At 30.9% G+C, this 72,089-nt stretch overlaps 5 protein-coding genes and 1 pseudogene across 5 annotated transcripts in view; 4 read left to right on the top strand and 2 right to left on the bottom strand.

The window, feature by feature from the left end:
• The first annotated feature begins 18,961 nt into the window (after positions 1-18,961).
• LOC129877768 (alkane hydroxylase MAH1-like) lies at positions 18,962-21,541 on the top strand. The gene is made up of 2 exons (XM_055953299.1): positions 18,962-19,061; positions 19,863-21,541. Exons 1-2 carry the CDS (start codon positions 19,059-19,061, stop codon positions 21,396-21,398), a joined length of 1,539 nt encoding a protein of 512 aa, XP_055809274.1. The 5' UTR covers positions 18,962-19,058; the 3' UTR covers positions 21,399-21,541.
• A 3,141-nt stretch (positions 21,542-24,682) lies between these two features.
• Positions 24,683-29,231, top strand: LOC129876829 (alkane hydroxylase MAH1-like; annotated as a pseudogene).
• A 1,438-nt stretch (positions 29,232-30,669) lies between these two features.
• On the bottom strand, positions 30,670-35,324 carry LOC129877395 (probable auxin efflux carrier component 1b). Its single transcript, XM_055952891.1, has 6 exons — positions 33,554-35,324; positions 32,424-32,694; positions 32,181-32,266; positions 31,926-32,083; positions 31,611-31,687; positions 30,670-30,968 (listed from the first exon to the last, which is right to left on the bottom strand). The coding sequence occupies exons 1-6, from the start codon at positions 34,653-34,655 to the stop codon at positions 30,902-30,904; spliced, it is 1,761 nt and encodes a 586-aa protein (XP_055808866.1). The 5' UTR covers positions 34,656-35,324; the 3' UTR covers positions 30,670-30,901.
• Positions 35,325-41,925: 6,601 nt separating this feature from the next.
• On the top strand, positions 41,926-44,960 carry LOC129877486 (uncharacterized). The gene is made up of 3 exons (XM_055952996.1): positions 41,926-42,342; positions 43,487-43,716; positions 44,385-44,960. Exons 1-3 carry the CDS (start codon positions 41,979-41,981, stop codon positions 44,661-44,663), a joined length of 873 nt encoding a protein of 290 aa, XP_055808971.1. The 5' UTR covers positions 41,926-41,978; the 3' UTR covers positions 44,664-44,960.
• Positions 44,961-49,947: 4,987 nt separating this feature from the next.
• Positions 49,948-52,171, top strand: LOC129877625 (uncharacterized). Its single transcript, XM_055953149.1, has 3 exons — positions 49,948-50,328; positions 51,211-51,440; positions 51,679-52,171. The coding sequence occupies exons 1-3, from the start codon at positions 49,974-49,976 to the stop codon at positions 51,955-51,957; spliced, it is 864 nt and encodes a 287-aa protein (XP_055809124.1). The 5' UTR covers positions 49,948-49,973; the 3' UTR covers positions 51,958-52,171.
• Positions 52,172-71,414: 19,243 nt separating this feature from the next.
• Positions 71,415-72,089, bottom strand: part of LOC129876574 (probable disease resistance protein At4g27220) — a 3,847-nt gene continuing 3,172 nt past the window's right edge. Inside the window, exons 1-2 of the mRNA XM_055952042.1 lie at positions 72,026-72,089; positions 71,415-71,625 (exon numbers count right to left, since the gene is read on the bottom strand). The exon at positions 72,026-72,089 is cut by the window's right edge and continues 3,172 nt beyond it. Of these exons, the coding sequence (XP_055808017.1) occupies positions 72,028-72,089 (62 nt within the window). The 3' untranslated portion in view covers positions 71,415-71,625; positions 72,026-72,027. The remainder of the gene's footprint in view (positions 71,626-72,025) is intronic.

Here is a 72,089-nt window from a genome sequence, read left to right on the forward strand (position 1 = left end):
AAAATTTCATAAATAAAATTTAAGGAGAACAAAATTTTCACAATTTTATCATTTAAAGATAATTTAATCTTTAATATCATGTGCTTAAGAGGATAAGGACTTTTACTGATCGTTTGGTAATTGATTTAGATGTAAGTTATATAGGTATTATATTATGTATAAGTAATACTATTATGTTTGGCGTTTGATTAAGACGTAAATTATTCATGAATAAAATTAATACGATGTTTGATTTACAATTTAAAAATTTGCATAACTAATATATATATATACGTTAAAATTTATGTATTATTTTATACATAATAGAAGATAGAATAACTAATACATGAATAACTAATCTTTGCATAACTAATATCTACATAATATAATACATAATTTTACTCATGACTAATAATCTCTGCATAACTTTAACAACTACCAAACAACTCCTTATGGTCATAATTCTTCCCCTTGATTCTACCTTCTTAATCTATTTTAAAATGCAAACACTGCAATTTTACAAAAAGATAAAAGGTGCTAAATATCTTTATATTATTCGTCGACATTACTTAATATTCACAATGTTTAGAAACTTTTGACATATCGGGCTAGTATAATTATGAAATTGCCCTTATTAACAATAATATGAGAGGTGATGAGTATCTCATTACCAGGGGTAAGCATAATGCAGTATTAAAAAATTTAATTTGATAATTTTGATTTTTGATTCTTAAAATTACTTCGGTAGAGTTGATATTTAGGTTCAATTTTGATATTTTACGGTATACAATCATAATTTATTCTATTTGACTTTTGACGTATAATCATATAGTAATGGATAATTATGACTTAGATTTTTCAAAAAATGTCTCAATTATATCATATAAATATTCAAAAAAAAATATAAGCAATTTCCTTCGTTAATTAATTACACAAAGATAATATTTCAATCAAGATATAGTAATCAATGTTTCAACGGCTAAACAATTAATTTTGTACTAATACTAACTTATAAACTTGTTACTATTATAATAATATACATGAATAATATATATAATTATATACTTCGATATGATATTTAATATTTCGATATTCTTTTTATAAATATCGAATATTATATTAAATTAAAAAATTTAAAACAGATATATATCAAATACTATAATATTAAAATTGCGATAACAAAAATATCCATTGCAATATCCACGTACCATGGCCACCCCTATGTCACACACAAGCTTTCACATCTCTCTTCTAATAAAAAGGTAAATTGTTTACTCTATATAAAGTATTAAATTAAAATTACATATATAATCTTTTTCAAATTTTAGGAAACTAATCCATTCATACTTTAAATCCAATTAGATTTTCACATTTATATACTCCATTTATGAAGCACCTTACCAAAACCCCTTCAATTTCCAACCACTTCCCAACTTGTTTAGATGGTTGTTGAGTATCATTTAATAACATAATGTATTATATTATATTATATATTTTTTAAAATAAAAATTTATATAAAATTATATTATTTTTCATCATTTAATAATATGAGGTATGAATAATTTGAAAAATAAACTTATAATATGACCAAAAAAAAGTAGGCCAAGAAGAGGTAAAGTTTGTATAAAAGAAAAAGGTAGAATATATATATATATATATATATATATATATATATATATATAATATTGATGTCTACGGATTCGTTTGCTTACGGATATTGTATAATTGATAGATTAAAAATGTGAGGCTTTGAAGAAAGGAAAAACATTGGTGGATTATCTTGCTTGACTTTGATTCTTCGGTGGAGGTAGGTTATGGTTAGAGTTATGGATTATGTTACTTTTGTTAGTGACCTAATCTACGAAAGAATGCATATTATTTGGGCTAGAGACGAAACAGATCGAATTTGGTAATGTTTTACAGTTATTCAATGGGCAAGAATGTGCAGGCCATTTGAGTACGATCTTCTCGATAGGTATAATGTGTTCGAATAGTGGATCCAACGGACTTTCACGGTGTGGTACTAATGGTATATGAAAATGAATATGTCGATTGTCAAGTGTGAATACTAACTACTTAAGGAGTTGTCAGTGGTATCGCATGCTCATATAATGAGACTCGATGTTGCATTTATAGTTGAGAAACCAACTACCTTGTTACTACAGATGCTTGGGTTAAGCATAGTTTATAAGAAAGATTTTAGTGGTGGATCTTTGATTAATGCGTTTAGGTTGTTGAGTGTATTTCGAGGATTCTAAATGAGGAACGACGATTTTATCATAAGCTCCAAAGAATTAGATCAATATAGGAATGACAAGATTATGGGAAAAGAAAGTCCTAAAGAGTAAACTTGGGTAAAGACAATTGAAGATTTTAGTAAGAAAGTGAGTATATGATTGGGTTAGTCCTTTGGATTTGGTTGGTATAGCTAGTTTTGAGGTATCATGTCGATGACAAGGTTAACTTGTGGTGATGGCAAGGGCTACTGAGAATGATGGTAATAAGAGTTCATGATAGATTGTGATTGTGATGCAACTATATGATAAGAATTTTTGGTTAAATAGAGATTCAGTATTGTAATAACGACTTGCAAGTATCTAAGGTTGTGGTTTGCTATTATTTGTTGAGTAGCGTGATCGTATGGAAAGTTATAAGATGTGTTTAAACACCGTTAAAATAGAATTGAAAGGAGCTAGAGTCATAAAGGGAAGGAATTAGTGGGATGTAGTTTAACCTTCAGAAGGAGGCGAGAACAAGGATAATTACTCTGATTGCAAGGCCAAAGATGTATCTTCAGAGAGTGGAGAATTGGATTCAGAGACACATGGTCCCATATGTTTTAATCGAGTTATGATGATAGTGTTATGTGTCATTTATATGGATTAAAAACTATTGGATAAGATTTGAGAAAGAAGCCTACAGTCGTTCGGCTCGAGTGTGATGATAAGTTCTTTTGTTGATTCGAGTTTGTTCATTGGTACAGTTGGATTTTTAACTAAGGATATAGTAAGGTCGATGGAGAGGCGATCAATAATAATCTAAGATACGTGAATTCATAAAGATCTTTAAGGTATGAACTAATGTTGATAGATAAGGGAATTAGGTGAGATAATTGGAATCAAGATTCAAGTTTTTCATTGTGAGTCTACGTTCATGGTAGTATGTTTTGTCAAGTTATGGATTGATAAGGTAAGAAATGATCGATCGCATCAGGAATTGACCATTTAGAAGGACTTGTGCATGGCTTGGATTGTAAATTTGATTACTTTAGTTTGTTAACGGACCTAAGGGAGGATTTTTGGCCTGTCTGGAGTTAGGATCTTATTTCCTTAACAAGATTAAAGAAAAACATTTTAATGATAAGAAACTGAATCAGATTCGTGATATGGTCTTGTAGGGAGAGGCCAAGGAGGTTGTGATTGATGAGGAAGACGTCCTAAGGATCAAGGGGCGGATATGTGCCACTTGTATTGATAATTTTATTTAGAGTATTCTTATAAAGGCTCATAGTTCGAAATATTCTATACATCCTGGTGCAACCAAGATATATCATGATCCGAGATAACATTATTGGTAGAGTAAAATAAAGGATGAAGTTGTTGATTTTGTTACCCAGTGTCTGAATCGTCAGCAGTTAAAATATGAGCACCAAAGGCCTGGAGGGATACTTCAGAGAATGTCCATTCCTAAATGAAAGTGGAAAATGATTGCAATGTATTTAGTGGTTGGTATTCCAAAGATAATTGGGAAGTTTAATTCGATATGGGTGATTGTCGACAGATTAACTAAGTATGCTCACTTCATTCCGGTCAAGGTGACTTATAATGCAAAGAAGTTAGACTAACTCTATATCCGCAAGATTGTACAATTGCATGGAGTTCAGATTTCCATCATATCAAATAAAAGTACGCAATTTACTTCTAACTTTTGAAGAACCTTGTAGGCTGAGTTAGGTACTAGATTAGATCTGAGTACTATGTTTCACCCTTAGAGGAGTTTGAGAGGATAATTCAAGTGCTGGAGGATATGTTTGGTGCGTGCGTTATAGATTTTGATGGTTATTGGGATCAATTTTTATCCTTGGTAGATTTTTTGTACAACAATAGCTATCACTCGAGTATTGATATGGCTCCAGTTGAGACATTGTATGGGAGGAGATAGAGGTCTCCCATTGGTTGATTTGATGCATTTGAGGTGAGAACTTGGGAAAGTGATCTTTTGAGGAAATCGTTAAAGAAGGTGAAATTTATTCAGGAGAAGCTTCTAGCAGCTCAGATCAGATAGAAGGAGTATGCAGAACGAAAGGTTAGGGACATGATGTTTATGGAAGGAGAGCAAGTGTCATTGAAGGGTTCACCCATGAAGGGTGTGGTGAAATTTAGCAAGCGAGTTAAGCTCAGTCCGAGATATATTAGGCAATTTGAAGTTTTTAAGCATGTTGGAGAGGTGGCCTATGAATTGGATTTAACTCCAGGTTTATCCAGAGTGCACCCGATGTTTCATGTGTCTATGCTAAAAAAATATCATGGTGATGAAAAATATATTATTTGCTGAAATTCGGTATTACTTGATGAGAATTTGTACTAAGTGGAGGAGCCTGTAACTATTTTAGACAGGAAGGATCGCAAGTTGAGGTCTAAGGAGATTGCATCTATGAAGGTCCAACGGAAGAATCTTCCAGTTGAGGAATTCACTTGGGAGACTGAGGCGGATATGAGTGGAAGATATGCACATATGTTCATCGAGTCAGGTACCCTTTTCTACCCTCACTCTTCTTTTGACTGTTCAGGGATGAATGATGGGCAATTGGTATCTGTTGTAACAACCCATTAGGTCGTTTTGAGTACTAGAGCTTCTTATTTTATAAAAGACTCATTCCATAAAAAAATTTAATGAGTATTTTGACATATTCGATAACTACAGTTATTTAGTTGAGAGATAAATTTAGATAACTAATTTAATTAATGGGATAAAGTGGTAATATATTTAATACCATATACACTTATTCTATATTTATTAAAATAGTTAGTAGGGTTATCACTTTTAGTACTTAATTAATTTAGAAAAGAAAAGAAAAAACGAGGAAGAAAACCATCCTGTTCGGCGTCGACAAACATTAGCCAGGTAATCTATATAATTTTCCCAATTCCATTTACATAGAACTGCTACTTAGTGCATAGATAATTATTGCATTGTTTATGGATAACAAATTGTCCAATTAGTGTTGGATGGAGAAAGTTTTGAATTGGAAAATAGTTATGTGCAAAGTGGGTTCATTTAATTGATGGATTGAGTTGTTACTTTTAGTGGTGGCATTGATAGATGTAGTGAATAATCAATGATGGCATAGTGATAAGAAAATGGCCGAGAAGATACAGATATGAACTAATTGTTAAAAACGTAAGGTTTCGGTTAGTTCATGCAAGTTAAGTATTGCACTAATTTCGTATAATTTTGAGTTGATTTTGATTTCTTTTCTTATAGTTATCATATCATGAATCAAATTATGGCATATTGTAACACCTCCAAAAAAAATTACTAAGATTCGGACCCTTTTTTGCGTGCGTGTAGGATCGAACTCGACTATTATGAAGTGTATGCATGAGTTAGGATGAGTTCCCAAGTAATTGAAGAGTGTTAGAGGTGATGTGGGGTCACAAAGGATCCCTAAGACCAAGCTAAGTCCAAAGAATTTGTCTTGGCTAAGTTTTTGAATGAGTTTGTATAAGGGGTCGACTTCTAACAACCATATATTTTGAAAAATAATGATTTGGGTGTCCCATGACCTATTAAATTAAAGGTGTTCGAGTCTTCTTTCCAACGCCGCTAAGATTGCAATTTTTGGAGTTTGGAGTCAAAAGTTATGACTATCCTTAGATGAACTAGTACTGCAGGAATTTCAGGCCTGGGTTGTAACTGCAGGAAACCTGGGCTTGGCGCCGCAGTGGCGCGACGCACCAGGAACTAGCCTCAGTTGTTTGGTCCCTGGAGCGGCACGCCACTATTGGATGTGCAGGGTTTTTAAGCCTATTTTCTAGAACCCAAAAAATTTAGGCTTGGCGCTGTAAGGGCGCGACGCGCCACTATAGCGCCATAAAACAGCCTCAGTAGTTTGGTCCTTGGCGCGACGCGCCACTATCAGATGTGCAGGTTTTAAGCCTATATTCGACTTGGCGCTGCAGTGGCGCGGTGCGCCACTATAGCGCCAAGAGTGTTTTAGCCCGTTTTTCCAGATTTTTGAAGAAAGGGCAAATTGGACATTTTCCAAATTATATATACATTAGCCTTGGGACGTTTTGGACCATTATTTTTAGTCTATTCCTCTCTCTAAAAGCCCTAGAAAATCCCCTCTCTTCTCCTTCAAATCCTTTTCCAACAAGGATTGCCTTCAAGAATTTCTAAGGTTCAAGCTTTCCATTCAAGACCCAACATCAAGGTTTCTTCAAAGTCTTCACAAGGTATGTAAGGCTATTCAAAGCATGGGTTGAGTCCACCCATGTGTCCTACCTCTTCTTTGAGATCGATTGTTCATAAGAATGGAGTTTATTGGTAGATTTATGTCCAACTAGGTCTTTTTCATCTATTATCCTAAATTTTATTATGTTGATGTTGTGGAGTCAAGAAAGTGATGTGCTACATGTTGGTATGAGTTGATTGAGATGAGAGTTTGAACATATTTCGTTGATCTTTCTTAACTATGTTGACTATGCTAAATATGTTAATTTTCTTAAATATGTTGCTCACCTTAAATTGTTGATTTAGAATCTTGGAGTTGTGATGAGTCCCAAAAGATGTGTTAAATGAATAGAGGAGCGATTGGATAGTTTTATATGTTGTTATAAATGCATGTTTAACTACTCATGAAAGAAACGATTGAGATTGATCAAATAGTATGATTAGAAGAAGTTTGATTGTGATAGAATTAATGATTTGACAAGGTTCCAAATGAGACTTGTTGATATGATTTGATTGAGTTGATTTGATGGAGTTTTATGAGCATTGAGTTTTGGGAGGAGTATCGAGCACCGAATTGGGTAAGAGTAAGTAATAACTCAAATCCAATAACTACGTCGCCAATCGTAGGAGGGGATTGAACCGTTAAAGTCGGATGTTTCCCCAAAATTATTGTCCTAACATTATAGGACTTGGTTGGATTGGATCCATGAGTGTTTGATTCGTTCATAACCTAGCAAAGTATGAACGGATGTGGCAACAACGTCGGTTTGTTGTACTGTCACTGGATCATAAGTGATGGTTGTCGGATAAGAGAAACTCTCATAGAGGTCTTGATAGTACTCTGAGTCGGTTTGGGTTGAATTGTATGTGATTGGTCCCATCTAAACCATATTCATGTTTAGGCTTAGGACACTTGATTGAGTTGTTCTTCTTTCTGAGTTGAGATTCCGAGTTGGTTTGATTCTCTCTGATGTTGTTTCATTCGGTCATTTTACATACTCGTACATTCCATGTACTGACGCCATTTGGCCTGCATCATTTCATGATGCATAGACAGGTACTAGAGATCATCAACCGATGCACCGTTGAAGATCTCCTCACTTCCAATTAGTTGGTGAGTCCTCCTAGTTTCCGGAGGATACCGAGATTTATCTTTATAGCTTTGTTTTGTTTTCTTTATTTTGATCATTGGTAGCATGGACTTGTCATTGGCACCTACTGGATTGTTGATAGAGGCTTCATAGACTAGAGTGTGGAAGTGTTGAATTGTCCGTTTTGACTAGTTTTCTTTTAGCTGATTATTGATTTGATAGTTGTTTGGCCTTTGGACCTAGATTATGGTTAATAGTCCTATAATAGAGTCTTCCGCCGGTAGAATGTGATTGAATGAAAGTGTGACTGGACCAAGTGGTTTGCTTGAAGGCCAGAAATGACTTTTGAGTGCCGGCCACGTCTAGGGTACCCTCCCGGGGCGTGATACATATTGAGATACGTAATCAAATAATAGGTGTATTGTATTATATGATACCATTAGATTTATGTTATTGGAAGAAATTGAGGCTTAACCCTTGCTTAAGATTTAGAAATATGAGACTTGAGATATTAGTTTGTATCAAAACTTAGGAATTTGATTAAAGATTTGGATTAGTTGTTCGGTATAGGTTAAACATAATATATATATATAAAATTGGTGTTTACGGATTCGTTTGCTTATGAATATTGAATAATTGATAGATTGGAAATGTGAGGCTTTGAAGAAAGGAAAAACATTGGTGGTTTATCTTGCTTGACTTTGGTTCTTCGGTGGAGGTAGGATATGGTTTATTCTATATCATAGATAGATTCTTTATAGCAATTGATAGTCATTGAGTAATATATGAAGTTTTACTATGCATTTGATTGTTGTGGTTTGAATTGTTGATATGTTGTTGTTATTGGTTTGCAATTCCGAGACCGTAAAATCCATAATCTTAAACTTGCCCCAACAAAAGTGATGCCTTGAATAAAGAAGGCTTGATGAAATATTATTAATGAAGTGAAATGTGATAATAAAAAATAATAAATAAATTATATTTGGATCGGGTGTCACATTTCGACATAGTATATTTGGATCGAGTGTCACAAGCCGACACGGTATATTTGGATTGGATGTCACGAGCCGACACGGTATATTTGAATCGGATGTCATGTTCCGATACGGTATATTTGGATCGGGTGTCACATTCCGACACGATATATTTGGATCGGGTGTCACGTTCCGACATGATATACTTGGATCGGGTGTCACGTTCCGACATGATATACTTAGATCGGGTATCACGAGCCGACACAGTATATTTGAATCGGTTGTCACGTTTCGACATAGTATATTTGGATCAGGTATCACATTTTGGCACGATAATATTAAAGGAAAATAAATTAAATGACCTAATAATACCCAATCTCAAATAACCTATTTTCCTAAAAAAGCGTGGTATGGAGGTTTGAGTCCTCATATATGTTCTTGATATTGTTGACTGATTACGTAATTATCTCATTGTTTTGTCACTTGATTTTGATCTTGTTGTTTGCCACCTGTTAAGTGTTATTGTTGACTTCCTGCTATTACTTTATCATTCTCGATTTTTTGTGTATGTTAACTCATGAATTTTTTTGATAAACTGGCTTTTGAACATTTTTTGCAAAAACTTTACAGGTTCATTTGTAATGACCTGGAATAACAGTACATGTATCTTAATCATGATTCACGCTATTTTTTTTAACATCCAGATGTCACTCAACAGGAATTAATATTATACATTTCGAAATAAAAATAATCTTGAGTTTTAGAGTTTAGAAAAAATAAAGACAGCTTTATTTTATAAGGATAAGGAGAAAGATATTATAATTTTTTATATATATTTGTGCTACATAATTGTGGTCTAGTGCTATATCTATTTCAAATAAAGACTTCACTTAATTGTGAAAACACTTGCCAACAACCTTAGTACCTACTGGTGTAAAAGACGAGAGTGACTACTTTGTTGGTCTATTTTAATCGTCATGCTGGTTAAAAATACCTAATTATTTTTTAAAAAATAAAAAATAATTAATTTTTTAAATTTTATTAAATTGAAAACAAAAAATAATTTAATCAAATTAACTTATTAATTAATATTTTCTTAAAAACTAAGACAAATAAAATAAATGGGAAAAAGTAACATCATCATGGAAGACTCCCAACTAACTCGTTCTTATCTCAATCATGTAGGACTCAAAATAAAATATCATATGTCATTACTGGAATTTTCCTAATGAGGCCATCTATCAATATCCTTTATTTATTGCACAAATATTAATTATTTATTTTATTCTTTACATATTTTTTAAGAAATTATAAACAAGAAGGATACTTTTACTAATTTATCATTTAAGAATCTATTTTAGAACTTTATAAATAAATTATTTTCACTTTTAAAATGAATTAAACTGTAAGGGTGAAATGGAAAAATGCAATTAATTTTATCTTAATTTTGTAAACTAATACGTAATTTGAGATAACTATTTATAATAAGATGGGCAACTAATATGAGTCGGGGGAATAAAACCTGGCTGAATTATTAGCTATAGGATGCAAGGAATGAAAATTGCTTTGAAAAAACGATCTAAGAATCTGTTTGGATTATCTTTTAGCTTTTGAGTTATAAGTCAAAGGTTAAAAATTTTAACTTATGATTTTTTGATTCACTTTTATCATTTTAGCTTAAAATAAATAGTTTATAAATACTCTTTTTAAATTTATCCAAATACTTTAAAAAATACTTAAAACTATTTTAATTTAAAAACACTTAAAATAAATAAATCCAAGCAGACTCTAACCATGAAATTGCAAATTGATTCCATGGAGGTAATTAACATAATTAACAATGGACACCTATCTTACAACTCTATTAATAATTTTTCCTGTGTATTAATAAAATTATATAAACAAATATTTCAGAAACTACTTTCACAAATTGTGTATAATAGCAAATAATCTTGTAACAAACTCTATGGAACTACCTAGGAGCGCAATTTTCACCATGTGTCCATTTTGAAAGAATAAGGATTGTTATTTAAAATTTTCTTTTAGGTTTAAAAAGTTTAGTAAACATAAATATTTATCAGAACTTTTCCTTTCTTTTTTTTCCCATCTTCTACGCATGTGTTGTATAAAATTAAAAAAAAATGAAATAATAATTCAAAGTTGAAGTAGAAATTTTAAGTTATTTAGAATTTGTTATTTGCTATTTATTTAATTTATGTCAAGTTAGGATTTGTTTGTCCTAGTTTATATAGGAATAGATTTTCTAGTCTTAGTTTAATTTGATTTCTTACTATTATAAATATGGACATTGTTAGATTAATTTCAATATACAAGAATATACAGAAAATACAAAAACTGAGAGAACTTGAAGTAAGATTCAAGAAATTTTGAGTTTATGCAAAACATATATGCTGCCCCGAAGGTAAACTTAAATAATTAATTTAAACTAGTTAATTAAAGTTCTCGTGATCGTCGGGGCTTGCGGCAAGACAAAGGAGGTTGCTTAGATGATAATTCTTATCCTAAAGTTGTGAGTTCGAGTCAACAAGCTTAAAGTTCCTGAGAAAAGGCATAAACAAAAAAAAAAGACTTTTCTTTTGGTTTTCCACCCGATGTCCAGATCTCCCAGTGGAGCCCTGACTAAATCCGCTCCCAAAAGAATTTTTTCCATACTCAGGACTCGAATTCGAGACCGCTAGTTAAGGGTGAACCAGTCCCACCACTGCACCACAATCTATCTAATCTTCTTGATGATTCGACATGATTTGTGATCAAGCAAAGTTCTAAACTGTAAGTTCCATATTTTGACTCACATTTTTATGTTGTAAAAATAATTTAAACGATACTCAGTTGTATAAATATTTTTACAATTCAGACATACGTGGCTGAGGTTGAAAAATCACGACCGAAGTGTGTGTAAAAATAGCCTTAAATCTCAGACATCTTTTGGTTTCTGATGGGCTTATGTGATCGGATTTAGAGGCAGATGGGCTTAAGAGTTTCTGGTGGGTCTGGTTTTTAGTCTGTGTTGGGCTTTTAGGAAGTTGGGCCGATGGTTTCACTTTGGCGGGGCTTGCCCTTTTTATCCCTTTTTCTGGTTTCTATTTTGTTTCCTCAGTGATAATAATCAATTAATCAACAACAATAATAATAATAAAAATAACAACAGCAGTGAAAAAAAGAAGAAGAAAATTATGAAATTAAAATAATATTTACAACTAATTACAAAATAAAAATGTGGATAGATTAGAGACGACATGTCTTTCTTTTTTTTAAGTAAAATTTTCTTGATATGGATCATCAACATTCTAGAGCTTTTTTTCCTGCTTTCTTGTTCATCAGCTAACAAGAGTAAGTAGTCAATATTCTACTTACGCTAAAAAGAAAATTACCATAGATAATTTGAGACGAAGAAAGTACACATGTCAACTTTCAAACAGTGAGTTAAATATTTATGGCCACTTTAAAATTTTAATGAGCTGTGTTCGCCAACACGTAATGTCATAAATTAAAGATAATTATGCAATCAATTTGGTTGGCCCAAGTTTTTATTCTTTTCTACCAAATTTTATGGTATCAATTACACAAATTTTATATTGTTAAGAACTACTTATACTATATTTTTATTCTTTTTTAAATTATAAAAATTTCTTAAATTTGGTGAAATTCGGATACATCACGTACGTCTTGAGTGATGTATCCGACCGATACATCGCGTAAAGTGGTGTATCCGATGTCCCGATACATCAAGTAAGTGATGTATATGACCGATACATCATGTAAAGTGGTATATTTGACGTCCCGATATATCGCGTAAAGTGATATATCCGATCGATACATCGCGTAAAGTGATGTATCCGAGAATAGGAGAGAGTAGAAACTTTTGTAATTTTTTCAAATGGTAGAAAATTTTATAGAATATGATAAAATAAGTTATGTATTTAGGTAATTTTTGCAATTTTGTGTCCTTTCTCAGTCCTCATTTATGGCCCACATCTTTATTCTTTCGCATTTTCATATTACGGGTCTTTATTGATCTGACATATTTTTTTAAGAAAATTTTATGTAAAAATATATATTATTAAATTAAATTAAATTATTAATGATATTTTAAAATTCTAAGCTTAACTATTAGTTTGGTAGTTTAGAAAAGAAAAAATTATAATAAATTTGTTTTGATTTTATTAATTAAATAAGTAAATTGAAATAACAATTGTTAGTATAAGGGTAAAGTAACAGGAGTAGGAAAGGATAAAAAGAGATTTCAAAGATCAATATTCTCGTTCCGAATTTTCACTTATTTGATTTCCTTATTGTGGATATTAATTATCAGTATTTTTTGCATTATTTTATTTTATTGAATTATCTATTTGGACTATATTATCTCCGTTCCATATTAGTTAATTATTTTTTAAAAAATAGTTGTCTCATATTAGTTGTCCACCTTAGTAAATCAAGAAAATATTAATTAAAATTTTCCTATGTAACCCTTTTAATTAATTCTTTTTGAAAGTGTTCTCATATTAGTGAAAAATTCTCCAAAACTAAATAAATTAAGGAGCGAATTAGTAAAATTATCTTCTTACTTATAATTTCTTAATATTCGTGTAAAAAGAAAAATGATCAACTAATATGAAATGGAAGAGTAATTGCGCCAACTCTTCTGGAATTGCAAGGTCAAAACAATTGCTTAAGCATTAGGACAGTTGGAAAAAAATTAGCTTTTAAGGTCTCGTAGTTTCAGTGAATCGCTTGAGTCTTGAACGTGTGTTGTTTTCTTAAGTAAAAGACTACTTTTGTATTGTCTATCTCTCACTATGTAATTATCGAGGTGAAAACAACTCTTTCGAAAGTTAGTGTCCGTGCCATCTTAATAAGTATACTAGTCTAAAAACTTTCATTTGAATTGTCAAGACTTGTTTTCATTTCGATAATTTTGCTTGGTTTACTTCTTACTAGTATTTATCATTATTTTTAACATTTTTTGGAAAATACTTTTTAATTTTTTCATATTCAGATGGTTAAAGAAAAAAAAATTCTAGAAAAACAAATTTCTGAAGATTAATGAAAACAACTTTATCAGTGGAAACGCAAAAAACACGTTCCACAAATGATATTTCGTATTGATTATGTCATCTCCACTCTCTAACACACCTCATTTGTACCCTTATAGCCCCCATCACCACCCCACTTCCCATAATATTTATCTGAATAATATAGAAATACTTTTACGATAATATTTATAACTTCAAGAAAATAAGTAAGCTACGAATTTATTTTTGTGAAAAACATTTTCCTTGGTACTGAACACTAATTAACCCATAGTTTCTGCAGGAAATTCTTTTTATAAGTTATAAGTAGAAGTATTTGAATGATGTTTTTTCTTAATTTTGTGCAGACACTAATGTATGTTCTTGGGTACTCTATTATCCCCTTGATAATTTTATGTTTCACGTATTGGTGCTTGAAAAATAAATGGACCAAAAGTTCAGTGCCAACAAATTGGCCCCTTGTTGGAATGTTGCCTAGATTTAGTTTTAGCTTGTATATGTGAGAAATTAAAAAAAACGTGTTCACAATATTCATCGAGTCCTGTTAAGTGTTAACTATAATAGAGAGTTAACACGCTATCATGATTAGTTAGAGTTAGTTAGAAGTTAGTTGGTTGTTAGAGTTTGTTACAGTAGAAACTAACTCCTTTGTGTTCTATAAATACAGAACTTATGTGCTCATGTAAAACACACTGTAATCACTTTTTATAGAATACAATGTAACTACTTCTTCCTCTCACTTCTGATCTGCATATTTCTCTCTTCTCTTCTTCGTTCATAGTAGCTACAAAGCTCCATTAATGGAGTTAACAAGTCCATTCATTTTTCACTGACATTCTCTTAGAAACTAATAGCAATTTCGAGCTCCGTGGTCCGATTTTTGCCAACATGGACAAGTTATTCACTAGCGATCCTATAAATATCCATCATATCCTTAGTAAAAATTTCTCAAACTATCCAAAGGGGCCTATGTTTCGTGAAATATTCGATATATTAGGAAATGGAATCTTCAATGTTGATTCTGAATTATGGGAGATTCATAGGAAAACAATTATGTCCTTAATGAACCATACCAAGTTCCAAACTTTGTTAGAAGGTAACGTATGGAACATTATTAGTTAGGGTTGTACAGGACAAACCGATAAACCGCACCAAACCGACAAACCGAATCAAACCGAAAAAAAAAACCGACTAGTGGTTTGGTTTGACTTGGTTTGGTGTTTGAAAAAAAAATCCGACCATTATAGGGTTGGTTTGGTTTTAACTAAAAAAAGTCAAACCGAACCCAAACCGACCCGATTATAGATATACTACTTTTAAATTATGTTATACATAAAAATATTTATTAAAATGTAATTTATAAATATTTTTTAAATTTTTTTCATAATTTTTGTTTTCTTTCTTACATTTAGATTTAGACTTGAGTAGCCCATCTAAATAATATAAAAAAAACTTATCTTATAAAATTATATTATAAAGTTAAAACTTCAAAAAGTGTTGTGCCTCCATCTTATATGTTGATATTTTATACTAGAACTCTTTTTAAGAAGCACTGCTCTGTGCTATTTATTAGATACTACGAGAAACCCGAAAAAATCCGAAAAAAACCGAGAAACCCGAAAAACCCGAAAAAACCTGAAAACCCCGAGAAAATTGATATCGAAAAACCCGACTTTTATTGGTTTGGTTTGGTTTATAGATTTAATAACCCGACACAAATGGTTTGGTTTGGTTTGTAAGAAATTCGAACCAACCCGGTCTATGTACACCCCTACTATTAGTAAAGGTGTCGTGCCAATTCTCCATTGCTATCGTTTATTACAATGGGGAGAATGGAGAGTATATGGGGAAAAGATTGCTTAGAGTTCAAGCCAGAAAAATGGATTATTGAACGAGAAGGAATCAAACATGAACCATCTTACAAATTTTCAGCGTTTCTCACGAGGGCCAAGGACTTTTTTAGGAAAGGACATGACATTCATCCAGACAAAAATGGTGGCAGCTACCATCATATACAATTACAACATTAAATTAGTGGAAGCACAAACAATTTCTTCAACAGCTGCTATTGTGATTCGAATGACAAATGGTTTGAAGGTTGGGCTGAGTAAAAGGGTTCTATGAAAAAAAAATGTATTTCCTACTAATCAATTGTGGTAAACTGATTCATAGGGACGGATCTAGCACTTAAGGTGTGGCTGTGTGGATGTACAGGAATTCAATATCTTTTGTTTATATCATTTATTTGTATTAAGAAATCAAAAAAAAATAATCTACATTTCTCTTTTCTACATTTTCTCTGAATTTTTACTTAAATTATTGATACATGGCATATGGCAAATTTAATGACGAAGATTTAATTGACCATTTATATAATAAATAAATTATTTATTAGGAAAAAAAATAATCTCTTTTTTTTTCTCTTTCACGCAGGGTATCTATCTTTGAATTCCTTTTAAATGAATCTTTATTGCATTTTTTATTTGAAACTTTCTCATTAACATTTATTGCATTTTAAATACATTATATTGATATAAAATAGGAAAAGAAGCAGACTTATTGATATTAGTTTATTTAATTATTCTAATTTTGTACTTTCTTATACGTTGTACGTATTCGCTAGTGTTAGTAGATGTGCTCCTTTTTTAGTTGTGGATGTAGGTCAAGGTGATCAACCACGTTAGAACTTTGTTTTCTTTATTTTCTTACCTTATGTTATTATCGTGTCTGTTATTGTCATTATAATATTATTTGATTATTAGTTCCGCATTATCAAATGGATATAAGTTAAACCAAGCAGATTCTCAAATTCAGCTACATGACCAACCCTCGACCCAGCGTTCTTTCTCTGTGTATTGATGTTTCTCTAATAGTAAAGTGATGATGAAAAATGGTATTAGGAGTTTGGGTTTAATGGATTAGATCTGTCAAGTATAATATTGGGTGAGTATAAAAATTAAATTAAAAAAAATTAATTGTGATAAAAATATATTTACATAGATGTCACATAGGATAATAAGAGTGGGACACGAGACTTAATAGTTTAGGGAAAAATATGTGCCTAAAGTAAAATTTTAAAAGTATGATGAGGGATAAATATAATTTTTTCTGAAAATACAAGGGCAAATATGATATTTTTCGTTGTTAAGTACCCCCTCCCCCTCCTAATTATTCCTTCTGTCTATGTTTCCTTGTTTATGTTTGACTTGAGAAACTCCTTAAAAAGCAATAAATAAAATAATAGTTTTATCATATCACTCCCTAATTACTATAAATCATCTAATATTAGAAAAATGAATTGAAAATAATTACACCATTGCTATTAATAATAAAAATAATAAATTATCTCTTGATTTTTTAAATTATCCAAGTAAAAATGAATATTTATGTTTTGTATAGTGAGCAAGTAAAAGTGGAAGAAATGAGTAATAATTTTTAAGGAGCATGTAAAAGAGAATCACGATAGATAATTTGATACAGAAGAAATACACACGTCAATTTACTAAAAGTGAGTTTAATATTTATGGGCAGGAGCGGAGCCACATGGTGGCTAGGAGGTTTATCTGAACCCCTTTCGGATAAAAATTATACTATTTATACATAGTTAAAATAATTTTTTATGCATAAATAGTAAATGTCGAACCTCCTGCAGCGAGTTTATGTCTACTTTTTCATATTTTAAACCTCCTTATTGAAAATACTGACTCCACCATTGTTTATGAGCACTTTAATATTTACTCCTTTCATTTTAAAATATTTATCACAATTTTTAAAAAAATCAAATAAAATAAACTTTGATTAATATTTTAATATATATTTTTTCTTTACATGAATATAAGAAAAATTATAATTAAATTAACTTTTAAAAAGTAAAATGTGACTAACTATTTTAGAATGGGGAGCAAATGAATTGCGTGCTCCCAACACGTAATATCATAAACTAAAGATAAGTATTTAGTCAATTTTCGTTTGGCCAAAGTCTATTTATTCTTTTCGACCAAATTTGCCGTCCCTTTTCAATCATCATTTATTTACATCTTCGAAAAGAACTACTCCCTCAATTTCATGTTATTCGGTATTTGTTGATCTGATGTATTTTTTTTGAGAAAATTTAATTAGAGGATTAGTCTAAAAATTTTCACTTAAAATTATCCAAAATTGATTAATTTTTTTTTTTTTTACCAATAAATTCTTCTAAAATTACGTTTAATATCTCTTTATGACTTTCTCGAATAGTAACTGATTTTGAGGCATTACTACTACCGTGGCTACTATCAACCCAAGCCTAAAGAGGAAAAAGAACAGACTAAAGTGAAGAGTTTATTAGTCATGCATAATTAAGGAGTTTTATATTGATAATTTTAAGACACGTTTGATCATAAAAATTATTTATTTATTTTAAATTTTTATTTTATTTTATTTGAAAATTTTATTAAATCATAAAAATTGCAAATATAACTTCAAAATCTGTGTTCACGTTTTTTATTTCACATTTCACCTTTATTAATTTTCAGATTTTGTCCCCATTTTTTGCTGTTATAAAAAAGAATATTTATTTCAGCCACCAACCATAGTAAATGCCCAACGACTTGTAGCTACGAATTTATTTTCTTTCCAATAAGATAGGACAATTTTTTATGGGTTTTTTGGGTTGTGTCAGCTTTTATCTTGTCTGGTACAACCAATGAGCCAGACTTATTTTTCAAATTTCTAATGCAAATAAATGAGACATTATCTTTTTTAGAGCAGATTATCGTATATTTTCAGATATATTAGTTAAGTTGAATGATTTAATGGTTAATTTTTAGAAATTGAGGCTATTAATTATATTTTATATTTTAAAAATAATTATATTTAAATTTCAAATATTACTTATTTGTAGAAAGTATTGTCAAACACAATTCCAATTTCGACTTTAAAAATTTAAAATAAAATAAATACTCCCTCCGCGCTTCAAATTGAGTGATCTGTTTTGACTTGACGATGAGTTTAAAAAGTAAAAAAAAAAACTTTTAAATTTTGAGTCTAAAATTAAAAAGCTGTCAAATGTACCAAAATTATCCTTAATCTTGTAGTCTTAAACATGTCAAGTGAAAAATTGAAATTTAAAAAATTGCTAAAAAGTGAAAGAGTCATTTTTTTAAACGAACTAAAAAGGAAAGTAAGTCAAACAAATTAAAATAAAGAAAATAAAATTTAATTTTCATAATCAAACGTCGCTTACTTTGTTACTCACTATATAATTTTGCTTGATTTACTTCTAGCTGGTTTGAATCGTTATATTAGTAGTTACATTATCTATGACTTAGAAATACAATGCAAAATAAATACATAGAAATAAGTTTTGCGTACACTATAAAAGACCTTCTCCACCCCGATATCTATTCACCCAACCTATTTAATAGCATTTCCGTCATGAATATTAATTAATATCACACTACTTATACCTCAATTTTAGCCAAGATTTACCATCAAGAACTTACAACATACAAGCTTCATATATACTCATGGTATTTTCCTAAACTTTTTTATGTTATTTAAACACTCATTTTCCACTACTTCATATATTAATTAGTTGTGCTTCTTTTGATTTACTTCTCATTTTACTTTTGGTTTTACTAGGAAAGTTAAATGATTAGTATTTTGAATTGGAGGTTGTTGGTGTTTGTTAGAAATAGGCTATACATTGTGTAAGAAAAGTGGATTTACCTTCTGTCTTCATGTTGTGATTGTTACTACCTCGGATTCAATTTGTTTGTTCGATTTTGATTTGAAGTGTAGTTTAAGAAAGTAAAAATTTTGAATATCGTATTCTTAAATTAAATTTATATGGGATCTACTATAATATTCATCTTCTGATCTTAAACATGTCCTGTGTAAAGTTAGAGGAGACATTCTCTTTTTCAACTAACTAAAAAGAAAAATAAGATAAATTAAAACGGAGGGAGTATTTCATTTTTGAAAAGAAAACATAAGTTAGTCCTTAACCGAAAGAAGTTTTCTCTAACAAGATTTTCTTAAAAGAAAAAAAAATCTACACCCGCTCTTTTTCATGTAGGATGTGTTTGGTATAGAGGATGATTTTTTCATATTTGATTGATCAAAATTTTAGAAAAATAACTTCCTGAAAATAGAACAAATAAGTTTCAAAAGTGGCAGTCCATCCCTACTACCACCATCCATAATATTTATCTAAACTATATATAAATATTTTTATTAATTATATATGGAACATAAGAAAATCGAATTTGTTGAGGGAAAAAAATAATAAGTAGAAGTATTTGACTGATATTTGTCTTAATTTTGTGCAGACACTAATGGATGTTATTGGTTACTCTATTATTCCCTTGATAATCTTGTGTTTCACTTATTGGTACTTGAAAATTGAATGGACCAAAAGTTCAAAGCCAACAAATTGGCCCATAGTTGGAATGTTGCCTGGATTAGTTCACAATGTTAATCGAATCCATTCGTTTTTCACTGACATTCTCTTAGAAACTAATAGCAATTTCGAGTTCCGTGGTCCCATTTTTGCCAACATGGATATGTTTTTCACTAGTGATCCTACAAATATCCATCATATCCTTAGTAGAAATTTCTCAAACTATCCAAAGGGTCCTGAGTTTCGTGAAATATTCGATATTCTAGGAAATGGTATCTTCAATGTTGATTCTGAATTATGGGAGATTCATAGGAAAACAACAATGTCCTTAATGAACCATGCCAAGTTCCAAACTTTGTTACAACGTAACGTATGGGACACGATCGATAAAGGTGTTGTGCCAATTCTTGATGTTTTTGCAAAACAGGGCACACTGTTTGATTTACAAGACATTTTTCAGAGATTCAGTTTTGACACTATCAGTAAATTGTTGCTTGATCAGGATCCCAAAAGTTTGTCTGTAAATCTACCTTATGTACCATGTGAAAAGGCGTTCAACGACATGGTTGATGCACTTTTATATCGACATGTCTTACCAAAAGGGTACTGGAAGTTGCAAAAATGGCTTCGAATTGGTAAAGAAAGGAATCTAATGAAAGCGTGGGAGGCTTTCGATCAATTCATATATCCTGCGATATCAAAAAGGCAAGAAAAGTTGATGAATAATAACATCAAAGACGAAGATCATGACTTATTCAGTGATTACATCAAAGTATACAATGAATGGACAAATGAAGATGATAAGAATTTGGGAAGTGTACAAAAATTTCTAAGAGACACTTTCTTGAATTTGATGTTTGCTGGTAGAGACACCACAAGCACAAATCTCACTTGGCTTTTTTGGCTCTTAGCTAAAAATCCCTTAGTGGTGAATAAAATTAGAGAAGAGATTCAACAACAATTGCATCTAACAGAAGGTGAAAATCTCAAGTTTTTCAACATACAAGAATCGCGAAAATTGGTGTATCTACATGGTGCATTGTGTGAAGCTCTTAGACTATTCCCACCCGTTTCAATTGAGCACAAATCTCCACTAGAACACGATATCCTCCCAAGTGGTCATCGTGTGAGCCCAAACATGAAGATATTGATGTCGTTTTATACGATGGGGAGAATGGAGAGTATATGGGGAAAAGATTGCTTAGAGTTCAAGCCAGAGAGATGGATTACTGAACAAGGAGGGATCAAACATGAACCATCTTTCAAATTTCCAGCGTTTCTTGCGGGGCCAAGGACTTGTGTTGGAAAGGAAATGGCATTCATTCAGATGAAAATGGTGGCAGCTACCATTATATACAATTACAATATTCAATTAGTGAAAGAACAAACAATTTCTCCAACAGCTACTGTTTTGATTCGAATGACAAATGGTTTGAAGGTTAAATTGTGTAAAAGGGTTCTATGAAAAAAAGTGAATGTGAATAAAGTAGTATTGTATGGGGCGGATTCAGCCTTTAAGGTGTGGGTTTATCAGAATTTAGTAACTTTTGTTTGTATCATCTACTTGTAATAATATTTATAAATAGTTGATGGTGAACAATTTCTCTCCATGTTGTATTCTTTCGATGGTTCGTGTTGATATTTTTCGTTATTGTATTTAGTGGCCAAAGAAATAATTTTGTAAGTAAATACCTATTATATTTCATAATAAATTTTGTTTAAAAAATTATTAATCAATTAATCAAGCCCAAGTGATGACGATGCAAGGGACATTCTCTATTTAACCCTTAAAGAAAGTGTTTACTAATATAAAAATATTTTTTTTCATTTCTTCTACCTTACTTAAACAAAACAGTACAACATGTCAAAACTACTCTATGCGGTATCTTATGTGATATATAATCATTAATTCATTCATAGACGATAATACTTTTTTGTATCTGAAACTAATATTCTCATTTTACTCGTAATAACATGTATTTATGTTTAGACTTCAAGTTCTAAAAAAATTTCTTCCTTTCTTAAACTTGTATCATCTACGAAGAAATATGATGAGATGAATATGAATAGAATTCATATGCTTAGTTTTAATTAAATATCGTATTTGAGAGATGAGAATATTTACATCATTTCTTTGAAAAGCTCCCAACTTTATTTCCCACTTCACGGGAGAACCGAGAAGCTGAGAGCGAGATTCAAAATTTTAGAAAGCGACTGGAAGGAAAGCAACTGGGCTAGACGGACTTTTTATAGAAATTCAAGCTTGCGAAATGCTTTATCATTTTTACTGAAGAGTAAAACTCAACTCACTTTTGACACAGATGCAAAGCAAATCTCGAGAAATTTCTAGTAGGAAGTGGTGCACCCCTTAAATGGGTCTTAAATATCACAAACCTAATTGGAGCAATGAATTATATACCAGATAGTTAAATCAAATGAAATTAGGCCACATGGTTATAGATTAAAGTTGTAAAGAATGAATGGACTAAAAAGGGCAAATTAGTTCTATCATAATTTTTAAACTTAGCAATAATTAAGTAAAAAGAACTATTATAAAATAAAAACTAAAATAAATGAGATCGCAATAATATTATAAACTGCGAGAAAGATTAATGTGATAAGATCAAATGTGAAGGAAGGTCCATGAAGTTATTTCAATTAAATATTTACACCTCTTATATACAACGAAAATCATATACTTACACCCCCTATGATATTATCTCTATTTTTATATAATATTTAAACCTTTTAGAGGATTCTATACAAATAGAACTTTATCTAATTAAAGTATATTTATCTCTATTTCTAGTAAAAACAAAATCCATACCAAAATTCGAAATAAAAATATCAAATTAAAAAAATGAGCAATTACACTTACGGCATCACATCTTTTGACGATTACTTATTAACCACTTCATCTTCCCAAAATTAAAATGAGTTTAATTAAGTTGTATGACCACTTTAGAAGAATTTGTGTACAACACGCACCAACACGTGTTCGAAACAAGAAGAAAGAAAACATTTTGGTCCATAGTGTTGGACCATATTTCACAAATAAAGGAAAAATTTTAATGTATAATTTCCCTAATATATATTTGGCAAATGAATATAAGTAATTTTTTATTGATAAGTAAGTAAAAAAATATTATCTTATTAATATTTATATATATTCTTGAAAAATATTATAAGGGTATGATGGGGTAGGGAGTGGGATATTTCAAGATAGGATGTCACTTAAGAAACTTATTTTTAACACTTTCATTAAAGAAGTTATTTTTATTTTTTTAAAAAAAAAATTTTAAAAAAAATAATCAAAATATATTAACCAATCAAATATATAAAAAAAATATTCTTCAAACATACTCATAATCTTAACGAATATAAATGAGGCCTAATAAAAATAAATTGAAACGTAGAATATAGTATGGTACCACCGCCGCCCTACACAAAATTAGCTTTGACTTTTTTAAGTTTAAAATTTTAATCTCCCACTACTATATAAAAAACCACTATATATCATCAAAGATTTCCATAGGGCATACTTTTTAGAAATCTATACAAAAGGCTTCATATTAGTTCATGGTATCTTTCTATACCTTTTTTTTTATGTGATACAAGCACTTAGATTTCATAATTTTCCAATATTCTTTTTACTTTTTCTAAAGAATTTTGTTTGTTCTTGATTTGGATTTGATTAAGAGTTTTAAGTTATATATATACATGGTTAATATGGTGAAGTTTTATGCTACGAGATCATATTTACATGTTCTAGCAGGTAACTGATTTTATTTTTAAGATTATAGATTATAGTATAAAAAGTTATCTATATTAACGATGTATATAACTTATAGTCATGATCTATAATATGTGTGAATTAATATACAACAACAACATACCCAGTGGGATCCCATAAGTGGGGTCTGAGGAAAGTAGGGTGTACGTAGACCTTACACTACCTCATAGAGATAGAGAGGCTATTTCCGAAAGACCCTCCGCTCAAAAGACACATTCTCAGGTATAAGAAAAAATAAATAAGTAAATAAATACATAAGTAAAATAAATATATATATATATAGGGAGAGATAGAGAGAGCATATTGATAAAAGAAATGATGCAAGTTTTACAAGACAAGGACAATAATGATAAAAATGTAATATGGTAATCAAAACAAAACAAAACACCGCAACTCTAATGGCACGCCTAGACCTACGACCACCCTAAATCGACAAATGGAAAGATACCATTCTACCTCTACCAGCCTTCTACCCTAATTCGCGACCTTCACTTTTTTCTATCTAAGGTCATGTCCTCGGTGATATGGAGTAGTGTCATATCTTATCTAATCATCTTTCCCCAATACTTTTTTGGTCTACCCCTACCTCTCCGCATAGACCCCAAATCCAATCGCTCATACCTCCTAATTGGGGCATCGATACCCCTTCTCTACACACGTCCAAACTATCTCAGTCTCGTTTCTCTCATCTTGTCTTTTACTCTCACCTTCTCCCGAATGACCTCATTCCTAATCTTATCACTCCTAGTGTGTTCACACATCTATCTCAACATCCTCTTCTCCTCAACATGCATCTTCTGGACATGAAATTTCTTTACCGACCAGCACTCCACTTCGTATAACAACGTCGGTCTAACCACCATTCGGCAAAACTTACCTTTAAGTTTATATGGTACTTTCTTATCACACAGGACTCCAGAGGCAAACCTCCATTTCAACCACGCTGCCCCAATGCAATGCGTGACATCCTCATCGATGTCCCCACTACTCTAGTTGATGGATCCAAGGTATTTAAAGCTTTCAGTCTTAGGGATAGGCTGAGTGGCAAGCCTTACTTCTATGCCGTCTTCATCCATCATCATCAACAACAACAACAACCCAGTAAAATTCCATAACGTAGGGTCTGCCCTATTCATCCATCGCACCACTGAATTTGCACTCCAAGTATTCTATTTTGAAACTGCTCAATCTGAATCCTTTGAACTCCAGAGTATGTCTCCAAACCTCCAACCTATCATTAACTCTCTCTCGAGTCTCATCAATTAAAACTATGTCGTCCGCAAATAGCATACACCATGGAACCTCCTACTGAATAGACCGTGTCAGCTTATCCATCACCAAGGCAAAAAGGAAATGACTCAGTACAGATCTCTGATATAGTCCCATCTCAATAGAAAAATGCTCAGAGTCACCTCCCACCGTCCTAGCTCGAGTCTTGACTCCATCATACATATTCTTTATTGCTCTAATATACACCACCGGAACACATTTATCCTCCAGGCACCTCCAGAGAACATCCCTCGAAACTTTGTCATAAGCCTTTTCAATATCAATGAATACCATATGAAGATCCCTTTTTATTTCTCTAAATTTCTCCACCAATCTCCGCATAAGATGGATTGCTTCAGTAGTCGATTGCCCCGACATGAATCCGAACTGATTCTTTGAGATAGACACTCCTCTCCTCACCCTCGTCTCCACCACTCTCTCCCAAATCTTCATAGTGCGGCTTAGCAATTTGATCCCCCTGTAATTATTACAGTTTTGGATATCACCCTTATTCTTGTACAGTGGAATCATAGTACTTCATCTCCATTCATCGGGCATCTTGGCAGTCTTCAAAATAATATTAAACAACTTAGTCAACCATTCCACACCTGCCTTGTCAGTGTTCTTTCAAAAGTCCACCAAAATCTCATCGGGCCTGGTAGCTCTCCCCCTCCTCATCCTGCTAATAGTCCGTCTAACCTCCTTAACACTAAAACACCTGCAGTACCCAAAGTCTCGAAGACTATAAGAGTGCGCTAAATCACCCAGTACAATGTCACTGTCTCTTTTTTCATTTAAGAGACTGCGGAAGTAAGCTTGCCACCTTACGTGGTGTTAAAATAAAATTGCCTTAATAGTTCTTCCTTCACTTTTGACAATCATATAATAGGTGAATTCTTCTCATTTATTTAAATTTTATTGCGTAGGAATTATTCATTCATATAGGATCATAACATTGCATTGAACTTTTGGAGATGAGTAATGCAGGCTAAATTCTGCATAAGTAATATCATGTTTGATGTTGGTTAATTAGGAGGTAAATTATTTATTTATAATATTTATTAATACGGTATTAGGTTTGCAATTTAGAAATTCGCATAACTAATACATGTATAGTTATGAGGGAATCTATGTATTATTTTATGCAGGATAGAAGGCGAAATAACTAACACATGCTTATAACTAATACACATGAATAACTAATACCTCTATAAAATAATACATAAATTCACTTATATTTATTCCTACATTACTAATACATGCATAATTTTAACCAACCAGAAAATGACCATTTAATGTTGTCTTCATGTTTTGATTGTTATTTCTTCCATTTAGTTTATAAAAATGAAGTATTTTGTTGCTGATATTTATCTTTATTTTGTGCAAACACAGTGGACTTCCTTGAATATCCTCTTATAAATTCCTTGATAATCCTATGTTTTACTTATTGGTGCTTGGAAAATAAATTGACCAAAAGTAGTTCAGTACCAACAAATTGGCCTCTAGTAGGAATGTTTCCTGGAATTATTCAAAATGTTCATCGAATCCATGATTATTTCACTGCCATTCTGTTAGAAAGTGGTTGCAATTTTGAGTTCCATGGTCCTGTTTTTGCCAACATGAACATGTTATTCACTAGTGATTCAAGAAGCATAAAAAGAGGTCAGATAAGGCTAAGAAGTTCAAAGCGTTATTGGAAAATAAATAATGAATAATGCAAATAACGAAAGCGACACTGATAAAATAGAGTAATCAAAGTACAAAAAGTAATAGAAAGATAATAACAGAAGTCAGAGCACAAGAAATTATAGTGCGCTAATGCGCCTACTAATACGGAAGAATAACGAGACTATGTACTAGCCTTCTACCTTAATATGGGTCCTCCACACCCTCCTATCTAAGGTCATGTCCTCGGTAAGTTGTAACTGCGTCATGTCCTGTCTAATCACCTCTCCCCAATATTTTTTGGCCCTACTCCTACCTCTTCTGAAACTATCAATGGCCAACCTCTCTCACCTCTGCACTAGGGCATTTGTGTCTCTCCTCTTCACATGCCCAAACTATCTCAGTCGCATTTTCCGCATCTTGTCTTCCATCGAGGCCACTCCTACCTTGTCCCGAATAGCCTCATTTCTAATCATGTCGCTCCTAATATGCCCACACATCCATCTCAACATTCTTATCTCGACTACTTTCATCTTTTGAATGTGAGAGACCTTAACTAGCCAACACTCTGCCCCATATAACATAACCGGTCTAACCACCACTTTGTAGAACTTGTCATTAAGTTGTGGTGGCACCTTCTTGTCACATAGCACACCGGAAGTGAGCCTCCATTTCATCCACCCTGCCCCAATACGATGTGTGACATCATCGTCAATCTCCCCGCTGCCTTGCATGATAGACCCAAGGTACTTGAAACTACTTTTCTTTTGGATGGCCTGGTCACCAAGCCTAACTTTCGCGCCAACCTCCTGAGGTGTCTCACTGAACTTGCACTCTAAGTACTCTGTCTTGGCTCTACTCAGCTTAAACCATTTAGACTCCAAGGTATGTCTCCAATCCTCCGGCTTAGTGTTAACTCCGCTACGAGTCTCATCGATCAGGACTATGTCGTTCGCAAAAAGCATACACCATGGCACCTCACCTTGAATTTGTCGCGTCAATCCATCCATCACCAAGGTAAATAAAAACGGACTAAGGGATGATCCTTGATGCAACCCCATCATAATTGGGAAGTGCTTTGAGTCCCCTCCTACTGTCCTTACCCTAGTTTTGGCACCCTCATACATGTCCTTGATCACCCTAATGTACGCCACAGGTACACCTTTAGCCTCCAAACATCTCCATAGTATCTCTCATAGAACTTTATCATAAGCCTTTTCTAGATCGATGAATACCATATGCAAGTCCCTCTTCCTTTCCCTATACTGCTCCACCAGTCTCCTCATAAGATGGATGGCTTTTGTAGTTGAGCGTCCCGGCATAAATCCGAACTGATTCTCTGAAATAGACATGCCTCTCCTAACCCTCATCTCCACCACTCTTTCCCAAACTTTGGTGTTGATTCTGAATTATGGGAAATTCATAGGAAAGTCACTGTCTTTACTCAACCATACCAAATTCCAAACTTTGTTAGAGCGTAACGCTTGGGAGACTATCGTAAAACGTCTCGTACCACTTCTTGATACTTTTGCAAAACAAGACACCCCTGTTGATTTGCAAGACATTTTTCAAAGACTCAATTTTGATACTATTAGCAAATTGTTACTTGATCATGATCCAAAAAGTTTATCCATAAATCTACCTCATGTACCATGTAAAAAGGCGTTCAACGACATGATTGATGCAATTTTGTATAGACATTTCTTGCCAGAAAGCTATTGGAAATTGCAAAGATGGCTTCGAATTGGTAAAGAGAAGAATCTAATGAAAGCATGGGAGGCTTTCGATCAATACATATATCCTGCAATTTCAAGAAAGATGTCGAATAAAATCATCAACGGTCATGATTTTGATTTTTTCACTGATTATGTTAAAGCATGCAATCAGTGGAAGAACGAAAATAATGATAACAATTTGGGTAATGTACAAGATTTTCTAAGAGACACTTTCTTGAATTTGATGTTTGCTGGTAGAGACACTATAAGCACAACTCTCACTTGTTTTTTTTGGCTCATGGCTAAAATCCCCTTAGTAGAGAAAAAGATTATAGAAGAAATTCAACAACAATTGCATCTTAAAAGAATGCGAAAATCTCAAGTTTTTCAACACAGAAGAATCGCGAAAATTGGTTTATCTAGTGCATTTTGTGAAGCTCTTAGATTATTCCCATCCGTTGCAATTGAGCATAAAGCTCCAGTTGATCATGACATCCTTCCGAGTGGTCATCGTGTGAGTCCAAATAAAAAAATATTGCTATCGTTTATTACTATGGAGAGAATGGAGAGTATATGGGGAAAAGATTGCTTAGAATTCAAGCCAAAGAGGTGGATTACTGAACGAAGAGGGGTCAAACATGAGCCATCTTACAAATTTCCAGCATTTCTCGCGAAGTCAAGGACTTGTGTTGGGAAGGAAATGGCATTCATTCAGATGAAAATGGTGGCAGCTACCATCATATATAATTACCAAATTCAATTATTGGAAGCACAAACAATTTCTCCAACAGCTACTGTTGTGATTCGAATGACTAATGGTTTGAAGGTTAGGTTGAGTAAAAGGGTTCCTATTTAGTTCAAATGAATGCTAATGAAAAAGTGTGTTTCATTTTCTACAAATAAAATTTTGTGAAACTTATAGTTAATAGTGCAATAAGATAGAGTGGAAATCCAGTTTTTTCCACTTTTTACTTATTTTTTTTGTGAATGTAATTAAATAAAGTTGTAATTGTTATGGAGTTATACTATTTTTCTTTTGAATCTAACATGAATCATTCGGAACTTCTTTTTTCATCAATGCTGGCCAGTCGAGGCTCGTCCATGCCCAATCCCGATGGGCCTTCGATTTGCCCGATTTCTAGTTCAATCTTTTTTTCTTTTTGTATTTTCGTTGTGGAAGTTCAGAAGGAGAGTCCTGACATAATTGATAAAGTTGTTGTTTTGTGATCAGCATATCATAGGTTAGAGTTGTGGAAACAGTTCTTCCAAAAATATAAAATAAGACTGCATACAATATATCATTACGGTCTGTCCCATTTTTAGTATACCGAACTGTCCTTTATTTCGTTGTGGAATTTTAATTTTTGGTTACGTACTGGTGGAGCTGAAATATCTAATATTTTAATTCCTATTTCAAAAATATATCTTTTGTAGGTAAATACTAACGTACACCATATGTATAAGTTTAAATAATATTTTATAATACTATATCATATTATTCTCTCCCATTTGATAATCCCAAGTAAAGGAATATTCTTACACTTTCTTATGACATAAGTTTAAAAAAGGGATAATTTGAAATATATATATAATAAATTAATTAATTTATAATAAATATAGCTATATTTTATTTACATTATTTATACATGAGCTATACATTAAATATATATTATAATATATTTAAAAATAAAATATAATTTAATTATACATAAAATATATATTGACTATATATATTTATACAATAAATAATTATTATTTTTAGAATTATTTTTTATCGAATAGCCATATAACTTAATTATCCCTATAAAGAATAGTGGACAACAACACTGGCAAGTGTTCCAAAGCAACACCAAAATGAAGCACGCCATTCAGAATGTGTCAGACACAGAGAAAAAAATAGAAAGAATTACTCTCTCCTTTTTATTTTATTTAACAATTATATCAAAATAAATATTTTATTTTAGCAAATATTTTTTATTATACTATTTAGTATAAAGAACTATATATAAAGTAATACCAGTTAAATTTAGAATTTTAAAATCTCATTAATAAAAAAAATTACCTTATTGAACATATGTTCATACAATATACTAATTATTTCAAATTATAGAAAAAATTAATAAATATAATAAAAATATTTGTGTAATTAAATGATTTTCTCCAATTAATTATTCCTGCTATTTGTTTTGCCATTTTTATTATTTTATACTGAAATAATTAATTTTAATATTATTGTTCCACATTGGATAACTCATCGCGATTAATTATTATTTCTGATATAACTTATTCCAAAATGGTCCTAAACTGGACAAATAAGTTTCACTTTCTTGATGAAAAGCAACTTGAGTTGGCAAATAACATTGCACAACACAAAAGGTTCAAAACTAGAGGAGGGATTATAAAAGGCCAACAAAATAATTTTAATCTACTGAGAAGTGAGGGCTTATGTCTTTGTTAGAAGCCATAAAAAAAGCAGTGGCAAAAAAGTCATTTCCTTTTAGATTAACAGCTTTACTCTCTTCAGCATCAAAGCCCCAGCAAAATGTAGTAGACCAAAGTGATTGGAAGAGCTATTAACATCCCAAATATAACCCTGAAAAATCATCAGTACCAAAATTACAAGGTAATCGAAACCCGAAAATTTCCAAGTTAATATTTAAAAGCATAAATCATGCGAACACAGGATTTGAAGATGATGAGTGCACCACCATCGATTTTTAAGGTTCTCAGATGAAAAAAACCCGCACTGAATGGGATTCGAACCCAATCCCATAACCTCAAAATGAGAAGGGGCACAGGGTTTAAATCAGTGCACCAATTAGTTTGTGTTCTAACCGTGCCTAATGGAATATATCTCATATATATTTTCCCAAAGTTAACGGGTGCACGTGCACCCTCGTACGCACACGTGGGTCCACCTCTGTCTATGTTGTTCGGACTCTTAAAAATATTGTTATTTGTGTTAGATTGTCAAAAAGTCCGAACAACATAGGGCATCGTGATTTTCTTTCAGAAAACAAAACAAGATAAAAAGTGTTTTTAAGTTTTATGAAACGACAAGTGATAAACCAAATCAAAGTCCGGCAAATGGCAACACTATAGGTTAGTAACTTGAAAAAGACAGTGAATAATTAGTTGGAACAGGTTGAATTACACGTAATGCGTAAGACTTTGCATTGTTGGTGCATAAAACTTAAAGAATGCTGAATAAGTAGTAAGTTTGTGGAGTTCTTACCCTGTGCTTAGTATATCAGGATGAAGATTGTATTCTTTTGCAAAGACAAAAGGAACAATTCCTTGAGGTAGAGCTGCCTGAAAAATTAATATATACGAAACGATTACAACAACATACCCGGTGAAATCACACAAGTCACAAGTGGGGTCTGGGGAGGTAGAGGTGTACGTAGACCTTACCCCTACCTCGAGGAGGTAGAGAGGTAATCCTCCTCGGTTCAAGTCAAGCAAATCAAAGTAGTTATGAAAAGGAAAAACGTGAACTAATAAGGAAAGCAGTGCAATCATAAAAGGAGAACCTTTTAGGTCCATTTACCTGAACAATAGCAATATGCAAAAGAACACCTCGAAGTCCAATAGCGATGGAGGCAGCGGCCATGACTGCTGGACCGCTGATGAATCTCACTGCCATAGAGAAGGCAGCAATTGTTTTTCCACAGGAGATCATTTTAGGCTGCAACGCCATGAACAAACCTGAAGTTTACGGAAAGCAAATCAGTTCCAAATTTTACCATAAGCTTAGGCCAATTGTAAGGACTTTTGTGAATGTTAGCAAGAATAAACGTCATACCAAGACTAAACATTGCCATTCCAAGACCAGCATCAGAGAGAATTGATATAGACTTAGCAATAATCAAAGGCATCTGAATGTTCCACCTAATACCATAGGAATTATTTAGTAATTGAGTAAAATATGCCAGAATGGAATGCGGATGACTTACATAGCCGACTACAACTAGTTTGAGATTCACACATAGTACATTGATACATGTATCGAAATGCATTTAAGTCATGGAAACTTAAGTGTGCATACCTGAATGAGATCAAGGACCAAGTAAGGCCAAGGAGACTAGAATAAGTATTCGGGTTCCTAATGAGTTTTCGCCACACCATAATCAGAATAAGTCTGGTCATCACACTAGCAGGAGGCATAGCAGTAGCCTTAGTTTCATTAGCAGTTTTGGGAAACAGCTCGGCTGTAGAGCTTGATCCAAGCTTCTTTAGCACCGGCTCTTCTCGATGACATCCATTGGAGTTATTTTTATTCCCGAGAGCAAACTCTTCTCGGCCAAAATCATCATAATCTAATGTACACAAAGATGAGAAATCAATTATTAATCATATAAAAAAAATGCCTGACATGCTGAAGGAAAATGAGGAGCATAATATGAACTCAAGGGATTTCTTATGCACAATGGAGGATGCAACCTTTGACAACATGTATTTTCCTCAACACAAACTATACATATATAGTTCAAAATGTTAAAAAGTACATATAATATTAAAAATGCACACATGCTATCTCAAAAAACCAGTAATTGCTGTGATTTTTGCACTCGTGAACTTAAAATTCTGGATTGTATACTGGTGCAAACGATAATTTAAAGTAATGCAAGCATCCGCATGAGGAGACAAAAGAGGACCATAATTTCAGGAATTGTCCTAAGAAAGGACAAAGCTACACCTAAAACAAGAAAACAATAGTAGAAGGCTACTCAACAAACAAAAACAGTTCATTCACATATTTCTCTCTGCTATGATATGCGATAGAAATAGTCTTTCGTAGACAACCTCTATACCTCCATGAGATAGGGGTAAGGTGAGCGAGCACTCTAATACTCTTCCGAACCCACCTATGGAATTTCATTGGATTTGTTGTTGTTGTTGTCACATTTCTCTCTAGTGAACCACAAATTAAAAAATCTCTAGAACAAGTATAGGATCACAAAACAAAAGTGTACTCATCCCAAGACAAGACAACCAAAACCAACTAAATTATAAAACAGTAAAGGACATATGACCACATGTTATCTAAAAAAAGTTAGTGTACTCGACCAAAACAAGATAACCAAAACCAACTAAAATACAAAATAGTAAAAGACACATGAGCTTTTAGACATGATGATAATATGGCATTAGTATAATTTTAAGTATGTGCCCAACCTTTTGGGTGAGGTCCAATGCCAAGCTCATTACCATAGTCACCTCCTCTGAACACATGAATCCCTCCTTCAGATACTGGTGAAGCACTTGAACTCCAAACAAACATGTGAAGATCTTTTCCACCATCTGTCCCATTAGCCTTCTTCTTTGTCCCCGGTCCGGTGGCCGGGGAAAAAATCCCAGCATTAGTAGGTGCAGGGTACCCCACATTTGTCTTCCCAAATCCACTCTCCTCATCAAATCCTAAGTTGCCAAAATTTGATGTCCTAGGACTCATATTTGCATTATTTTTTCCATTCACCATTGAGTATAAATCATTATGGTTAAAACTTGAATCTCTAGGGGTTATATTTCTTGAAGATTGCAAAGAATAAATCTCAGCATTAGACAAATTTGATGGTCTTGGTGTCATAGAAAGACCACCAGTGTTATGTCCATTTGACATTCTTGAAAAAATTTCAGACCTTGAACTTGTTGATTTCCTCACAATTACATGAAGTTTCCCATCGTCACCAACTTCAGCTTGAGTTTCCAATGGTTCTTTCCCATCTAATGAAATAACATCAGAATCAATTTTAAATGAAATAATTGACCCTCCAGTGTCAGGAAACTGCTCAGAAATAAGCATTCTAGCACCTCTATACTCAAACAAGAAAAGCATCAAAGTGTACCAAATGATACATTGAAGAACAACAATTTGGACCATTAAACTCCCTGAGGCATCACCATACATTCCCTTTAACAAAGGGATTCCCATAACTAGAGTGTTGGGCAAAGTAGAAAGGGAAAACAAAGTAATGGACCATTCAAGAGAACCCCTTGAGCTAATTCTTGACCAAATGGCTAAAACAACTAGAACTATGACTTTTTGTAAAGTGTCAGCAGCTATGAACCTGTAGTTCATAGCATAAGGATTGTTAGAAGCAATGAAGTGAAAAGATAGCAATGGAACTGCAAAAAGAGCTACAAATCTGTTGATTCCTGAACATTGATCTGGACTAAAAATCTTCCACCATTTCACTGAGCCATAAGCCAATATCATAGCTACATAGAGTGGAACTACAGCAGTTAGAACATGGTAAAGGTCCGAAAGTGTTATCATTTTTTTCCCTACACTCAAATGAAACAAACAAAAAAACACCCAAAAGATCAGAATATGGCTTTGGGGGTACAAAAACCAGTTGGGGTTTACAAAAAAATGAAAGAAACACAATAAAGATTCAAACTTTCCCTCATGAAACACCTTTTTTTCTTTCAAGAAACTATTATTTTAAAGATTAGCCTAAAAACAGAATGAGCCCCAAGAACAGACCCCAGGTCAGAATATGGCTTTGGGTACAATAAAAATGGAAGAAACACAAAAAAGATTCAAACTTTCCCTCATGAAACTCATTTTTTTCAATCAAGAAAGTATTTTTTTCAAGGTTAGCCTAAAAACAGAATGAACCCAAGAACAGAAACTACTTGTGTTCTTCTCTTCTTCTTTAACTCTTAGCTAAAGGCAACTGACATAAGTAATAACTCTATGAGCTAAAAATAGTTCAGTTTTTTTCAGCTAAAGAATGAAATAGTATAGTTAGTAGAGAAATGTTATTTAAGAGGAAAATGTGTAAAGAAAAAAGGGAGAGAAGAAGGACGAGGTTTTTGTGGGAATTTATGTGATAGTGATTTGTTTGTTTATGGGAATTAAATGGCAGACAAAGATATAAAAGCTGAGGGCTTTTGGGAAGCTTTCTTTATATTCTTTTCATGATACGTAGTAAAGAGAGGCACTCTTACACACTTACAAACACATTTACATCTTTTGTTTTTGTTCGATGTTCGATGTTCGATGCTAATTCACTTTCTGCTATATATAATGTGAGTGAACTATGTTTAGATGCTTTCTAAAATCACATTAATTTACCAGAGGAGGTGATAGATAAGAGTAGGCTTTTTCTTTCCATTTACAAATGTGTCCGTTCAAATATATTTTTAATAAGGTATGATATTATTAACTAAACTTCCGTAATTTTCTCAAAAAATAACATATTATTTCGAAATTCTACACCTTGTATATTTCTCAATCTTTTCAACTATTAATATCAACTCAATAATTCAACTAAATTTGAATCAGTATAGAAAAGAGAGGCACTTAAATATGTTTACACAAATTCATAAAGTTTCTTTATTTTCTATCTCATAATATAATTATTTGATGAGTCTAATATTTTTCTTTATAGTTTTCCTTTGAGTACATAACTTGTTCTCCTATAACTTAACAAAGCAGTAATAGCCAGGGGCGGACCTACATGCAGCCTAGGGGGTTCATCCGAACCCCCTTCGTCGAAAAATTACACTGTATATATAGAATCAATTTGTTGATTTATGAGTATATATTTAATAATGAACCCCCTAATCACAAGCCAAAGACTTGGTCCAGCGGTAAATGGGTTCACGAAATTGCAAATTCTGGAGCTAAGTGTGCGGGTTCGAGCCTGGGTAGCCACATTTCTTTTTCATATTTTAGTTTCAGCCAATTTTAATTTTTATTTGCTTAATAAATGAAACGTTCAACCCCAATATTGTAATATTAAAGTATATTATATGTGTTTAATTATTTTACATTAATATTTTAGAGCACAACATAAAATGAATTACACTTTACAATAAAAAAATTTCTATTTTTATAAAATTAAGTAAAAGTTATAACTTTTTTTGAGTTTTCATATTTAAAATTTTTAAAAAAATTCTCTCATACTCATTTTAAGTCAAACATTTAATTTTTATTTGATTAAGGAATAATATGATTATAAGTAAGATTAAATAAATAGGATTTGATTTTGGAAGTATTCTCTTATCCTTCTACTACAGATTAGTGACCACAACTTAAGAAAAAATATGCCTTTAACGTACAAATCAAGAATTAAGAAAATCCTCATTATTAAACTTTTATTTAATTATTTCTCTTATTTTAATATATTTTTTTGGATAGTATAATCTTTTGTGTTCCTTATTTAGTTTCAAAAATTGAATAATGTATTTATACAACACTGACGGCGACAGAACCCATAATTAAAATTTTAAAAATACATTTTCTCATATTGATTTTAATATTATGTCAAACGCGTACTTTCTCTATTTTATTGTTAGTGTTGAGCTAAAGTTGAATTTTATCTAGTTGCTTATATTTGATCCGACCCGTTCATATATGACCCGATCCGATCTGCTTATTTGTGGATACTATTAGCGTGTTTACTTATTTTTTTGAACCCTCTCGATGAAAATCCTGATTCCGCCACTGGTAATAGCAGTAGTAATATATAACTTTTTAAAGCTTGCAAGAATTTGGCACAATAGTCAATGAAATAAAAATTGACAATGACATATTAGGATCCAAATCTAAAAAAAAAAAAAAAAGTATTTTTCTTGTCAAGCCAAGATTTAGTAGACATAAATAATTCTTTATAATCTAGTGTTGATGGAAGATTCTATCCTGTATTCATTCAAATTGGGGCATGTCTACAATAAGATCAATAGTGTAACTACTATCCGTAGGAATGATTAGTTAAACATCCATTTTTTAAAATTATAATTATATACATAGCTTACACATTAATTCTTATAATAATATATCAAATCTTGAATATCCTAATATAAGTTTCAAGTTTAATCCTTGCATCCAATATTATCTTATTTTTTATTACAAAATTATTTCCTTCTTTAAAGGTTAAATATTTTTAATAAAATTTGTGATTTCTCCATTGATTATAGCCTATGAATTTACGAGAATTTCGTAATTTTTGCTCTGTGTGATAAATTTTTTATATAAATCCATAAACTTCAAATTTTAAATATATCTCTTCTGCATTGAATTAGTGAAAAAGCGCACAACCTATTCTAAACATTCCCGCTACAAATAAAGCATATATATATATATTTAATTATATATATAAAGAAATTTAGTCAATGTTTTATTGAAAGTAATCTCTAATTCATAAAAAAAAAAAAGGCGAGCTCAACAACATACCCAATAAAATCTCACTAAGTAGGATTTGGAAAGAATAGAATATACGCGGACATTACGACTATCTCGAAGAGGGACAAGCTTTGCATATATTATATTTTTCTCAAACTTCACTTATGAAACTACATTAAATATATTGAAAACATGAATAGAAAATGGAATAATAGTACTTATAAAGGTAAGCAAAAATATCAAAGCAGCATCAATTTTGATTCTCCATGAGAGGAAAAAGACCAAACAGCATCTCAGAGAAAGGGAAAGAAGAGAAACTGCAAATCAGAGAACTTTGTGAGAAAATATTACCCTTTTTAAAGATACGAATAAACTACTTTTCTGATAAATTATTTTAAAATAAAAATATTCTACACAGCCTTTATGACTCAGTGATCATTACAACAAACATGGCCAGTGTCTACTACCTTTCTTACTAAAGTAATACTCATTTTTCCACGCGTATTCGATATTTACATCAAATCATATTGATGCAAAATACATATTAAGAAATTTTTTATATTTAATATTTATACTAAATTATATAAATTTATCATAATTAAGTGGTTCATTGAAGTGGGAATGCATGCATGTTATTGAATCATGGCTAAATGCTAGACTTTTATACACAAATGCATGCCATTTATTTATTAATTTAATTTAAACATTGAATATGAATAAGTGTTTACCTTTGATACACTCCGTAAATTTTAATATGTCATTGTAATATGTTAAGTATGGTAGATATTGAAATTTTGTAGGACTCTACAAGATGAGTCATATTTCAATTAGGGTTTATTGAACGTTATTCTATCCTAAATTCTAATTCATGCATATATAAAGAGTATTATATTCACTTGAAATGGCATCTCGAAAATTCCGCAAATTCATGAAATATTCATAAAAAGATCAAAATATGTCAAACTCTTCTTGATAATCAAATACTTCAAGACGATCCACAAATTTTTTCATAAAAATCAAGTTCAAATCATCCTAGCTAGTTCGAGAAATAAGCCACTAACGACCCTTGATCACGATGGAGATCAAATTCAAATCATCCTAGTTCGAGAAACATGCCACTAACGGCTCTTGAATCAAGGAGAAAATCCAGAGAGAAGAAAGGGGAAAAACAGATTTGTACCCGCACTATTCATCAATAAAATATTCTTGTTTCTTCATATTATAATTTATTTTCTATCACTTTAAAATTTTTGTAAACAAGTATGACACTATTTTTATGGGGGTATTTATTATTGATGATCATGAAAATATACTTATAATTACTTTATACTAATTGATTTATGTAAAAATTGTAAGTGCAATAATTAACTTAAAATATACTTACTTTTTAGTCAGATGTAAATATTTATAACTAAAAAATATACTTTAAAGGTAGCAAAATGTCTGTTTTCCACAAAGTTGCTTTTGTCAGGCTACTGCTTAAAGGGTGCTGGAAATGGATGGAATTAGGTTAGTGTGTTGGTGAGTTTGTGTTGTTTGGTTTAGACTATTTAAGTCCCAAAAAAGAAATTGGCTTTTCACTTTTAACCAGAAATGTAGCGTAATAATGTGGTTTATAATAAACTTTTTTTATTCGATATTTTTTCGAACCACACAGATAGCAAAAATTTTAGTGCATTGATATGTCCTTTAATTGTTTAGTAAAAAGATTATTTTTAAGCAAATTGAAAATTCATGAGAATTCGATAGTTCATAGTTTTAAACATTAGATGACAGTTTCAAGTTTTAAGGTTTTGTCCATAAATTTGAGGGAAAAGTTATTTTTCAAGTCTTTGATAATATGAAAAAATCAAAAGTTCTATCCTTCATATATAAGCAAATATTAAACCTAAATCTAATATAGTTAGAGAAGATATTTTCAGCGTATAAAATTTAAGATATAACTTCTGAATTTATAATCAACGATATAACTATCTATTCGAAGAATTAGATGTATTTATAAAAAGGCATGTTCCTTTACAAAAATAATTATCGTTACAAGAAATTAAAGAAGAGAGGAAAAAATCGTCATTTCCCCCATTCACACACAAAATTACCTAACAATCATAACGTTATTATTGGTTGAAGGAGTTGTCAAGAAATAATTTCATTATGATTTTTTCTCTTTTAGAAAGCTTCTTTTTGTTAATAAATTAAACCTATTCTTAAATCTAATAAATTATATTCAAGTATTATTTTTATATATTCTATCAAACGATTTCTAAAAATGAATGTTGATAATGTTTACATCTTTTCAAATATTAAGGAGAAAAGAAAATACATAAAATTCTCCCTATACTTATACATGTTTTCTGTTTTTCTCTTTTTTATCTATATACTTAAAGTTTGCTGAAATTCTATTATTCCACAGAATGATTTTAAAGTACTCTATATACCTCATTTTTTGATCATTTTTGCTTTATGCTCTGCTCTTTCACGTAAAGACAAGCTCCGGATTTTTGCTCTATTCAAAGTTCTATCTGGCTTTTCGCTGAAAAAGTAAGAGACGAATTTACTTTTTCATTATTTTGGATGTTCCTACTCGTGCCCGGATAGAGAATGGGCACGATTCCCCCTTTTCCCGTTCTACCATCCAAATAGGCCGGCTGTTCTAAGTTTCGAGGTTGGATCGGATAGGACTAGATCCAATCGGAGCTCCTTTCCTTACAATCAAGTGACTTTCGCTCCTTCTACTCTAAACTACTGTGTGCCTATTTGGAGCTTTTCATAGTCAAAGTCAAAGGTTTGGGACAAGCATCCATATGATCCCATAGACTTCTTTTAAGGATTCCAATTTGAAAAAAGAATTAATAGCCTCTATTTCTAGTGCCTTAAGCAGCTCTTACTTTCGTTTGCCAGCCCCACGACTTATTTCATCTCGATGTTTGAAAGTTGTTTTGTTCACATACTGTTTCCCCACATAGGCACAGAGAGTCAGTCAAAACTCCACTCTTTAGAAAAAAGGGCAAAAGACCTATTCGAGGTCAAGGTCGAGATTCTAAGGATCATGGCAGTCCTTGATCCAATGCGAGATTGGATGGGACGGGGAGCTTGGGCCCTCGAGAATCCGCGTACCGCCGCGGGGGATTCAGTATAGGAGCTCAGGTTCATTTGCACTGCACATTCCCACTGGACTAGACACATTGATAAAGTTTCTTGGAGTTCATAATTGCAAAAAAAGAGTCAAAGTAGTGGTTGCAGTGGTTACCTCGAAACCTGAGAAAGATTCAACCAATTTGAACCGCTCACATCACAATAGTAGTAGCATTGAGGCCGTAAGTCGGGGGCGATCATAAGGCTATTACGTTCATACCTCTCTCTTTCTGAGAGTGATCCGCTGCGTGAGCATATTAACTAGTCATAGGTTATCCTAAGAATGATCTCTATAATAAGGAAAATAAGAAGTATCCTCACTCATAGACGATTCGATAAGAGTCTATTGATTCTAGCTAGTGCACTATCCTTAACACGAGTGAATTGGTCTGCAATTGCAAAAATCAATATCCATTGGATTCATTGATATGCGTTTTTTCTTTCATCTGCTTAAACGATTACTGTGAGTAAACTTAGAGGAATAATTGGATTTAACTTAGTTACAAGAGATTGCTTAGACAAATCTTTTTGTGTGAGGCCGCTATCCTCACCTTTCTTACTTTGTTTTTGGGGCTTCCATTTCCGTGACTCATAAGCCCTCCGTTATGATAAGTGCAAGCACGCACCAACCCTAGCTTACCATATGTTCATTAATTAACTTTTTTTTTTCATTTTAGCCTTTTATTATCTATTTTAATTATTTTTCTTTTACTTTTTTCTCTTTTCCCTTTCTACTTTGCCTTTTAACTTATGCAAAGATTTCTTTGAATCCCACAATCACAAACCACTGCAACAACACTCCATCATACACTACTTCATTACCGCTCAATCATCAAATAATATAAATAAGAAAATTAGATTTAAATGATTTTGTGGAGCAACAGGATCCCCACAAATTTTAAATATTTATTTCAGAAAAGAATTTAAATTTAGGAATGACTTTATATATTTTCTCGATACTAAGTTGCCTAAAGAGGGTCCATATCAACAAAAATTCGTGATGTGCTAATCATACCAAGTAGAAAGTTTTCTGTAAATATGAATTAACTTTGTATATACCTCTTTAAGAATAAATTTTGTGAGATTATTCATTTTACATATTTTATACTTTTTTTTTATATGATGAATCCCTCATATAATCATATTCATCTTTAAATATAAGTCAATTAATTGAATAACGTTAAACTTTTACATATGTTTTATTGTATGAGAAAATTTCAAAAGTGACGGTATTTAGTGTCCGTTTTTATAATATATCGTAGTTAACTTATACAACTAATTACTAATTCAGTACTCACTATTTCCATAGCGACAAACCGAAAATAAGATAAAATAATGGAGAATCATGCTGAAGTAGGGGGGCAGCTGGAGCCATGGCGAGAATTCGCCGGAAAAGTGGTGATGGTCACCGGAGCTTCGTCGGGAATCGGCCGAGAATTCTGCCTCGATTTATCAAAAGCTGGTTGTAGAATCATCGCCGCTGCTCGCCGTGTCGATCGATTGAAATCTCTATGCGATGAGATCAACAGAATCAGCTCGAATTCCTCGAACGGATCCACAAATTCAAGTCAGAACCTTCGAGCCGTAGCGATTGAGCTCGACGTTAGTGCGAATGGTTCTGCCATTGAAGCCGCCGTACATAAAGCTTGGAACGCCTTTGGACGTATCGATGTTTTGGTCAATAACGCTGGTATTCGAGGTTAGATTGATAAATTGTTGAATTTTTCTTCTGTATTTTTCGATGCCGTTTAGAATATTTGATTGCATGATATTTGAGGTGATTTTGATAATTCTCGAATTTGTTTCAGTGTAGTTTTGAATCTTTGATGCATAAATGTTAAACAGTGAAAATTGCAATTGAGTAGTTAATCGTCAAAAGTGTTATGTTGAACTGTTGATTAACATTAGAAAGATTATTTATACCATAAAAGTTCAATTCTTTGCACAAATTTAAGCTAAACTAGGAGTCATATGGACAAAAAGTTTTGATATAAGGGAATAGTTTGTGGAAGAAGAGGAGATGTGCAGATGCCTTAGTAAGTAGATGGGATAGGTTGGCGATGGTGGGATTAAAGAGAGTGTGCGTTTTAGCTTTACAGAGGACATGGAGGTCGCAAATCGTGGTAAAAATTTAGGTAGTTGAATAAAAGACAGCCACTAAAGCTCTCGCTATGCGCAAGGTTCGGGGAAGGGCCCGACCACAAGGGTGTATTGTACGCAGCCTTATTTTACATTCTGCCAGAGGTTGTTTCCAAGGCTTGAACCTGTGAGCTCTTGGTCACATGGCAGCAACCTTAATTAATGAGTTAATGAATTACTAATTTGGGCAGATATCAGAAATCCAATTGAATACTCATTTGGTATGAAGTATAAAGGTATAATAATTCTGAGATAAAAGGCATGATTATTTTATCAGGCGTTTGGTTGGAGGTATTAGATAATCCTTGGATTATTTATCCCACCATTTATCCCATATACATGGTGGAATAACTTATCCCGGGATAATTAATCCCGCGGTAAGAAATTCTGCAAGCTTGTTAATGGAAGTTGTTACTGTTTTTGATGACTTTCGAATGCTGCTTCTGGTGCACGTTTGAAGTTATAATAATGTCCAGCTGACTTCCAGAAGAGAGGTTTTTTTTTGGGTGGGGTGGGGGATTGTGATGGCTCATAGCAGGGGTGGAGCCATGTAGAGCCAATAGGGTGCATCCGAACTCCCTTCAGCGTAAAATTACACTGTTTAGGACTTCTATAACATCATCCTTGCACATGGAGCTATCACCTTTCTTACCTTTTAGTAATTGGCTTTGTGTGATGACTAATCTGTCAGTTGTTTCTTATAGGCAGTGTGCACTCTCCACTGAATTTGTCAGAGGAGGAATGGGATAAGATCTACAAAACGAATCTAAGAGGGGCATGGTTGGTGACCAAATATGTTTGTACACATATGCGCGCGTCCAATCAAGGAGGCTCTGTTATTAATATCTCTTCTACCGCTGGTCTTAACCGTGGGAAATTACCAGGCAGTCTTGCTTATGCGTCTTCAAAGGATGCTCTTAACAGCATAACAAAGGTAGTGTCTTAATTTTTCTATACTATTTGATCCTCTTCAAAGGATGTTTCTGACTTCGGTGGCAACTTAACAAAGATGGGAAAGAAGGAAGATAAATTCATATACAACCTTACAGAAAGCATTTAAATGCGCTGGAAACATATGAATATACATTCACATATTTGATTTACAAAATGGTCCGACATATTGAGAATATATATAGTGCAGTAGTTCTAAGGTAGAGTGCTCTAGGATAGTTGCCACACAACTCTCTTAGTGTGGAGCTATTAAGCTCATCAGTGAGAAATCTAAGCAGATAACATTCTAATTCTCTCACATGAAAGTTTTCAGTGCCGTTTTAATCTTTATACATGTGATGTGATACCTCACGCACTAAAGTCTTTTGGCTGTGATTCTTTTATAGGAGGCTTTGTAGCTTATGCTTCATAGATATTACTCATGGTGTTGTCGTAATACTTAATGGTTGTTAGTGGTAGACAATATAAGCAAGATGGTCTACATTTCCGAAATGTACTCATCCCCTTCAATTTTTCTTTCTGAAAATTCCGTGCCTGCAGTCTGTTGCAGGGTCAAGTGTATAGTAATGCACGCTAATAATGCTTTTGTGAGTTTTTCTTCTCGTTCTGATTTACTACCTCATAAACCATTGTATTCTTCAAATGTAACAGGTGATGGCCATCGAATTAGGACCATACAAGATCAGAGTGAACTCAATATCACCGGGAGTTTTCAAATCTGAGATAACAGAGCGCCTCATACAAAAGGACTGGTTTAAAAATGTTGCACTGAAAACCATTCCCTTGAGAACACACGGAACATCAAATCCCGCTTTGACTTCAGTAGTACGTTATTTAATCGACGATTCCTCAGAATATGTTTCAGGCAACATTTTCATAGTAGATGCTGGAGCTACTTTACCAGGGGTCCCAATTTTCTCATCCCTCTAGTCATAGAGGAAATTAAATTTGTTCAGTTTGTGTATAGGGTTTTAGTATTTCATATTAGTTTGCTTAAGGTATACTGGGGGGTCTTGTCCCAGTAGACATTACTCAGTCATGTCAGAGGCTTCATAGATTGATCATAATTTATAGACATGATCCAGAGCAAGAGACATGTTCTTGTTGATCGATGCAAATTGAGTTCAGATTTTTTCAATTCATTCCTTATAATTCAAACTTGTGCGGAATAAACTTAATTATATAAGTGTTTATGCCATCCCAATGAATATATACTATGTTTCTTTATATGCATTGTTGTAACCCTATTTGTGCTTAATGAATGCGTACTTTTACTTTAATTTTATCATCTTGATAAACTTTTTTTAATTTGATGTAAACATGGGTCTGACTAAGGTCTCATTTGTTTTTATTAAGATTAAAACGTCTGAATTTGAATATTAAGATGTGCATTAAAATTAAGAAGTTTGAATTTGAATACATATCTAAATAATAAGATGTGTATTAAGATTTAGAGGTGTGAATCTAATACACATCTGAATATTATGTTACGTTAAGATCTGAATATTAAATAGTTAAGACTGTTTTTTTTTTCTAAATGTCTGAATGTATAAAAATTGTCTTTATTTAAAAAATAATAAATATAAAATTTAAATAAAATACTGGATTGATCTATATTATATAAATAAAATATTTTGAAATTTCTATATGGCAATTAGTGATGGTAATGAATAATAATGGTGATTCTATGTGCTAATTTGGGATGGTGTTCACTGATGATGATGGTTATGGATAGTATTATGGTATAGTGATTGGTACTAGTGATTAACGCAGTTATTGTTGGTAGCAATTGCTAATTAATAGTGGAATAATACTGATAACTAATGATAGTGGTGAATGATGATGGGGTTAGCGATATATAATAATGACTAATGGAGGTAATTATCGATAGTGATTAGTGAATATAAATGGTTAGTGGTGATGATTGTTATCAGTGGCTAATGGTGATGTTGGCTGATTTTTGTGATTGACGATAGTTATGGTTGGGTTGAGATTGGTAGTTGTGGATGATTGGTGGTGGTGATTGGCGATAGGCGATAGTTGTGGTTGAGTTTAGGATAGTGGTTATGGATAGTAGGTGGTGGTGATTGATAATAGTTGTCTGTAGTGGTTGAAAGTAGATGGAGTAACAGTAAACTGTCATATTTGTAGAAAGTTTAAAATAGACATCTTAATGATATTAAGACTTTGTTATAGATCTTATTAATTCAGATCTATTCAAACTCATTAAGAGGTTGAAAACTAAGAAAAACAAACGCACTTAATGATTAAGATTCAAATCTTGAAAACAAACAGACTTAATGACTGACATATGAATAATTAAGATTTAAACCTTGAAAACAAACAAATTTAATGACTAAGATCTGAATGATCAAGATTAAGACATTCATTAAGGGCAAACAGATAAGACCTAAGTTTTTTTTTCTTCTACTTTAATGTTTTGTTTATGGTTTAAGAGTGCTTGTTGGGAATTCAGATACAACAATAAAATATTCAGTGTAATTTTATAAATAAAGTCGGAAAAAGATATTGTATACCCATTTTTATTATTATCCTGTGAAGATAGAGAGATTGTTTCCTAAAAAAATCAAATACGCAAAAATAAAATAAATTAATAATGTGATTAAAATGTTTATATCTTTCCAAATTTTAAGTTGCCCAAAAACGATCCATATCAACAAAAAATCTTAGATGTGCTAATCATACCAAATCAAAATTTATATTATAAACATGGATTAATTTTGTGTAAATTTCATGAGATTATTCTTTTCATATATTATCTTTGCTCCGTTTCATGTTAGTTATCATGTATATTAAAAATAGTTGTTCCAAAATAGTTGTCAATTTAAACAATCAAGAGAAAATTAATTATATTTTTCAACTTTACCCTTAGCATTAATCATTCTAGTATTAAAAGACACATAAATAGATAAAGATAAAAAAAAATTAATAAGAGGTATATTAGTCAAATAACGTTCCTAATTAATGTTTCTTAAGAGTTGTGCAAAATCTTATCATGACAACTAAAATGGGACAGATGGAGTACTATATTATATCAAATAAAGGGATCATATAGTCGCATTCATCCCTTTTTAAAAACATAAATAAATAGAGAATCAAACTCTCACCAACAAGATAAAAATTTAGCCAATCAATTAAACTACTAAGATTCTTAAGTTACATTTAGGGGTCGATTTAAGTGTATCGGAGGGGGGTGTCATGCCACCTCCTGGTCTCGGTTGAAAATTTGTATAAACATATATATTTGTATATATATTTATAAGGAAAGTATAAATATTAAACATGGTACCCTTAGAAATAACCAACCTTGTGGTGCTAGTGGTTAAAACTCAAGTTTATCATCGTGCGGATTAAGTGTATAGGAGGGGGTGTCATGTTACCCCTCGTCTAGGTTGAAAATTTGTATACACATGTATATTTGTATATATATATTTATAATGAAAGTATAAATATTAAACATGACACCCTTAGAAATAACGAGCCTTGTGGTGCTGGTGGTTAAAAATCAAGTTTACCATCGTGGGGATGCAAATTCAAGTTCTGCCGTGGGGTAAAACTTTTTTTTATCATGCAAGATATCAGTAGCAAATTTATTGTAAAAAGAATTGTGAATAAGTAGATTGGAACCCTAGACGTCTTGTAAGTAAAATCTTAACTAAACAAATAAAACAAGTCTAAATTTTATATGCATATTTGCTAATTAATATTAAGTATTATCTTGCTCTACGCTGGAGTTTTTTTCATTGATTACTATTCAAAATAGCGTGGCATTCAAAGATTCAAAATTCTAGATCCGCTTCTAATTACATTCATCCATAAATAAGGTAAAGTCAATTTTTTATGTATGCTTTATTATATTTCTTGTTGTTGTTCACAAATTTATTTAATTAAATTTTACCTATATATAATATAATAGTAACTGACTATTTATAATTTTATATCAAAGTTTGGTGTGTGCGCGTGACAGAAAAGAAACTTGAAGGGAAAAGAAACGGAAAAGTCGGGGAAATTGGGGAGGAAGAGAAAAAAGGCAAATGTAACAACTGAGAAAGAAGGAAGTAGTTAGAAGGAAATTTATTTATTTATTTTTAATCATTACCGTATCATTTATATTATTTTTAATTTGAGATGAGTATAAAAACACATATAAACTATTCTTTTTTTTTGAGTTTCATGCCTTAACTATTGAGAGCGTGAGTTTTATTTAAAAAACATAGTGTGTGTAATACATCCTCTCTATTCTCTCTATTTTTTTATTTTTTTTTGCCACATGACCAAAATATTCTATATTGATAAAAATTAAATAAACTATTAATATTAGTTAAAAGTTAAAACTAAAGTATTTCTATCCCCCCAAAAAGAAATTATTTTTTTAAAAAATGAAATTATTTTTTTTTTAAAAAAGTTACTTTTTAAAAAAAAGTTTAAAATATTTTTCTCACTCATGTGTATGTATCTAACACAAAACGAGAAAAAAATTTGGAAGTGGAGGGTTAGGTGTGGCGGGATAGAATTTTTTTTAAAAAATATATACAAAAATAATATCTAAATTATAGTGAGAAAAAGTGGTGGGGTAGAGTAATAAAATATTTTATATTTTATTTTAATTTTTTTTTAGGGTGGGATAGTAATACTTTAATATTTAATTTTAACTAATTCTAAGAATTAATTAATTTTTGTTTAAGTGAAATATTTTGTCTATGTAGAGTGTGATGTAACAAATTTTTTAAAATGAAAGAAAGAGTGTAGTATACATACCATGGTGAGTGTGGAATAAAAGAAAGAAGTGTGTTTCTCAAACAATGATAGTTTAAATATGACATCCAAAAAAAAGGGATAGTTTAAGTGTATTTTTACCTGATATATTTAATATTATAAATTTTAAAAAGATATTTTAATACATCTATATAGTTTTTAAATTTTAAATTACAATATTCATAAATCATTAATACTTTTAAAATTTCGTTGATGGCCAAAATCAAATAAATAAATTGATTTCGACCAAAGTATTTCTTATTAAATAATTATATTTAACACGTACTTTGACGGTTGACCATATTAGTTATGTTATTACTCCATATTGTCAAAGTATGGTCAACATGAATAATTATTTAGTCAAGTATGGTCGTTAAATGAGAAAATCGGAAATCGAGGAGTAACTTCATACGTCCGACCAGTATATATGTCGATTGATAAAATCAATAAATATAAAATGCAGATATTTTATAATATAATTTTAATATTTAATTATGATAAGTAATATTATATTTTTTAAAATTAATTTATTAATTCTTAATATTAACTACTTGTCTAGTTAGGTAAGGTACTCTCTCCATTCACATTTATTTATCTGAATTGTTAAAAATGACAAGTAAAGTGAACGAAGGAAGTATAAACCTTGGTGGTTTATATCCTTATTGGTAAGGTTGTGTATCGATTGGCTTGGTTCAATTTTAAAGTTTATCGATTCAATTTATAATTATTGGTTTGTAGACATGCTAAATCGATATAGAATCATTAAGTTGTTAATTAGTTTATCGATTATTGATCATTGTCACTTAGAAATAAGGTGACAAACCAAATGAACGATGTGCATGAGTTGACATATTGCATCTTGTTTAAAAGCAAAATAATCGAGAGTTTGAAATAGCTAGAAATGAAAATATGAAACTAAATTCTAAGTCGATGACTTTGTATACCAGATGGTATAAATATAATGATTTAATTTACTATCGGGTTATCGGTTACCCGTTAAGAAAAAATCTCAAACCGTTAAGAATCGATAACTCGATAATAAATAAATCGAAATCGTTACCAAAATCACTAAATCAATAATCCATTACAAATAAATCAATAAAAAAAATCGATTCAAATTATGGATTGCGATTCACTTTTGAATAGTCCCAATGGGATGGATAGACAGGAATATTTCACGTACAAAATATATTTTGGAGTTAATTAGTTTTCATAATTGAATACAAAAATATATTTTGTAATTAATTAATTTACATAATTGAATACATAAATATATTTTGGAATTAATTATATTTCCTAATTGAATAGAAAATAAAATAATTCTCCGTCTTATCCCGAATTGTTATCCTTGTCGGGTCAACTAAACGACGTGAAGGGGTAATATTGTCATTTAATTTTTGTAACGCTCATTACTCTTTACTTATAACAGATCTCACTTCCATACAACAAACCAAAAAAAGGAAAATGGAGAATCCTGCTAAATCCGTGCGCCAGCTGGAGCCATGGCGGAAACTCGCCGGAAAAGTTGTGATGGTCACCGGAGCTTCATCGGGAATCGGCCGAGATTTCTGCTTGGATTTATCAAAAGCTGGTTGTAGAATCATCGCCGCCGCTCGTCGAATCGAACGATTGAAATCTCTATGTGATGATATCAACGGAATCAGCTCGAATGGATCGACGAAGTCGAGTCAGGAACTGCGAGCCGTAGCGATTGAGCTTGACGTTAGCGCGAATGGTTCCGCCATTGAAGCCGCCGTACAGAAAGCTTGGGACGCCTTTGGTTGTATCGACGCTTTGGTTAATAACGCCGGTATTCGAGGTGAGATTGGTTGATTATTTTTCGAATTGAATTCAGTATTTTATCGTATACAAAGTATTAGTGATAGTTTAGGAAAAATGAATATGAAATATCTGATTATTGAGTATGAAACTCGTGAAAAGATTATTCTTCTAAGGTCATTCTCAAGGAATCATATGGACAAATTTAGGATTTATTTTTTCTGAAGGAATAGTTCGTGGAAGTATAATTTCCTTGTTTTTTTCCGGGTTCTAACGGGGTCAGGTACCGTATTGAGAGTTCGACTATTTTGGATTAGCGTAAAAGTCCATTCGGATACATAAACTTCTTGGAAAAAGAAAAAAACTTTTAAAAAAAAGAATCGCAAGAGTTTAAAATATTTCCACAAATTATGTAAATGGGTCATAAATGAGACATAATCGAGCAAAAGATAACATAAAAAATAAGCCAATTTGTATCTTTTGGTGGACATTACTATTATTGCTTAGGTGAAAGCTACTTAGAAAAATGGAAATGAAAAGGTGATGTACCTAACATTCCAATGTGTATGTGAACATTCTCCACGATTAATATTTAGTAGCTGGTTTGAGTTGTGCATGTATTTGTAATGTAGAAATTAGTTATGAATGAATTTATGTATTATTTTATGCATATATTAGTTATGGAGGGATTGATTATTCATGTATTAGTCATACATGTATTAGTTATTTCACTTTTTATTCTGTATAAAATAACACATAGGTTCCGTCATAACTTATACATGTTTTAGTTGTGCGAGTTTTTAAATTCTCCGTGCAAGCTTGTCAATTGAAGGTGTTACTGTTTCAGAATATGTGAAAGAGCTTTCTTACCTTATAGTAATTGGCTTTGTGTGACATCTAATTTGTGAGTTGTATGCTATAGGCAGTGTGCATTCTCCACTGGATTTATCAGAGGAGGAATGGGAAAATACCTTCAAAACGAACCTAAGAGGGGCATGGCTGGTGACCAAATACGTTTGTATAAATATGCGCGCTGCCAATCAAGGAGGATCTGTTATTAATATCTCTTCTATCGCTGGTCTTAATCGTGGCCAATTACCAGGCGGTCTTGCTTATGCCTCTTCAAAGGAAGCTCTCAACAGCATTACAAAGGTATAGTGTCTTGTGTTTCCAATACTCTTAGGATTGAAAATATATGAAGACAAGGTAGTGTCTTCGTTAGTGCAGCAGTAACGGAGAGTGGTTGCCACACAAACTTGTATGATAGAGGCAGAAATGTGGATCTAATCATGGTAAATGTGGACATAGGAAACTAATAAGAGGCATTGTTTTGTTCAATTTCTGATTTACAATCTCATTTATCATTGTATTCTTTAAATGTAACTAACAGGTGATGGCCCTCGAATTGGGAGCATACAAGATCAGAGTGAACTCAATATCACCAGGACTATTCAAATCTGAGATAACAGAGGGTCTTATACAAAAAAACTGGCTTCAAAATATTGAATTGAGAACCATTCCTTTGAGAACACATGGAACATCAAATCCTGCTTTGACTTCAGTAGTGCGTTATTTAATCGACGATTCCTCAGAATATGTTTCAGGTAACATTTTCATAGTAGATGCTGGAGCTACTTTACCAGGGGTCCCAATTTTCTCATCCCTCTAGTCATAGAGGAAATCAAATTAGGAAAAGAAGAGAGGCTTGAGTTTGAACAAGTTCTTGCCTAAAGTAAATTTTATGTTTTGGTTTGAATTTTGAAATGTTTAAGGTAAAGAATGTCTTTTATTTCATGGAATTGTTTTTCCTTTGTAAAGCTCCACCATTGATTGAATTGATTAAACTCCCATGAAGTAAAGTTTATTGTTTTTATAAGGTTGAAGTAACAATGTTTCTAAGGCTTCTTTTTTCTTTTTTCTGCTTAACGGTTTTAATAGTGGATGGCAGTGTTAGAGAAGATGTCGTACTTTTATTTATTTAATTATGTTTAATACGTGTTCTTACTTCAATTTTATCATTTAATCTGGATAAACAATTGCAGCTTGATGTAAACATCGGTATGAACAATTTTCTTTTCTATGTAACATTTTTATTTATTTTTATTATGGTAAAAGAATTGTAACAAGGTCTAAACGAATAGTTAACTTATGTACTCGACTTGGAATCTATTCTTATGATCTTTGCTCACTAAACAATCGCACTAATAATAACAGTAGATTATGAAGTAAGTGATAAACTATCCGTGTCGTATAGAGTGAAAACACGTGTATTACTAGATCTTGGCTCAAAAGGATCGGAGGTCTATTGAGAGATTTACTTGGATATAACTAGCTTATGTTATTTAACGATTGACATGAAAAATGTATTTAAAAGGAAATATGGAGAAAATTTCAATCGAATCCAAAAAATTTAACTGAAATTTCAGATTTTGTGTTAGTGGTGACGGTAACTCATAAATATTCTAGTTGATTTTGCTCGAAAATTCTTCTTAAAATTCATAAGTTCTGTATTTTCATTGAAGTAGGTACATATAAAATATAATTAATCTCTCTAGTGCCTTTATATTTGATTGCAAGTGTTATATTATGACAAAAAAAATAGTCAGTTGTCTTGCTGCTGATACTTATATTTAAAATTTTCACAGAACTTTTAAATTCAAGCAACTATTCATATCAAATAGTAGACAACATTTCTACCAACCTGAATTGTGATAGGATAGTTTGAATTCATTCATCCTTAATTAGAAATTTTAAATTTGAGTCTCTAAAAAATAAAAAAATAGCCCCGCAATACATGATTTCAATTTAATCGGATTTCAATACATGTGTCGAACAATGGATGAGAAATCACAGATATCAAAAAAAATGCGAGTACCAAAGCCACCTTTGACACGAACAATATATCCGTTCTTTTATTTATATGTTAAGTCTCACTGCTTTTGAGACTTTCTTCAATAAAACTGCAATAGCAATTTATCAACTACTCACAAGGCTATCAAAATTTTCGACTTAGCTCCAAAGGTAATTCATCTGGTCCTTTCCCAACCTATACAAGGAGGGCGGAATGTAACGAAAGGAAAATATTGTCCTAATAAAATATAACACAAACTACCATTTTATTTATATAATAGTCGAATCGATCCTATTCATTCTTATCTATAGATAAAGCTAGAGAGAACTTATGACCTCACGGATGAAAAGGGATTTGAACCTCAAAAATTATTAAACACTTCTTGTAAAACTTAAAACTTTTATGGGTTAACAAATACTAATACAAGATTTTTTTGATACATTCAAAAGTGCGGAGGGAACTTTACCATATGAAGTTATGAACGAAGACATAAGGGGTTGAATTCGAAATAAACGTTCTTAGAATAGGAAGAAATGTTCAGTTTTTAAACTTTAGGGATCAAAATATATTTTATTGGAATATATCTTCTGGTTTTACGTTTCTCCCACAAATTGGCTGTAAACCTTACTCATGTCTTGTGGAGGAAGAGAGACCGTTTTCGAAAGACCCTCGGTTTCTGAAGTTCTTTCCATTGTGATTTTTTTTTCTCTGCATTGAAGAAACTAGTGTTGAAGGAGGAACCTTACTATGGCAAAAATCGAAAAAAAAAGGAATTCAATGAAGGTCCTAGTGTTGTTTTAATTAAACATGGTTCGTTTATATGCTTAATTGTTACCTATGCTTCAAAAAGGTTGAAGGGTGCATGTCGAATCCACTAAAATTAAGTACATTTGGAGCATCCAATACTGGTGCAACAATAATTTTGAAGAGTCCGAGTAACTTAGATTGTTAATTACTATAGCACCAATTGAATATGTGAAGGATGGTAAGACAATCGACTATTCTGTTTGTTAATGTTTGTGGATCTTGGAGTGTTTTATCAATTGCTACTCTTTTTCTTATCATTGGAATTGCTGACCTAAATTTTGTATGTCGAAAATCAGTACCATAGGTACATGAATTTTTTGTGTCCTAATAGCATAATCAACAATTTTTTGTTTATTGAATTATGTTTGAAAACATACACGATCGAAGAACCAAAAGAGATGCTGGTATAATACGGGCTCTCTCCGAGTTGGCATACAATGTTAGTGGAGGATTTTGTAACAACAATCATACACAATGAAATTAATTGTAGAAGATAGAATTATAGCAATAGTATAATGTAAAGGTGAAAGGACACTGAATTTTACTTTTTATCCACTGCAACATGTTGTATGACCTTAGGATAAATATTTTGTCAGCTCTTTGGGGGTTAATTTCATGAGGCATATTTTACATGTTCCTCAAACATGTCTAAGAACTACAAATATTTGTTTATGGGTAGTTGTAGATACATCATACGAGAGTGGTCTGGTTATGGTGCACTTAAGGGTGTGACATAATTAATGGTTAATGAATGAGGATTGAGAATCGTGAAGTTTCGATTCAAAGCTAACTAGTAGAGACAAAATATTAGGTTATCTTTTTTTATTTGTCTAAGTCTTAGCGGAGAGTGCTATCCGATATTTATTGAGGTGTGTTTGAGTTGGTCCAGACTCAAGTTGAGGGTCCACACGATATAGGAGTATGATTTGCATATACTCTATTATTTTTGAAATTTCATTGAATATGTTGTCGTTGTTGTTCGAGTTGGTAAAGTACAAAAGAGTCCTCTATTTTGCCTTCTTCAGGACATTAATGACTGGCCATTTATTGCCTTCTCAGAGATCACAGGGGAAATGTCAGTTCTTTTGAAGTTTGATTATACTAATAGAATTTGAAGTAGCTCATATTTTAGTACTGAAACCATTTTCATGTAAAATTTTGTGAATATTTTTTTGTTCTATCTCAAAGAGAACGTTTTTTTCTTTTTTGACAAGTCTTTAGTTTTAACTTTACGTCTGATATGTTTAATAATACAAAATTAAAAAATATTTTAATATATTTAACATATTTTTAGTTTAAATTAACAAAACTCAAATCAAAATTGAAAATCAGACAAACAAATTAATATGTTTGGTAGTGGTGGAGTGCTTGGAATTTGAACTTGGAATCTCAAGGTCAATTTTGAACTCCCTAACCCACTCTAGTCTTGTATGAGGGGATTCAAAATCTATAGATGTACGTAAAATTAAAAAAATACATCTTATATATATAATATAATATTTTGATGAGAAATTCAGATGAACACCCTCCTGCTCCTGCTCCTGGTGTTTGGTATGGAGTTCAAGAATTGTCTTACTCTTACAAAATGTTAATTAAAGTGGTGGGAATCAGAGCCATGAAAGGAAGGGTAGTATAATAATAGTAGAAGAAAAGGATGTGACAAATGCATGGAAACAAAAGCAAATTGAGTAGAAAACAACTACTCCTATGAGGAGTGCCATAAAGCAAAGGATATCAATATTTTTCATCTTATTTTGGGATATATATATACTTTACTTTTCTAAACTGTTTGTTTCCTCTTGATTTTTTTGTGAAATTGAAAATATAAAGCTCATTTTTTTTTTCCATTTGTTGTAGACCTATGTGCATACACCTTGTCTGTTGTATCTGATGCTACACTAAATGGGGAAATATTCCGAGCGTTGTGGTGGAATAGTTAGAATTCCTCTAAAATTTTGATGTATGAGTCGTAAATTTGGAAAAAAAATCAAGTAGAAAGTGTTTTCCCCTTTTAATAGATCCTTACGTGGAGAATTCAAAATAATCGAGATCTCAATGCATGTGTGCGGTGTGCCGACATGAGTGAGAAACAAAATAAAAAAAACATTTTTGATAAAAAAATTTTGAATTCGTGGCATGCGTCTAATCCACGTGGATTGTTTTTTATTACTGGACCATAACTTATAAGAAAAACTTGTCGAAATTAATATATCTTGTCCAACTCTACATATATATATATATATATATATATATATATATATAACACTCGATTATTGGTGTTTCATGTCATATCATTGACTTTCTTTTTTTTATTTTCTGATTCTTTTGGTATTTGTCCCCAAGATATGTTTGTGAAATCTCTTGAAATGTTTTGGTAGATTGATTTTCATTTGTTCTTGATATATAACTCCAAATAAAAAGCCAATAAGGAGTCCATTGGAAATTTAACAACAAAAATATTTAAGGAAAATAATATTTCATATAAAATCTCGACAATATAAAATGCATATAATTCTATCATTGATATCGATTATCGGATTTCACAAATGAAACAAGAGACTAATTAAAGACACCACCAAGGACGTGGTGGAACGATAAGTATATAGCTACTCATTTTTAATCTGTAGAGGTTTTGAGTTTGATCTGGTAATATGAAATCGTTTTTAATAAAGAATGTTCCTTATCTCCCAACGTGAGATTTCTGGCGCCAAATTAGGATTTAGTCGGACTCGTCTGTGTGATCTTTTAACAACTCCCTTAAATAATTGTTTCTCTTTAAAAAAATCATTTGGATTTTTACTTCTTATTTACTCCCTCCGTCAATATTTGTCCGTCATTGACTTTGCACAATTCTTAAGAAACTATAAATAAAAGGATAATTTTATCATATCACCCTTTGAATATAATCAATACAATGTCTTGAAAAATGTAATAGGAATATGACTACTAATTAATGATAAGAGTAACTTAGGAACTAAGCGTAAATTTTCTCTTGATTTCATAAATTGGATAAATAGTGTTGCACATCTATTTTGAGTATATAGTGGACAAGTAAAGATGGAGATAGAGAGTAATTGTTATTGTTTCCCTATATATGTAAGTTTTGGGATATATATATATATATATATATATATATATATATATATATTTAGATTTGACCCATGTTATTGTATCCCTAATTCCCTATATATGTTAGTTTTTGTGGTAGAGAATAAGGGTAAAACCTACATTTATTTTCTTTTTTTTTAGATTTTAGTTATGAGATTATAATGTTGTTGGAATATGTCCTGTTACGTTTTTTTTTTTGAGTGGCAGTTTAATATTTTTTTTTATGTTACATAACAGAATTAATATTGGCTAGACAACTATAACTTCATGGTGAGATCAGCATGATAAATTATATATAAGTTGGTCAAGGATTATATATATTGTTGAATAATCATTATATTTGGGACACCCCACACATCTAGCATTTTTGACATCTAACAGCAAAAAATGTTTAATAATGATATCCTCTTCCTCACCTAATAAGTTTTATTTCTCCTTTCTTTTTAGTAACAAACATGCATATGTTTCTTTATAGTACACAGTTAATCAATTGATAGGCCACCACAGAAATCATCTTCAATAGTACATGCATTTCCTAATTACTTTTAAATATAAAAATAAAAACATGCATGGTAAAATTCTTTGAAAGTCAAAGTGGATTCATGATTATGACTTTAATTATCTTTTTGGAATAGAGATAATTCCGATAGATAATCGACTCAAAAGAAGGATAATCAAAGCAATTGATTGAAAGGAAAATAATCACGATAACAAAATAACGTACAAGATGAATCCAAAAATATGACGCAATAGGTAGTAATAAAATTGAAGAAAAAGACATTGCGTTAATACTGACTAATTACATAGAAGATGAGAAGAGGGGACTAGTCCCTGCTTCTCCCACATAAAAGTACGACAACATTCGATTATCTATTACCATTCCACCCTAATTTTCGATCTACATATTTTTCTATCTATGATTATTGTCCGCAATAAACTAAAGATATGTCATATCATGTCTAATTAGTAATCACCATCCCCAAATTCTTTTTCAATCCACTTCTACCTCTTTTCATATACGTTGTAATATAACCAATCTTTCACACCTCGTTATGTTAAGGCTTTGATAATTTAGCATTATACAATATCTTTTCCTTAAAAAAAAACCATATATAGTGAGTTAGCAACTTAATACTTTCCCTCATAAATTTAGGGTTTAATTTTAATTTTGTAACAGAGAGAAAAAGAGGATGTAAAAGAGCAATAAATGAAATTGACAGCTTAGCTGTTCCTAAAGCTAGAGGGAAAAAATAAAGTCGTCATGAAAAAATATTATGAATACAAATCACACTATTCAAAAGAAAATCAACCTAAATGAAGATGAACAGAATTATAAATAGTATGGACTTTGTACCTATTTAAATTTGAACCACTCAATTTGGTGAAAGGACTTAAATTTCTAATAATGTGTTACAAAAGCAATAAATGCTCAAATTGTCTTACACTTTGCAGAAGAAATTAAATACAACAGCCATTCACATGTTTGCAGTACAAAAATCTTGTGAAATGTATATTTAACGTTTTGGGTAAAAAAACTTTCTTTTTTATACCTATGCATAGCTCCAAGTAATAGTGTGTTAATTAAGTGAGTGAGAGATAAGAAATGACTTAATGAGATACTTTCATGAATTATATTAGAGACAGAGTTAGAATTTTAAATTTATAAATTCTGAATTCTAGAAAATGCAGCAGCATATTGAGTTTTTGATAAATTATTTATGCGTGTTAAGTAAACCTTTAAAAATAACTATAAAATTTTAGCTAAGACTATTGAATTTTGTTGAATCTGTGAAGCTATAGTATCGTTCTTGCTCATGATCGTTAAGATTGCCAAATAATTTTCTAGGAACGTATTTTTTTCCATACCAAACATACCCTTAAATTATCATATTTTTACGGGTATCATACGATAAGTATTCATTATTCTATTTACTTATCTAAATTATCATTTTTTTTAGAGTTTCATACATCAACTATCACTCTCTTTATATTAAAACACATCGCTTACACACGCTTGTTATCAATTGGAAACAAATTATTGATTAACTTAACATCAAGATATGATTTAATACAAATGGAGTGATAGTTTAAATTTATTTTTTATCATCAACTCTAATAATAATGAAAAAGGAATAAATAGCATAGTAGTTAGAGCCAACGGTAAAATAGTGCCTGTCTCTTTCATTTATTATTATGTAAATGCCAAATAATATAATATACCTTTTAAATGATTATTTTTCCTACAAAAAGGCAAAAATAAGAAAAACAAATTTGCAGAAAATTTATTAGCTTCACTGATTTTTAGCCGAAAGTGAACCCCACCAATTTTATTGGGTGGTGGGGTCAATAGCTATTGAAATTGTTACAGAAATTCATGTTTCTGCATAAGTGCCCTTGTTTTCATCTTTTAACTTGCATTTATAAAACTTTAGAAACAGATTTAAAATTTAAATTTGTTAGTATTAAGAAATTTGTTATATTTGAGTTATCTTTAGAACTATAATATCTTCAAATATGAGGTATATTACAATTTTAACATATTTATGTGTAATGAAATGGTGAAACGAGTTAATAATTATGATAAATTAAAATACCTAAGTCAAAATACCTAAGTCAAACAACGACTAAAATTAAGATTTACCACAAATTGGAGGACCATAAAATGCTATTAACCGAAAGTAAAATCTATATAATTATTCTAAGGTTTAAATAACGGTTAGATTATTGTAAAGGACCTTCCAACAAACAAAAAAAAAACTATTTTCTTTGTTTCAATTTAGGTGAGACAGTTCGAATTTCAAAAATCAAGCAACTAAATTTTCATCGTAAATTTTGAGCATTAGATTTTTTATATTTTTTGGAATAAAATTTACATATTTGAAAACTACATAAAAAGATATTATAAGTAATGATAATTAATAATTTAAGATATTTGAATGATATAAATGAAAAAAAATTACGATAAAAAAAGACTTGTTTGAATATCGAAAAATTCGTAAAGTATCAGATAAATTGAGATGAGAGGAATAATAAAAACAAAAAGATAATATAGTTGATAGGATCTTAATTCTTCCGTATATTGCCATGCACACGTATTCACGTTTGTATGATTATATTTTACAATGGCAGTTATTATACTAATTGATGCAATTTAAGTAATTTTTTAAGTATAATGATCGATCCTTTGCATAAAAAAAGGACTATAAAATAGTAAATTGATTATTCTTGTTTAAAATTATACCCCAGATTATATAGAATAATTGTTCACCAACGAGCTAGATAGATATCTTTTGGAAGTATATGGATCTATACCTTTTTGTTTTTTAGTACTAAATATAGAAGTATGAACAAATTATTGCTGCTTTGAAATGTCTTTTTCTCATCAAAGTCTATATATATCGAAAGTAATTTTTTTATTTATTAAAAAAGATAAAATCTACATGTATATTATTTTTAAATTTTATTTATAAAGTTATACTGAGTATATTATTATTGTTTGTGCCAATTGAGAATTGAAAAAAAGAAGAAGCAAGACAAATAGAACCAAATAACACATGAAAAAGGGGTAGGATAAGACCATAATTTAATTATTCTACCAACAATCTCAATGTAATTATAGATTTTATTACATCAACTTATTATTATCAAACAAAACAAATAAAATATTTGCTCAAAAAACAAATCTCATCATCATATACAATAATATCAAGATTTTCAACAATATTCATATACAAAAATTCAAGATTTCTTGAAACATTCCCTCCTATGAAGCCAATGTATACTTAGCTTCAAAGACCATATGATAAAAATAAAACATTAAAAAAAAAGAAGTTGAATAAAAGATATCAAATAAAACTCATAATTTTTTTTCTACTTACTTATTATTTGTTGTGTAGAGGATTTGGACCAGTACGAACTTTCCTCTTATCATCACCAAAAATCTCATCCATATTTGGAATATTATTAATTCCTCTTGAGAAGAAACTTCCTTTGTTGTGAGATTTAACATAACCTCTCTTATTTATAGAATAATCACCTTTGAATCTATAAAATTTTTCAATATTTGCACCACAAAATGGAGCTTTGTAATGCAAAACCCCCATAAGAAGAAGACATAAAAATGCCAAACTAGTCAACATTTTCTTGCTAAAAATCACCCAAGTCATGGCTCATGGGGTTTTCAAGAAAATATGAAAAAATTGAAGCTTATGGGGTTGAACTAAATAACAATAGGAGGACGAAAAAAAAATAGAAAAAGGTTTTTTCTTTTTTTTGGGGGGGGGGGGAATGCCTAGGAGTTTGGAGTGTTGTATTAAGTCAAATGCATAAATTTTGCTGCCTTTGTAGTAATAATATTGTAATATGCAAAATCTTGGTTTTTGTGAAAATTTTTATGAAGGAGAGATGGAGAAGTGGTATGAACTTTTTTCACTTGAGCCAAATTTTGCTCTCACTAAACATGGCCAACACACAGAGAAACAAAGGAAAGGAAAAGTAAAGAACAACCCCTTTTAGGTGTTTGATATGGGGTGGGGGAAGGGGGGTGGGTGGGACAAAAGAAGGTGAAAGATACTAAAAAAAAATTGAGATGACTTATTAGGGAAAAAAAGGAGGGGGTCACTATGCTACTACTCACTTACACTTCTATTCTCTCAAAATCTTTTATCAATCTTGGGTCATGTGAGAAACAATCATTTTCTTGGTATTTTTTTTTTATGTTTTTTTTTTGTTCTTTCTTTGTATTTAATTTTTTCTTCTTTTGGTTAGGAAAGTAGTGGGATGAAGAGTTGAAAAGGAAAACTAAATGTTGTGCGGTAGTAGATCGAGACTATTTTTTACTTAATTAAAGATTTTGGGTTCTAGTTTTAGGTATGAAAAAATTCTGGTACAGAGCGTTTTCCTTTGAATGAGGTCTTATTTGACGTGAATCTAAATTAATCAGATTTCAATATAGACATCAAGCAGCTTAATTACTTAATCCAAAAAAAATAGTGTTGAAAAGGAAAGGTTATTGCCTAATGGTAAGTAGAATGTCTTTAATGCTTCAAAAGTCTATACAATTCCATTAATATATATTTCAGAGAAAGTCTAGAATGGCTTTTACTTTTTGCTCAAATTCAAGGAAGTTGCATAAAGGCAATTTTAGAAGTAACTTGGCATTTAAGCTTGGATGTTTGTATCTAAAACAAATATTTGTAATTTGTCATACTTAATTAGGGACTACAAATTGCCTTGACTTAGGACAAGATTGAAATTTGATATTCATGATTCATGATTTAAAACCTATTTGAATTTTAAGACGACAATCTCAAATGTTAGTAACTGAATTTTAATTTAACTTTTATGTATTCAATATTCTTTAACATACACACATATTGGGTCAAAACTATTTGAATTTTGTTGAACTTGTATCCAACAAGCTACCTCCACCCACCATCACTTAAATACTACAACCTATTACTAATTTAGAGTAGAGTACTTATATCTATGTGTATAGTTTAATTTATCATATATAACAAGAAAGTTAAAAAAAATATTTTTACACGATTAATGCATGTAACTTTGACTCCTTAAACTCAGAGAGAAAATCTTGAAATGAAATATTTTGTTTTTGGTATACAGATATGGTATATGAATATCCATATTGTCCAACGATTAATCCAAATACATGCTAGATATTCTTGAAGTTTAAGATATTCAATTACTGATATGACACTTTTTTTAATTTTATAAAGTTTTAAAATATTTGATACTATACAACTAATTTATTACTTCCTTTGTTTTCATTTTAATTTGTTTTCATTTTAATTAACACCAACAATAATTGTGAAGGTAAATTATTTTGTCTATCATTTCATACTTATTTTTAAAAAAATTACGAGGACCGTGAGCTGTAGTACTTTTTATGTATTTTATAAATAAAGGTTATTTTTAAGTATTTAAAAAATAGAAAGACGAAAAATAAAGGTTATTTTTGTTTTTTAAGTGTTTTATCCCATAAAGCTAATCCACACATAAAAATGGAATTAGTAATGATTTAGATAGTTAACCATCCTCAAAAGATTATTATTTTTTTTATATAAAAATGATTTTTAACTCTAAGAAAGAATCTATCACTATGCTTTTTAAGAGTTTGTTGTTTCTTCATATTGAACCAAAGTGAGTGCTAAACTCTGTAGTATAATAATATTGGAGTGTGCTTAATAATATAGTAGTTAATTAATAGAATGCATAATATTGACTTTCTTGCTTTAGATCATTTCTCTAAATAAAAAAGAAAGCTTAAAGGGCAATCAATTAGTCAAAAATGATGATGGAAATAGTTTTAAAAACACAAAGTCATAGTAATAATTACATTAGTTGTCCATATTTCTAATCAATTAGACAATGGCCTGCCTCCTTAACAGTCCAGGCTTATTTGTTCATATTTGATTATAAAAAAAAAATTATTATATTATTTTTAATTATTATAAGTCATTAAAATATTAAAAAGTGAATAATAAGGGTAAAATTCATATAAATAATAAATTATTTCTTAATTTTTTAATTCAAACAAATAAAAATAAATTTTTATTTATAATATAGTGATCAAGTAAAAATAAACTGATGAAGTACCTTCTATATATATTTAGATGCATTGTATATCAAAAATTAAAATGTTCTCATCATTATGGAAGATTATACATTTAAACTGTCAGAATTGTGACCTTTCCACTTAATTACTATTTTGCCAGCTGAAGAGCATTAATTAAGAATTAACCACCATCTCTACTAGTTTAATTAAGTGTTACTCATCTAATTAATCTGGCCCTGTAATCTTATTATCATTATTATTTACTTTTACTAGACAAAGTTATTATTGCTAACCTACAACGGAGCTAAAAAAAATAAATTAAAATATTCAATTGATTTTTTTCCTCTTTTTTCCCCTCTTTTTTCCTTGTAGGTGTTGAGCATGGTTTGGGGTTGTTTATAAAGTTTGAGTTGATTGGACTTCATGATATTATTGTGTTGCAATTCTAGTTTATTAGGAGAGAAAAAAACCATAATTTCTTATACACCTATTCTTTTATTAATAATATACTATATAATAAGTTGTTTCAAGAAAATAAAGGTTAAGTACCATTATTGATTGCAAATGAACAACATTTTCATGGTAAATATATATACATGTTCCCCTACTCAAAATTTTCATGGGTTAACAATATAAAAAGAGTGAATTTTGGCATTTCTGTTGGAATATCATCAAAAATATGAGATTTACGATAAAACGTTTCTGACAAATTAATTTTTGATAAATACTGCTGAAAAATCGCATTTTTAGTATTTCAAAATTAGAAAGGAGAAGATATGCCTAGGGTTGTAGAATTATTTTTTTTTCTCCAAAGTGATCTAAATTATGAATCTTTTTTGTTTCCTATCTGTTGTCTGATATTTATATTAAAATTCGACTAATCTGTATTCAATGTATAAGGTCTATTATAAAAGGCATGACGATCGACTCTCTGGTCTTTACCAGAACTGTTTTTCATATTCAAAATTTGAACTCGAAATTTCTAAGTTAGAAATAGAAAAATCTTGTTCATCCACCGGAGTCATCGATTTTTACATGATGAAATTAGATATGCATTGAGTATAGCTTATATATTTTGAGAAAAAGAAATTGTTTATTTTATAAAGAAAATTTAAAATAATCTTTTATGTGTTAATATGGTTCATCATTTGCTAGAAGACTACGGCAATTAAGTTTCTTGTTGTTTTTTTGTGGGTGGGCCAATAAGATAAGATGTAAAAACCAGAATGTATGTCGTGATTACTTTCTTAGAAGAAATGATGTTGTCTCTTTTTTATTTAAATTTATTATACTTTGTGATAAGAAATAACATGTACGTGAAAGTTGATGACTCAATACTTTTTATAATTTTATAGTATTATTTTTGTATTATTTGATGTCAAAAAAAGTGGCCATAAATTTCCAAGACCAAATTAGTACTCTATAAGAAACAAAATATTTTTTTTGAAAAAATCTTTGTTTCTTTCTTTTTTCTTTCATTTCGATTGACAGCTTGATTTAATCAAACCACCAGCCTTTACTAGTAATTTTACTACAATGAAAGAACGATAAAAAAAAAAATTATTGATATTATAATATACATACCATGTTGTAGGTAGGATAGAGAAAAGATAGAGTTCCTTTTTAAAAAATAAAATAAAACAGAAAAATTACCTAAATACACAATTTATTTTATTATATTTTTTAAAATTTTTATAATTTTAAAAAATTTTAAAAATTTCTACTCTCTCCTATTCTCGGATACATCACTTTATGCGATGTATCAATTGGATACATCACATTACGTGATGTATCGGGACGTACGCGATATATCGAGATGTTGAGTGATGTATTTGAAATCGAAAGACGATGTATCGAGACATTGAAGAAAGTATCCGAAATTGAAATGCGATGTATCAGAACGTTTAAGAATGTATCCGAATTCTACCAAATTTAAGAATTTTTTGTAATTTCGAAAATAGTAGGAATATAATGTAATTAGAAGGATGTATACGCTCTGCTTGACTAACCATAAAAATATTTTTATGCCAAAATAAATGAGGGACATATATATTTTAGGGGCATATTTATTTTACTTAATTAATAAAACGAGTATTTTTGTGCCAAAACCCATCAAGGCGGCATAATAATTGCTCTATTTTCAATAATTTGTAAAAGAAAACAAGTCATTCTCTATATCTGTTTTCCCTCTCCTCTTTTTAAATTATAATTTATACATATATACTTCGTATTATATGAAATTTTAAATATAAAAAGTTAGGTGTTCAAAGCCTATAAAGGCACATAATTTTGTAGGCATAGTTCCTTTTTTGTCTGGCCTGTCAAACGATTAGTCACTTTACTGCAACATTGAAGAATTCAATTAAATATGTAATTTGCAGAATTATTAAATTTATTTTATTAATTTAATAATATAATTATACATTTATGAAATATGAATTATATCAAAATAGTTATAGTTTATGATCGATTATTTGTTATAAAACTTTGTTTTTGCTTTCGAGGAAGAATTTTTTTTTTAAAAAAAATCCTTTCACAAGATTTGAGAGAAACTTTACAAGGAATTAAAAAAAGGAAGAAAGTGAATTTTTTAATTATTAGTTTTTCAGAGAGAAACTGCATGAGTTCTCCACAAAAACTTCTGTTATTTAGCAGACACAAGACAACGGTTCAGAAGAAGTCATAACTGTTGAGTCGTTTCAATATTTTAAGTTAAAATAAATATATTTGTTTATTATTTATATGAATCGAATTGACCCACGTAAGTTATCAGAATCTAATTCCTTCAAATATGAAGTAGAAGAAGATAACTCATTTTTGTAGAGCCAATGATTTCTTTCTATCTGTTTAATTATTGGTGAACAGAGTTAGTCGATATTTATAATAGAAGAAGACAACATATGCCATCGCTGGAATAGTTAAAATATTAGCTAGCTGGTCGGTATACCACAATTATAATTTTTTTTTAAAAATGTAAAAGAAGAGATAATCATGAATATAATCCTTGCAAAGAATAAGTACATAGCGAATACGTTTGTTAATTAATTAATGTACCAATTCATATTATATAAATGATCATTTATACAAACATGTAGTATTTTATTAAGTTAATTGTATATGCATGGTGTGATATTGATATATTAATTTATGCAATCATGGATGTATTTTATAAAGTTAATTTTCTACCCAATTATATCTAGAGCAGTCTACATAACTAATACAGATAATCAAAGATTTTGTAATGTATGAACTTTGTCGCAGCCAATCCATGACACGTATTATTTATTTTCGCATTGTAGATCTCACATATTTCCTTTAAGCTATGTAATCATCAAGTTTAAAAACATATGTATTATATTATCTTATGTTACATCTTATAAAAAAAATTATTTTTTGTTTCCACTGCGACGTGAAATTCACCTAAACTATCAATCTGAAAGTCTGTCAATCACATTTCCAAAATGTTCACTTATTGAATAATCATTTACATGCATACATACATAAACATATCATCCACCAAGCTTTTATTTTTCCCCTCTCAACCCTAAGTCCGATTTTTTTTAAAAAAAGATCCAATATATAAACAACTTTTCCAAGAAAGAAAACAAGTGTTTGCGTGTGAGAGAGAAAAGCACTAAATTCTAATCATTTTTACTTTGGTCTTTTTTCTCCATTTGAGAAACGTTTATCTTTTAAGTTTAAAAGACAACGTTGAAGCAACGATAAAATTGTCATTATGTGATCTATAAATGTAAATTCAAGTTATTGATGAATTAGTCATTGGTGTTTGCATCAGGATAGATTACCTACATTATACCGTCTTAGGGTCCGATCCTTTCATGAACTCTGTATGAATGCAACATGCTTCTTCCACAGATTATCCTTCTTTTATCTTTGTAATATTTTATGCACTAATGGTGTAAAGGATATTTAATAGTAATAAGTGAATATTTATAAAAATCTAAACTACATAATGATGTTAAAAATTATCACATTATCAATGTATATAACTTAAATAATAACTTTTTAAGGCCTTGTCAATTATATAAAAGTAGTAATACAAGATCTATTCGTATTTATTTTGTTTCTTTCCTAAAAAAGTACTAAAAAGGAATTTCTTTTTTGATGTCTATAATAATACTAATACATGATATGTAGTGTAAGTGGCAACAGCTTTAAATGTGCATTTTAGCAAAAAAGATGGAATTCAGTGGGGAAGAAGATTGTCTTTATGAGTACAGGCTTCATCATGATCACAAAGAATACAAATATTGTTCAACAAGCAAAACCTTATAACTAGGATTTTCATTAAGTCTTTTTGGGTGTTGTCTTTATTAACTCCCACTTTTGCCTTTCACTTTTTCCATTGTTTTCTTCCTTCACATTGATTTGGTCAAACATATGGGGATAACATCATTGGAACATCAACAACGATATATATTATATATAATTTTTAATTATACATATTAGCTGCACATTAATTAAACTATGTACGTTCAGAAGATGAAAATAGCAGAAATAAGGATGCTTAGATAAATGTACAGACATACAAGATGAGACATTAAGATAACAAATGGAAATATAGGGGGTAAGGTGGGAATCGCCTCTGTAGTGGACAAGATGCGGAAATCAACGCTGAGATAGTTCAGGCATGTGAAGAGGAGGAGCACATATGCCCTTGTGAGGAGGTTTGAGAAGTTGACGATGATAGATTTGAGTAAGGGTAGAAGTACTAGAACGAGGGAGAATTGGGGAGAGATGATTACACATAATGACACATTTTCATCTCACCGAGGACATGACCTTAGATATAAGAGTATAGAGGTCGAAAATTAGGATAGATATATAATCATTTTCTCCCTTCCCAGTGGTAAAACATGGTTCTCGTTTGGAGCACGTTTTTGTTTCATTACCAGTATATTCTTATTCCTCAATGTTATTTGTATTGCTATTTCTTTACTTTGGGTTTTCTACTAACCCTAAGTATTTTTCTTTCTTCGCTGTTTTTATATATTATGGTTTTCTATTCTGGTATTTTTTCAAAATTGTTATGTAAAATGATTTTTTTCAGCCGGAAGTCTATTAAAAAATAACATCTCTATCCCATAAAGATAGGAATATGGTCTGTGTCTACCCAACCTAACTTCAAACCCCGCTTATGAGACTATATCGGTTATGTTGTTGTATTATTGGTTGCACACCCTTATTAATGACTAATCATTTCTAATTTTCTATAGAGCTTATTTTACTAGTCTTTGTTAGGTGCATTGTATTCAATTTTTGTTACTTCCTAATTTCTTTAAAATAAAATTGTCATTAAAGAAAAGATATCACGATAAAATTGTCATTAAAGATATCACGATAATTGAGCAAATTAGCTTAAAATAAAGAACTCTATATGTCCCAATTTATATAACAATCTTTTCATTTTGATTCGTCCCTATATATTTGATACAATTAGGTTTTCACATTTGTCGATAATTCAAATTTTAAACTACTTTCTTTACCAGAATGACTCTGCAACCACTATTTTAATTAATATCTTCTATAACTATAGCTAATATAGCAAGTTTAGTGTCCAATTAAATAATATCATATAAAATGAGATCGGCAGGTTATCACATGAAAGGATATGATACTATTGAATGTTGTTTAATTCACCTGGTATTCAATATTCACTTATCGATTAATCTCAATTCGTACGGTTCAAAGTTCATTTAAGAGAGAAACACTTCTAATAAATTTTTTTCTAGTTTTAGGATTCTAACACAAAACTCTTGATTAAAAATTGAGAAATCTCATTTATCCCACCATATTCCTTGATGATCTTAAAATATGAGGTTGCAAGAGTACTATTTGAAAGGTTGTGATCACTATTGAATATTGCTTTCCAACTCTCTCTCTCTCTTTTCTGATTTGATATTTTAATAGTCAGAATTTATCGATCTATTAATTTATATTTGTGTCTTGAAAAGTTTTTTTATGAGTAAATTACCTTTATATTAAGAAATTTTTTCATTTTCACGATTGGTCAATTAATTTAAATTTGTGACTTGAAAAGTTCTTTTAAGAGGAAAATACTTTTATAATAATGGATTTTGCCAATCTTACTGTCATAATTAACCCGAAATCCTAATTAAAAATGAAGAAATCTCATCTATCCTACCGCAACCCAAAGTTTTGATGATCTTAAAATTGAGAATGAAGGAATAAAATTGAAAGGATGTGCTTGCCAACTCTCACAAACATTCCCCAAAACAAAAGTAAAGATCTAGGTGGGATGTGGGCCTCAGAATGATCTGGAGCCCATTTCCTTAAGGTGGTGTTTTTTGATCCGACCCAAATAAATTATTATCATTGAGGCCATAATTCACTTCCTAGTACATGCCACGTGTCAACACATGCTCTCATTTGACTCCATTTAATCTTATTTATTACTTCATGTTCTTCTCCACTTTTAATCTTTGATATTTTTCAAATGCAAACATCATATAGATTTTAGAGGAGCGTGCGTGGTACAAAAGGTTTCATTATAATGTGTGATAAATATATCCAGTGAAATTCACAAATAATTATTTTTTAATTTGTATAATTTAAAAATAGGTAATGTTATAAAATTTCAAATGTCAAAGGTGAATCTTCATGATAATGATTCTTTTTCAAAGACATCACCAAAAAATGACTAGTGAATGCTATGTTATTTCTACAATTAAAATTCATATGCTATATTACTCATAAATATGCTATGTCAATAGAGAAATTTCCAAAATGACAAATATATTAAGCTTAATAATTTTCTATAGATATAGTTTCCCTAATTACTTTCTATAGCTATATCTATGTTTACTATGGACATTAACGTTTGTATATCTCGCTGCATCATATAAATTTGGCTTTCAAAGAAATTGTATATATTCGCTTCCAGAATTGTAAATTTGCTTTCAAATTTGTATATTCGCTTCCAGATTTGCTTTAGAGATTTAAATATTCGCCTCCAGATTTGTATATGAGCCCCTTAAATTTGTATAATAACAAATTTTATTAAACTATAGCCAATTCATATAATTTATTGAAACTATACCCCTATTACATAATTATAATAGTAATGTTTGCTAATCTGCATAATTTTTCCATGTAAATATGGGCTTGGTAGGTTTTAACTATGGGCCGGGATGGGCAGAGAAAGTGACCATCATCAAATATTTGCTTGTGGTGGATATTATTTAAAATATAACCAGTTTTAAAAACTGCTTAAAGTTGAATTAGTTTTGTATTGTGAATAGCATTATCAATTCAAACTATTCAAACCCCAATACTACCAAGTACCAATGTACAAACATATCTCTGTCAAATTTTGTAACACTGCCATTAGACTCTCTACCCACTGCATTAAGCTTATGTTATGCACGAGGTTTGAGAAAGGATTAGACCACGAGGGTCTGTTACTCTCTACCAATATAAAAAAAATATAATTTACATAAATTTCATAATGTTAAGAGTTAATTATATTATTTTTCTACTCTTTTTCAAATTACAAAAATCTCTTAAAATCTATGAATTTCAGATACATCACTGAACTTTCGGATACATCAATAGGCTTCGGAATACATAGGAGAGAGATGTATTAGAGAGGATATATATATAAATATATATATCCGAGAGGGGAATTATGTCCGACATGAGATTTTTTATTTTTTTTTAAAATGATAATTTTTTTTAGAGATTATGGTAAAATAAAATGTGTATTTAGGTAATTTTACCCAAACGAATGTTGAAAAAGAGCTCCTTCACACACAAATCATCAACTACAATAACAATTTCCAATATCTATAGATACAGTTACAAAGCACAAAGCACAAGTAGCCATTGCTACACATTTTACACTGGGGCTCCAAATCTTGATCTTTATACCTCCATATTTGGCATTTCAAACAAACTTTCTTAGAAGGGAAGCATTGGAGTAACAGTAAACTGTTGACTAGCGACGTCGCCTTTACCTGTTAAGGACAGGAAGAAGAATAAAACCATTGAGTGATTCAGTTACTTTAGTACCTTTTATAATGATAACAAGTTGTATATTCATATATTACTAGTGTACTATTATATAACAAGTGTTGAAATGTAACAAATTCAACATCAATCATGTTTGAGTATGAAGTAACTTACACCATAGCAGAGTCAGTTTTAACAATAAAACCGCATACAATTGTCTGTAAAGAACAAGAACAATATAATACGATAATTGAAGTACAAGAAACAACATATAGTAAGCATACTCAAAGGACAAGAAACTACAAGAGTAATACTATATGACTAATAGTACTAAAGGATAAGCAACACAACGCTCAACTATCTAACTAACAAAACTTAAATGTGAAGGACAAGAAGATATAGTACCTTCATCTAGCCGTTTCCACTTTTAACCGATGTGAAGATTCAACAGAAAGAGTTTGTAACTCAA

This window comes from Solanum dulcamara, chromosome 12 (assembly GCF_947179165.1).
Source record: "Solanum dulcamara chromosome 12, daSolDulc1.2, whole genome shotgun sequence".
NCBI classification, from domain to species: Eukaryota; Viridiplantae; Streptophyta; class Magnoliopsida; order Solanales; family Solanaceae; genus Solanum; species Solanum dulcamara.

Bases quoted from the DNA above. Each gene is read 5' to 3' on its own strand.
- LOC129877395 (XM_055952891.1), bottom strand. From the start codon at position 34,655: ATGATAACACTTTCGGACCTTTACCATGTTCTAACTGCTGTAGTTCCA. The intron at 32,084-32,180 runs GTATGACGTTTA...CGTAAACTTCAG, and splicing joins AATGGCAATGTTTAGTCTTG to GTTTGTTCATGGCGTTGCAG. The intron at 30,969-31,610 runs GTAAGAACTCCA...ATGATTTTTCAG, and splicing joins CCTGATATACTAAGCACAGG to GGTTATATTTGGGATGTTAA.
- LOC129877486 (XM_055952996.1), top strand. From the start codon at position 41,979: ATGGAGAATCATGCTGAAGTAGGGGGGCAGCTGGAGCCATGGCGAGAA. The intron at 42,343-43,486 runs GTTAGATTGATA...TGTTTCTTATAG, and splicing joins CAATAACGCTGGTATTCGAG to GCAGTGTGCACTCTCCACTG. The intron at 43,717-44,384 runs GTAGTGTCTTAA...CAAATGTAACAG, and splicing joins CTCTTAACAGCATAACAAAG to GTGATGGCCATCGAATTAGG.
- LOC129877625 (XM_055953149.1), top strand. From the start codon at position 49,974: ATGGAGAATCCTGCTAAATCCGTGCGCCAGCTGGAGCCATGGCGGAAA. The intron at 50,329-51,210 runs GTGAGATTGGTT...TGTATGCTATAG, and splicing joins TAATAACGCCGGTATTCGAG to GCAGTGTGCATTCTCCACTG. The intron at 51,441-51,678 runs GTATAGTGTCTT...TGTAACTAACAG, and splicing joins CTCTCAACAGCATTACAAAG to GTGATGGCCCTCGAATTGGG.